Raw genomic sequence first — 60,948 nt, 5'->3', positions numbered from 1 at the left:
CGGGGCTCTGCAAGACCTGGGCTCTCTCCGTTGTAGGATTCTTGGCCAGGAGCATTGGCAAAGGCAGGCTGAGGGAGGGGTGCCACAGGCCCCTGGGCGCCAGAAGCTTTCCCGATCGCCAGACTTGGAGGGCTCCTGGTCCCCAGACTTGAGAGGAAGAGGTGGGGGATGCGGTCTCAGCCGCTGGTCTGCCAGGAGAGCTGCTCTACACAGACGAGGTGGGGTGGATGGAACCTTACAGGTGAGCGGCGTTGGAGGGGGGGGTGGGGCTGAATCCCCAGCATGGGAGCCCCGCCCCTGGATAGCCTCCCCTCCCCCCCTCCCCCCGCCGCATCCCTGGAGGATCTCCGGACCTGTTGGGAAGACCCTGCCCCCCATTCCGGAGCCGCCACCCTGCCCTATCCTGGAGGACCCCGCCCGAGCCAGGCGCACCAAGGAGGCGCGCCGCTACTTGCAGGTGTGCACGTCGTAGACGCGTGCGCACTCCTGGCAGCTCACGTAGCAGCACCAGTGGAAGACGCAAAGGCACTTCTCCAGGCGCCGCTCCGCGCGCGCGTTGTGCCCGCGGCCGCAGCACAGCAGGTCGCAGCCGTCGATGCCCGGCGAGCTCACGTTGCAGGTGCGGTCGCGCGTGCCAAAGGAGCCGGTCTCTGGGTTGGGCTCGCAGAAGTTGGGCGAGGCCTCGTAGTAGACCAGGTCGCGCTCCGTGGGCACCTTGAAGTAGGTGTAGCGCGGCCGCAGCGTCTCCACCCAGCCGCGCGACTCGCGGTGTTTCTCCACCACCATCTCCGAGGCGCTGTCATACTTGTCCTTGAGGAAGTCGCCGATAGCGCGGAAGTCGGGCTGCGACCACCAGCAGGTCTTCACCTCGCAGCTCCCCGACAGCCCGTGGCACTTACACTTGAGGTGCATGTGACTGGCGATGGCCTGCGGGAGCGCGGGCGGGGGGCGTCAGGGCCCTGCACGCCCTGGTGCGTGCGCGGGGGATGGTCTCCCAGGACCGGGCTCCTGGCCTGCCGCCCCGGGCAAACCCAGCCCATCTGCCTGCTCCATAAAGCACCTGGGGCTCCCAGGCAGAGCAGGTGCCCTATCCATGGGCCTGCAGTGCCAGTCCCCTCCGTGAACCTCCCCAGGCCGACCCGAGGCCCCGGGAGGCGGGGCGGGGCCTGGGAGCCTCCCTGCTCTCTAGGAGGCCGAGTCTAATTCTTCAGCATCTAGGACAGAGTGAAGGCAGCCGGGCTGTAAAGTTACGATGTCAGTGCAGGCAGGAGAGAGGAAGGCGTTACTCCCGACCTGGCGAATCCAGAACTGCGGCCCACAGGTCTATGTGGGCTGGTGGCAAGGCTGGGGGCTACCTGTGTGGGTAATGGGGTGGCTTGCCTTGGGCACCTTCAGAGCCCAGGACGCTGGGTTCTGAGACTGTAGGGGAGTGGGAAGAGGAGGAGTGAGGCAGTGCAGGGGACAAAGCTGAGGGGACCTTGGGGGCCTGAGCGTGGACAGGGGGCAGGGCCTGGCTGTGGAGTGTGTGTGTTTCCTTCTCCCTGGGGGAAGCAGGAACCCCAGGTCCTCTTCCCTACTCTCTTAGGGGGAAGGGGCGGGGGTGGGTGACTTAATCAGACCAAAGCTTGCCCTGTCCACTGAGGTGGGCCCCACCGCCCTGAGCCCCTGCGGTGTGGCCGGTCCCAACGGAGAAGTGCTGGGAGTGCAGGCCCCCCGGGGGGACACGGGGTCGCTGGCAGTCCCCGGACTTCACGCATGAAGATGGCACAGAATATCTCATATATGATATGTGATTTCAACATTGATTGCATTACTGAAATGACATGTTGGGTATAGTAGGTTAAATAAAATTTCGTATTAAAATGAATGTCAGCTGTTTTAAAATGTGGCTGATAGAAAGGAGATTACACATATGGGCTTCCATTGCACTCCTCTCGGCTGGTGCTGGCCAAAGGCTTCAGGTGGGCTCTGCATCCAGACCCTGCCCCCGCCCCCCGTCCCCCCGCCCCTGTCGTTTCAACTCTTCCCTCTCACACCAGCCCTTTCCCGCTGTGCACCTGTTAGTTGCCCCACACACTAGTCCATTTCTAATCGCTATTCTCCTCTTTTGCGGCCCAAAACTTCCAAACAGGAGCAGCTACTACCCACCTCTGCCTCCTCAGTCTCTTGTTTTACTTTGACTTTATCAAAGATGTATGTATCTACTTTAAAGAGCCTGATATTTCCTAACATGTGTTAAGAACAACAGGAGTTCTGAGCCCACTCTCACACAGCACCTTCCTGACACCCGCCCCCTGCCCCCTCAACTGGCAGTGCCTTGTGCCCCTCAAAAACCTGGAGTTCAGCATTGTCTCTGGACCTCACACCACCCCACCATACTGATGCCTGTGCCTAAACCTCTCCCTGCCCTAAGAGCCAGACCCTACTTCCAGTTACATCGATATTTTGTGCTGATGGGATTGGAACTGTTATATGTCATACTCAGTGGAGCTGTGTGATATGTTACAATTACTTTTTCTTTCCTACGAGATGTTTTGTTGTTGGTTTTTAAGTATACATATCAGGGATTCGGTCTCAAGCTCTCCCTTATTGTCTAAATATCTTCTTTAAGACAAACAGCAGTTGTCTTATAGATTTCATTTTGGAGACATCTTTTTGAGAGGTCTTCTGGTAAATTTTATGAAATGTGCATGTCTGGGAACAAATACTTACTACTTGAAAAGTTGAAAAAAATTGGTTTAGCTGGGCATAAAATTCTTGGCTAAAACACTTTTCCCCACGGAATCCTGAAACTGCTCTGTTTTATTCCGGCATTCATATTGTTCTTGGAAACTCTGACGCCATTTTGACTCCTGATACTTTGCATGAGCCCGGTCTTCTCCCCGGGCAGCTTCGAGGCTGCGTCTGTGCTGTCGGCTGGTGTGGGGCTCCCCGTTTTGTGCCAGACGCTTCCTGGGCCCATGTGGCCTGAAACCTGTGATCTCCAGTCCTGAACCGTCCTGCCTTATTTCTGTGCCAACTTCCTCTTTTCGTGTTCATCACTGTCTCTCTTGGACGGAGCCTCCGTATTTTCTATTCTTTCCTATTTTCCATCTCTTTCTCTTTTTCCTCTGCTTTGTAGAAAAGTGTTCCAACTATCTTCCAGCCTTTCTGCTGAGAGTTCTGTTTCTGCTGTCCTATTTTTAATTTCTAAGAGCTCTTTTTTACCCCATCCAAACTTTCTCTTAAATTATCATCCTGTTCCAATTTCATGGGTACAGTGCGTGTCTTATCCATCTGGAGATAGTGATAATTTCTGAAATTTTCATCTCTTTATATCTCTTTCCTGTAAGTTTGGATCTTGTTTCTTTGTTTTGGTCTTTACCTTTGTGCTTGTAGGCGGCCTCCTCGGGTGTCTGGTGATCCCTGGTTGTCTGCTTATATTTAAAAGCGGGGCACTAAAAACCTTGCTGGAAGCTCCTGTGCCGAGGAGGGATTTGCCGACTTGGCCCTTGCTCCAGAGTGACCTGGCTGCATTGTTCCGTTGGAGAAGTTAAGTCTCTTCCCCTGAATTCATCTGATATCCAAAGCAGAATCTTCTGTTCTCCTGCCTGGAGGGTGATCAGGCTTCCCTGCAGCACCAGATTAGGAGAAAGGCGTACATAAACGAACAATTTTCACTTGGGTGGCCTCACTCTTAGTTGCGCTTGGGGCTCCAACAGTCCAGACCCCTCCTGCTTTACCCGTTTTAGACATTAAGACCGCAGGCTTCTGGTAAAGGAGAGGTGTTGCCTGGGTGCAAGGACCTGGGCCAAACAGCTGGTGGGTTGGTTAAGAGAGACTTTCAACCAGCCTGCTTGTTTTCAGCTCCATATTTATCTCTGCTTCTCAACACCTGATGCTAGTGATTCCTGGGTGGTTTCTCAGATTTCTCTTCTGGCTTCTTGGGTCTACTGGATTTTTAGCTTTCAAAATTTTGTTGTTTCCATGTTCTCCAGTCTGTTTATTTATGCTTAAATTCATTCACTGTCATTTTAGTGGGTGTCTAAGAGGGTGCAGAGGGAAACGCTTGTGAACTGGAAGTCTCCATTCATTCTTCAGTTCTACAATTTCTATGTGATTTTTTTCTCAAATCTATTATATTACTTTTTATAGTTTCCAATTCCCTGGTGAAAAGTTCAGCCTTGCATTTCAACTTTACAAATATAAGCAAGCATATTTTTTTTCTGATAATCTATGTCTAATCATTCTAGTATTTGGAGTCCTGCTTCTGTTGTTTTTTTCTGATTACCACTCATTCACTGTATCATCAGCTCGTGTGACAGGTTATCTTTGCTTGTATGTTGGACATTGTATTGGAAAAACTATCTATAGAAGTACTTTTCAGTCTAACTCAAGTTATCATCCTCCAAAGAGGATCTGTGTACTTTTTCCAGGTGCACGAGGGTACCAGCATTTGGGATCACCTGAATTCATTCTAACGTCCTGGGATTTTTTAAGCCTGAACATGAGTACAAGAGCTAGTTTACTTCTGGTTTCCTCCCTACGCTCCTAAATGGAGCAGTGATTTCCCAGAGACACCACGCTTGGTGGGCCCCTCACCTCTGGGAGGCCACGGAAGTGCAGCTCAGCGTATGTACTTCCTTTCACATCTGCAAACGACACCCGGACAAAAGCTACCGTAGGTACTAGGCCGAAAGTCTTGCCTTTTGTATTTGGGATTACTAATCCCTCACTCTACAGTTAGTTATTTGACACTTAAAATTCATTTTATGGAAGTGTAATATACAAAAATGTAGCCTGGGCTGGTGGGGCTCAGTGGACGGAGTGCCGGCTGCGAACCAAAGTGTCGCCGGTTCGATTCTCAGTGCAGGGCACACGCCTGGGTTGCGGGCCAGGCCCCCAATGGGAAGCACGTGAGAGGCAACCTCACATTGACATTTCTCTCCTTCTCTTTCTCCCTTCCTCCCTCCTCTCTAAAAATAAATAAATAAAATCTTTTTAAAAATGTATATATGTTATAAGCCAAAATATGACACAATTTCACCCGTCAACCAGCGCCTCAGAAACCCCGGTCATGCCCCTCCCCATGGCCGTCCTCCCCGCTCTCAGGGCGCTGGCTCTCGCAGCGTTTTCTTGATGACTAATGATATTCAGCACCTTTCCATATATTTATTGGCCATTTCTATATTTCGTGAAGTAGCTTTCCATTTTTTTTAGCCAACTTTTCTATTGGGTTATCTGCCTTTTTAAAAGTTAATTTGCAGAGTTCTTTTTATATTATAGCTTTCATATTTTTTAAAGATTGAGCATCTCCTCCTGTGTGGGTTGTGTTTTCGGTTTCATGGTGGCATCTTTTATGAATAGACATTCTGAAGTCCACATTATTATATTTTTCTTTGGCCTATTTAATAAGTCTTTGTCTACCCCAAAGACGCCTCCTACGTTTTCTTCTAAGCATTTGTTTGTTTTCCTATTCCCATTTGGGTTTATAATTGATTTTATATACGGTGTGAGGTAACGGTCAAGGTAATTTTTTCCCATATTGTGGTTCAATTGATTGAGCACCATTTATTGAAAAGCCCATTTTCTTCTCTGCACTGCACTGTCTTCCCTGTGATCAATCAGGTGACTGTGTACAGGTGAGCATTCTTTACTTTTAACAGGGCGTTTTTCATACTCCAGACTGCATTTGTACTTTTCTTCAGTAGGAAGATGAGTCCGACTCACCTAGTTCCTGTGGTTGGAAGTTGAATGTCCCTGTTCACTCTTTAGCCTCTGCAATCCCTTGGTTCCACTGGGCAACTCCATGCCATCTTTCTGCTGCTAAATCAACTGGACACCTCTAGGTCCCTACGTGGCAGCTTTTTACCAGCAGTCAGTCCTCTAGCAGCTTCCCACTGGCCTTCTGACCCAGAGGTCACAAAGCCCTCACTGCTGGGTCCCACCAGCCTCTCCATCCCCCGAATCCTCTTTCTCCTTCTGTTCTCCATATTCTACCCAGACCACCTGATGCGCAGACTCACCTCTGGGCCGCTCAGAGGCCCTCCTGGCCGCCCCCCCCCCCTGGATAACTGCCGCTGCCCTGCATTTCCCCACTCACCGCCCGCGGCGGCACAAGTCTGTTTTGAGACCGCAGCCCGGGCCTGGACCCTCCGCTGTGCCCGGTCCCCTTGTATGTGTGCCTCTCCTCACTGCAGGCCTTCCCGCATCGTGCTGTAGCTGCCTGGCTGTCTCTCTGGCTGTGTAAGAGCTCCTGCCAGGCAGGCCTTTACCCCACCCCCACTTCCTTGTGACCCTAACTCTGGAGCTGGACCTGCCATGCTACGGAAATTCCCTGGACACTTGTGGAGCAGCTGGACAGTGCTGTGTTTCAGACAGCCCTGGGTGGGAGGTGAGTGGGACCCCAAGCCTGGCCACTGTAGGCCACCCTTCCACAGCCTCAAGGGACCAGGGCACACACCCTGCTTAGGAAACTTCTATTTCCTGGAGACCCACAGGGGTGTGCTCAGAGGGCCTCTGGCACACCCCCAGGGCACAGAGGGCAGTGGTCAGAGGCCCCCAACACCTCAGGATGCACAGGGAATTGGTCAGAGCCCCCCCAACACCTTGGGATGCACATGGAATTGATCAGAGGCCCCCAACACCCCGGGATGCACAGGGAATTGGTCAGAGGTCCCCAACACCCCGGGATGCACAGGGAATTGGTCAGAGCCCCCCCAACACCTCGGGATGCACATGGAATTGATCAGAGGCCTCCAACACCTCAGGATGCACAGGGAATTGATCAGAGGCCCCCACACCCCAGGTACCCAGAGTGGTGGTCAGAGAGCCCCCAGGTGGCCCTAGGACAGACAGAGTGGCGGCCTTACTTGGCGTCCGGCCTCATTGTTGTGACGGTTCATGGCAGAGCGGGCGTCGGGCCTGTTCTCCCGTGCATCTGCGAACTCCCGGGACACCATCCCGCCGAACTCGATATCCTCGCTGCAGCCGCCCCACTTCCAGCCGTGGCCGGGTGAGCCCAGGTGGCGGCTGCTGCATCCGCAGATGGCCGCGGAGCCCTCAGCGCACGAGCGCGTCACAGCGAAGGCCACGCCAGCCGCAGCAATGGCGTGCACGAAGGCGGACTCACGGGTGGCTGCAGAGAGAGGTGTGCGGTGGGCAGGGCGCAGCAGCGGAGCAGGGCTTAGGGGAGAGGGTGTGTGTCCCCAGGAGAGCCAAGGAGGAGGGAGAGCTTCCCCAAAGAAAGTCCACCGAGGACCAAGGAACCCAAGCAGAGATGCTGCAGAGCACTCGTGTGGGGAAAAGCCCAGGGACAGTGTTGCCAGAATCAAGGATCGCTGGGAATGCTGGCGAGAACCCTGCGCACTGCCGGCGGGAGGCAATGGGGGCGCCCCTTGGAAAGAGGTTTGCCGTTTCTAAAACACATCGCCATACCTGACTGCCTGAGCAGCCACCACCTCCCAGGTGTCCACCCTGAAGGAAGCCCACGGTGATACAAAGGCCAGGAAACAATTGTCAGGCCACCTTATTTGTAACAGCCCCAAACTGGCAGCTCCCAAGTGTCACCAGCAGGTGAACGGATGAAAACCATGACATAAGGTCAGTCAGTCCTCGGATGTGATGCACCGGGTGGCGACTGTACTCGACACTGCGGTGTCGTGCCCCGGAAAGCTGCTGGGAGGGATCCTAAGCGTTATTATCTCACACAAAAACTAGCAGCTACGTGAAGTAATAGATGCTCCTGTACTTACTGTGGTGATCGTTTCACAATATATGCCCATATCATAGCATTATATTGTGCACCGGAAACTAATGTGTGTCCGTATGTCAATTACGTCTTCATTAAAATGTGTGGCAACTTCCATAAAATAGAATTCTGTTTAGAAGTAATTGGAAAAAGAGCACGATGCGTCTCCGAATAACGGCTGAAGGCCACGCCGAAGGCCCCGGGGTGCAGCCCCTGCCCAGACTTCCTGCTCGCAGCTTCTAGCAGCCTGATGACCGGCCCAGAGCGTGGCTCTGGCCCACGTGCTTCCCCCGGTGCTGCCATTCGGCCTGCACATCTTCCCCTCAGGCACCCCAGACTCCAGGCCCTGAGAGGACCGCAGGCTCCCCGCACACACCTCGCCCCGTGCTGGCTCCACACGCTCGGGGCCCGGGCATGCCCAAAGCTGCCTGGTGCCTGCCCCAGGATGGCCGGTATTGGGGCTGCCTGGCCCCCCACAAGCAGACTCCTGCTTCCACACATGGGGAAACTGAGTCAGAGGAAGTGACACTGGTTTTGCGGAAGGGCAGTGAGGGAGGGCTGGGGCTTGGGAAGAAGCCGCTGGTGAGGCAGTGGGACCAAACAGGTGTGTGTGTGAGTCCAGGGAGACCAGCCTGGGCCCTGCTGGGCGGGCAAGGCCTAGCCTGACCCTGGAGGACAGGCGCCTTGAGCGGCCGGCCCTGAAGGACGGGGGGAAGCCAGGGTGCAGGGGTATTCTGCTGGGCTGGCAGGGCTGGAGGGAAGCCCAGCACACGTGTCGGGCAGCCCGGCCTCCCTCAGCAGGGCGCCTCCTGACGGATGAATGGGTTTCCTCCTGGGTATGCGCACACGTTTAGGTGGCTCTGGGTTGGGGGGGGCGGGGCTGCCCTGGGTCCCCAGGTGGGCTGCGTGCGCTTTCTCCTCAGCTCTCCACTGCACTTGCTTGCATGGGGAACACCTGCTGCTCGCCAAGCCCCGCTGGAGAGGCCAGCCGCAGGGAGGCCAGTGGCCTCCAGAGTGTACCTGCAGCCAGCACGAATTTAAAAACCTAGCAAAAACCTCTCAGGGCTCTCGAGCCCAGCAGGCCCAGACTGAACCCTGGCTTGGCTCTGATGGCTGATGTGCCTTAGGTGTCTCTGCTGCCCTTATGTGGGGTCCGGCACCCCACCTTTCTTAGCCTGGCTCCTGTCTCCCCTCAGGCCCTGGGTTGGCTGAAGGGAAAAGGGAGCAGCAGAGATGATGTGAGACAGGACTGACCAGGGCACCGGGGAGGGTCCTGTAGTGTCCCCCAAGCTCCTCCCGGGCAGAGGACCCAAGGCAGGCCCGGGCCTGCTGGGCCCCCTGGCCGTGGGGGGCTCGGGGGGGAGGGTGCCACTGTCTCTGCACCCCACCCCAGTGCCCAGGAGACTTCGGCTCTGGGACGGGAATGGGTAGGTGGGCTCTGCCCTGGGGAATGAGCAGAGGTTCCAGGCTTCCAGGTTTGCAGCCACGCTCGTGGGCCCCAGGCCCATGCGTACACTCGGACTTACCCACCAGCTTCATTCACATCCACACACGCCTGCTACCAAAAAATGCGGGTTTCCTCGGCTACAGAGAACACACGTGCAGAATGTGTTGGAGGAGGTGCCCTCCCCGCCGGCCTCCCGCTAGCCCCACATGCGCACCTGCTTTTGGCGACTTCCTGTGGAGCTGCCAACGCTCCCAGACAGCCCTGCGATGGCCCTGGCACACCTGTCCTCCCTGGGCGCTGACCAGAGTTGGCCTGGACTCTCCCTGTTTTCAGGAAGCTCTGGCCACGTGCGCAGCCCTAAGTCCCAGGAGGCCTCCCACTCCAGCTCGGGACGCCCCAGACTGCAAGCTGCCTCGAGTCCAGGACCCAATCTGTCCCCCCGGCCCTTCCCCAGGAGTCCAGCCCTCAGCATCTCCCTCCATGGCCAGAGGCGGCTCCTGGTGGGGACCTGCACCCCAGCCTCCAGCTTCCTCCCCGATCCATATGTGTTCGCTGCACACACAGACACAGACACACACAAACAAAACACAGACTCGTACACCCACAGACACTCTCCCGCACCCAGGCACACAGAGACAGACGCAGTGACACACATAAATACACAAAGACACAGATGCAGGGGCACACACACGCATGCACATCACCCACACACACTCTCACACGGCCACACAGCCACACAAATGCATGCAAATGCATATATAGATACTGTCACACATAGACACATGCATATACCAGCACGCAAGAATGCACACACACACGTACACATAGGCAGACACACGGGCACACAAACATGACTCACTCTCACACACTCACACACACACACAGGCACAGTTCGCTGGCGCAGCGCTTCGTCCAGTGCCCACCGGCCCCACCTGGTCTCTTCTCGAGTTCTCGACACTGTGTCTGTGCTTGGCCGACCACAGGCCGACCCTGGCCTGCGCCCTGCCCTCCCAGTCCTATCGGCCGCCACCGGGCTTCCAGCCACGCTCAGCTACTGCCCCTCCCTCAGGGTTTTCCAGCTGTTCCAATGCTCCTGCAGCACCTGCTGTGTCCCCTCCCCACTCTGTGGGGCACCGGACAGGATCCTGCATCTACGAGGTCTGGGCAGGACCTATTCCTGGTCCCTCAGGCCCTCAGGCACCATGGGAACTGCCTCCTTCACCGGCTTGATCTGGAAGCCCCCCGAGGCAGGGACCGAGTCCTCTTCACCTTTTGTTCCCACCCAAGCGCACCAGGAGGTCACACAGATGGTGGCTGAGGAGTGAGGGCGTGGTCTGAGAAGAGGGCCGGTGCCCTGCGCTGGGGCAGGGGCTTCAGCAGGGTCCGAGCCCATCGGGCAGGCCCTCCACGCGGCCTGGCTCTCTGACCCTCCCCCTCAGCTTGTCTTCAAAGAGCCCGAGGACAGCTCCCCTCAGTGTCCCCTTTCTCAAACACCACCCAGGCCCCCGTGCCCGAGACTCAAGAGGCCCCCACCTCCTGCTGGCCCAGGGCGTTGTCCGAGTGAGTGAGTGCCGTGAACACAGACCCCGTCCCCTCCTGTCCCCAGCCTCGGTAGAGCTCCTGCCCCGGGGCTGTGTTCTCAAGGATGCGGGCTGCCCCCTCCCCACTGCTCAGGCCTCTGACTCTCAACACCCCCTGCTTCTCCTCTCCAGCAGCGGCCTGGGGCCTCCTCTCCCGCAGGGGCAGCCGGGTCAGGGCCGCTGTCGGGGTGGCCTGCAGACTCCTCGGGGGCCAGCTCTCCCGGCCACCTCCCAGGCAGCTCAGGACACAGAGCCGAGCGGTGCGTCCCAGGCCTTCCGCCTGGGTACCCTCTCGTGCTCAGCTGGTGGAGGGCCCGGGTCGCCCTTCTCCAGGGTCTCCAAGGCCTGAACGCCCTCCCCCAGCCCCAGCAGAGCCTGTCTTCCGGCCCAGGGGGCGCAGGGCAGGCTCCTCCGGGGGACCCTCGCTCTGCTTCTGCCTCTTCCCTGTACGCCAGCCCCTCCCCTCCACTCTTGCCTCTGGAGATAAGGGCAGTGCAAGCAGGGGCCTTGCCCCACAGCCCTCAACAAGGGCTTGGAGATCCCTGCTTATCGACCTCAGGCAAACAGCCCAGGGCCGCCAGACACACTTGAGGGAAAGGGTGTGTGGGATGGGGGTAGGGGTTTGTGGGGGCTTCCCTTGAACTTGGAGGAAAAAGAGCTCATCCTTGCCCAGCGCTATCACCAGCTGGCTGTGCAATCCTGCATGTCTCCCCCAGTCCCGTGGGACCCATTTCCCCTTCTGCCAGGTGAGGAGGGGCTGCTCCTCAGATAGAGCCCTGATGGCTGTGGGTGGCATGGGGTTGAGTTCTCTCGTGGAGGAAAGAAACCCCTCTTCCTGTTTCAGAAAAATGTGATACGGTTTGTTCTGGCAAAGAAACAACGGTGACCGCACTGGAGAAGCCAGGCAGGCCCGCCTCCCAGAGGGACCGAGGTGGCCTCCGCCAGCCATGGGACCGGGGCAGTGCCCCGTGCACGGTCCTGAGGGTGCTCTCAGGACACCCCCTTGCCTTCCAGGCGTTCTCACCACAGATGCATAATCTTTATCTAATCATCAGGAAGCCCAGAAACCTCCGCGGGTTCCTTCCAGTCTCGAGGGCACGAGGACGAGGGCCGGCACCAGGCCCTGCCCAGAAGAGGAGTGCTGGTGGGAAGACGGTGGCACCCGGGCACGGCCGGAGTTTACCGAACGCTGCTGGGACTCACTTCTGGCGGCCGCCGCTGGGAGGAGCCTGGGAGGAGCCTGGGAGGAGCCGGGAGTGGGCCTGGGAGGAGCCGGGAGTGGGCCTGGACCCACGCCTGCAACGTTTCTGTGTGTCGAGAACTATTTCCAGAGAAAGAGTTACAGTGTGCCCTGAGGCCCTGTGGCAGGAAGACCCCGGAATGCCCGGGTGGCTCTAGGCCGGGGGCGACATGCCGCCTCCCGGGGGCTCCTAACCCTCTGGAAACCGTGAGCAGGAATGACAGCGCATGTCTGAAAACGCACAGGGTTTCTGGGAAGAGGACCCATTGCCTTGGTGAGATGTCCCCAGGGGTTTGAAGAGTAAGGTCACGACCCTCGAGCTGGAGTGGCCTCAGTTCACAGAGGAGGGGAAAGGGCTCCCCTGAGTGCGTGCGCTGGGGGGGTCTGGAGCCCAGTGGCTGCCCCGTCACAGGGCAGTTCTTACCCACAAGCACAGCTTCTGCAGAGGGTCCTGCTTCTCTCTACTCAACAATGGGGGGCTATCCTGCCCTGGGAATGCACCCTCTTCACTAGCAAAATGCCTTCTTCCCAATAGGCTGTGCAAGGTCAAGAGAGGAGGAGACAGAGGCTCCTGGGAGAAGGAGGGCGGTTAAGGACCAGGGCTGCCAGTCTGCCAGGCCTCTGGGGCAGAGCCTGGATGAGCTGCTTGAGCTACGTCCAGCCTTCTCCCTTCAGGCCCGGCTTCTATTCCCACACGGCGGCCAGGCTGGGAACACGAAGAGAGGGAATCAGCTGACCAAGTGGTTCTGCAGGCGAGCGTCTTCCACCGGGAAAGCCTCTTCCCAACTTAACGTTGTCTCATTAACAATGACCTACAGAGTCCATGCAAACGACCAGTGATCCCTCCTCCTGTCTCTCTGCCATCCATCCATCTCCCATCCACTCACGGTCCGTCCAACCCCCCGCCATCTCTCCGCCTTCGGCCTGTCCTTCAATCGTCTCATCCATCCAAGAGCTGAGAGTCTGTAATGGGCCATAAACTAAACTCAGAACTAGGAACCTGAGATGAGTTCGAGGCAAGGTGCCCGTTCTCAACAGCCAAAGGAAGAAATCTGGAGGGAAGATGATTGCCGCCCCAGGCGATGACGTTTCTAACCACCCAGGCTTTCAAGAGTCGAAGCGCCGCCTGTCCCAGGGGTGACGAGGCAGAAGCTGGAGGGCCGGCCCACTCCCAGGCGCGGGGAATCTTGGCACTGGGCTGGAGGAGGGTGAACCAGAGAATCCTTTCGTCCCCTTAATAGTCAGCTCTGATGCTGCAAGCCGGGTTCTGTGCTCTGGGCCGTGCAGGGTCATCGCCTTTGAGAGCTTACAGTTCATGAGGGAGAGGGTGGGGGGAATGAGGACACACAACAGGCTCAGCAATGTGAGCTTTGGGGGAGGCCTGGAATGGACAGACGGTGGACAGGTGACAGATGGACGCTGGACGGTGAGGCAGAGGGGAGAGCCCGGGGCAGACGAGGGAGCCCTGTGTGGCGAGAGCTGGGCGGCTCTGGGGGGCGGGGGGCAGGAAGAGCAGCCTCGTGGCGCCCATGACAGCCACAGCCAGTGCAAGCTTAGGCGCGGGAGCCCAGTGCCGCCCCGGCTGGGCTGTGGTGGTCCGCGTGCCTCCTGGAACTCAGGACTAACGGGACCCTCGTAAGTCCCTTCTTCCTGGGCTTGTCAAGCACCAGGGACCACTTGGGGACTGAAAGGAGACGGCGAGGCATTGTCGCTTTTCTATGAGAGGGCAAAACACATAAAAATGACTATCAGAATTTCAGAAAAGAAATTTTAACATCCATAAATCTCTATTTCTGAAGTGCTGAATGTGGAAGAAAGTTCCCAAAAATCATTCCAAGGATCTTGTCTTTCACATTTCACCACAAGGCTTGTCAGTCAGCCACGACTTATTGAGCACCAGCTGTGTTCTAAGAGGACAAGAAGGCTGCCACTTCTGTCCCCAAGCTGGCCTTCCCTCGGGGGGCCATCCAGGAGGCTGGTTCAGTCTCACTGACAAGAAAGTGCGCCTGGAGGCCACCTGCACCCACCACGAAGCCTTTTCCACTGATGAGAGAGCCGGCGCAGACAAGGAAGGGGCACTCTGCTCAGCCCAAGCAACCTGTGGGGCTCAGAGAAGTTCAGCCACTGGCCCCAGGCCACACAGAGGGAGGACAGAGCCCAGACAGAAGGTCCTGGGAGAGGCTTCTGCACCCCAGCAAGGGGTCCTGAGACTCCACCAGGCTGTTTCCATGGCCGCAGCCTTGCGGAGGCGGGAGCCCACCTACCCCGCAGGGCCCGCACCCGACTGCCACGGTGGGTAAGGGACCCGGCCTGCCCGCTGCTGGGAGAGGAAGGCGATAGGATGCTAATGCTGGACGAGGAGGACAGGTTCCTGGGACGAGCCCGTGGGCCCAAGGAGGCACTGGAGTGGCCCTCGTAAGAGACCAGCGGGACCCCAGGCAGCGGAGGTTCCTGGAAGGGAAACGTGGCTCCGACATGATCTCTGAGCAGTAAGCTGCAGCTCCTGGGTCATCCTGCCTGTGGGGCCCACCAGGTGGCCTTCTTAGGAAGCTCTGCGGGGACAGCGTTGCCAAGCCCCATGTCACTGCATGCCCCCTCCACCCCCGTGGGCCTGAGGCCACAGTTCTTGGGGACACCTGTATCTGTAAAAGGCGATTCCCATGCATCCCCAGCTGTAGGGCACTAATGCTGGGGTCGGGGGGGGGGCTCTTGGGATGAGCCCCCAGGCCCCGTCACGGCATCAGGTTGGTAAGCCCCCACATTTGGACTGTGGCAAGGCCTCAGCAGGTGTGTGGGGGAGAGGAGCTTGCAGGGGGGCTGTGACACAGTCCCCCTGCCCGGCTTGCCATGGTGGGCTGTGTGTCTCTGGCCTGGTCCGTATGTAAAGCCAGGCCCTTGGTCACTGACCGCAGGCTATTGTCACCTGGTGGCCAGGGAGGGACTCAGTCAAAGTCAGGGTGGGGTGTGACCTCCCTAGGAGCTGCAGGACCTGCTCATCAGAGTCCCTTATCGGCTGACCTCCTCCTTCACTGGGCGCAGCACCCCTCCCCGAGAGGGCTCCCGGCTCCCTCTCCCCTCTGGGCAGCACTGACCTTCGAGCCTCCGTGGGGGCCCCTGTGGGCCACTTTGCCCCCGCCTGCCTGTAGAGCATCATGGGTGGATCCCAGAGAGAACTGGAGTGCCTCCAGCCAGGCTGCACCCTGGGCCTCCCTCTCGGGACCCCCCACCCTCCCCAGGGCGCCCGGGGCCTTATAGGACCCTCCCCGCCTGGCAGGTGAGGGGCCCAGGGCACTCCCAGAGCTCTCAGGGGGTTGGCACCTCTCCGCCCATCAGTGCACCAAGACTGCGGCCCTCACGGACGGGGGCGGGCCCGCGCCTCTCCCCCACCATGTCTACCTTCCCCGGTCCCAGGGCGAGGTGGACCGCGGTCGGGGGGGGCGGGATTCGCGATGGCATCTGGTAATCCTGCATCCAGGAGCCACCTGAGAGCGGAATGCGGCCGGCGCCCCACTGCGGCCAAGGCCCCTGACACCGCCCTGCCGGCGGCACGGCCAGTGTCCTCGGATCACCTGCTGAGGCTAATGAATTTGGCTTTGTGAGCCACTGTCACGCTGCCTTAGGCCCACAATGGCCAGCGATATTTTATATGAATTTCCCCCTCGTCGGCGATTAGGCCGTAGCAAGCTGGTCATAGCAACCGGGAGGTATGTGCGGGGAGCGCTGTTCACACGCCGAACATGGCCCTCGGGCGTGTGAATCCAGCAGCATTTTCACTTCTCTCTGTGCTTAATCTTGTCGTGCTGGCGGGCACATTGTGCTCTGAGCCGGGCCCTGCGGGGTGTCATAGGGTTTCTCTGGCGCCGTCACCCCCTCCCACTGGGGAGAGTTAATGATATACGAAGGAGCCCCCACCATGGAGCACCAAAACACTTTCCGATGAGGGTCAGAGGTCGCAACCTGGATCGGGGACACTGAGCCCCTCAAGGGCATCCTCTTGGGGCCCCTCCTGCGCCCTTAGCCCAACTCGTGCCTGCACCCAGGCCTCCCAGGCAGGTGGCCGACCACCTCTTGGAGCCTGGCCCGGCAAAGGGCCCTGCCAGGGAGGGGACAGGCCACGCCGTCCCCATCCTGCCCCCCCCCGGCCCAGCCCCCAAGGAGAACAGGGAGGACTGGGGGACTGGGCACACACCTGCTGAGAACTCGGTTGACTCCTCGCAGACGCTGACTGAGCGGCTCAGGGGCCCTGGGGAACCGATCGGTGCTCTAAAGTGACAGGCTCCTGGCCCTGCTCACGCCAAGGACACAGAGAGTATGAGGGGACACAGCCCCGCGCCGGGGGTCATGGAAGGATGCAGCTGGGGCCACCCCCACCGTGGACGACTCGGCCCCCCATGGCCCCTTCCGCTGCTCTCAGGCAAAACGCCCCTTGCGCTGGGAGCCCAGCTGCCCGCAGAAAGCCACATGCCGCAGGACAGGCCCCTCTCACTTGCCCCCTAGGCCGGCCACGTGCCACTGTGCTCCCCAGGGGCATGACCTGGCTGGCCCTCCTTCCGAGTGCCTGCTGAGGCCCTGAGCTCAGGGGCCTGCCCTCCCTGCCCTGCAGCCTCCCCACTCCTTCGCCCTGTTGTCAAGGCGGGCGTTGGCCTGCTCTGGGGCAGCAGGCCCTCAGTGCCCAGAGCCCTGCCCGGGGCGGGGGACAGATAAGCAGCAATCCTGCGCCAGCCTCCACATACTCAAAAATTCTCCAAATGCTTTCTGCCCCACGATGCAAGTTAAACAGTCCAGCTGCCTGCGAAGCAGGAGGGGCACCTGTCCCAAGCCAGGGCTCGCTCCGGTCACCTAACCCCACCCTCCTGCGGGTCCAGCCCCAGGTCAGACAGGTGGCAGGGAGCGCGTGTGTGCTGCAAGCAGAAGCTGTGACCATACGCTCTTCCCCTCGTGTCCTCACACGCCCCGCGCACGCACCCACACATGCTCACACAACGCTGGGCCCCTCCTCAGCTGGCCCGGGGGCGTTAGCTCTGTTCAACAAGGCCGCCTCTGTGGGGGGCCAGGCACCCGTGGACCCTGCCACAAAGCCTGGGCGACCTCCGACACGATTAAGGTTGCCCTGACCCGAATCCAATCAGATTGACTGTAGCCAGGGGCCTCTGTAAGGGCCTTCAGGAGCTGGCTTCTCTCTGCGACACCTGGATGACTCCTTCCCCATCTCTCAGCCCCATGGCGGGTGCGGGAGAGCTGGGCTTCCTCTGTCCCGTTCAGACCAAGAGGTGAGGGGCTGGTGGCGGAGGCACTTGTCTGTCACCCAGCAGAAAAGGGAGGAGGTGGGTACGTGAGAAGGAGGAGGGGAGACTGGATACAGGGAGGCTGAGGAAGGGACAGAGACAGGAGCTCGGATGTGGGGGAGGGGCATGGAGTAGTGGGTGCGGTGGCAGTGGGTGCGGGGAGTGGATGCGGGGAGTCAACGTGGGAGAGTGGGTATGGGGGTCAGGCGCGGGGGAAAAGCTTCGAGGGCATGGAAGTGGGGAGGGTGGATGTGGGGAGAGTGGACGTGGGGGTACCAGGAGCCAGGTCACTGAGGCTGCAGGAGTGTCCCTGTGACCTGCTGGTGTCTAGACTTCCCAGCAGGGGCTTTTGAGGAAGTTAGGGGTGCAGAAGAGGAGGGCGGCTCCCCAGACCCTGGGCACCTGCAGGCCCTGCTCTCCCCTGGGGAGCCCCTGCTAACTCCACACAGGCTGGGGCGCCCTCAGAAATCCAGGCGGGCCCCTCATCTGGCCTTAGTTTCCTCACTTGTAACCCTAGCTCTGGTTCATGATAGGCGTTAGGATTCAGTTTGCTGCCTGGTGTAAAACACTGAGCACTCGGCAGAAGGTACTGCATACAGGTTGTAGAGGAAGAGAGATCCAGCTCGGGCGCCGCCTCCCCTGAGAAGTCTGCCCTCACAGGGATGCCTGTGCCCACACCTTGCCTTTCAGTCACCTGCCCACAACCTCCTTACTAAGCACCTACTACATGCCAGCGCACACACGGAAACAACCCCTTGCATCTGCTGTGCACCTGCTGGGCATGGGGCGGGGCACATGAGACTCTGGCAGACAGAGAGGGATGGTGTCTGTGGGACCTGAGGGCTGAGAGCTGAGGAACAAGGAGGAGCCAGGCAGGAAGAGGACTTGGATGGCGAGGGCACAAAGACTGCCTCCGTTTGAGACTGTGGGGCGCAGTGAGGTAGGGTGCAAGGATGAGCAGCTCTGGGGGGCAGGTAAAGTCTGTCACAGTGTCATCTGAAGCAGGCAGGGAGCAGGACGTGTCCCGGGAGAAGGCACGACGCTGCGAAGCCCGGGCGGGAAACAGAAGGGGCTGGCTGGGGCGTGGGGCCGGTGGACCTCGGTCGGGGCCTCGGCGCCTCGCTGGCTGAGGGGCTCGCGGGTCTGAGTGCAGCTGAGGATGATGGGAGCCGACGTACTGCTGTGTGGAGGAAGGACAGAGCCCGCGCCCAGTGAGAGTGATGCGGTGCCCCTGTGAGTCACGGCCCTCCCCAGAGGCCTGCAGGTGGGCACGCACACCCCCAGGTGCATGGAAACGAGCCAGGGCCCTTGGGCGGCATGGCTGGCGTGCGGCACCCTCCCTCAGGCTCCTGCCTCCCCTTCCAGGGCCACCCTCTCCCACTCCGCCAAGGAGGAGGCTCTGGTCTTCCTGGCATGTGCCCAGCCTGGCACTGTCTACGGCAACTGGGCGACAAAGCCCTGTGCCAATCAGGTGCTTCCAATCCCTTACTCTCCACAGGATGAAAGAGAACCCAACCGAGTCACGAGCTGACAGATTTTTAAAACTTTTCGATGACAGATTGATAGGAGATTTTTGTCATACATAACTCAAAAAATGCAAAGAATTAAAAGATATACACACACACACATATCTACCCACTCTCCCACATGACATATTCATGTGAACTGGTATCCTCATGCTTGTATCTGTAAAACCAGCATTATACCTGGTGGTGTTTTAAGACTAAAAGCTATTTCTCACAGAGTAGGATGAAATCAGGGCGCCTGCCCTGTCTGCTGCTGTTCAGCATTGTCCTGGAGGCTCCAGGCAGGGTCAATAGAGCAAGAAAAAGAAATAAAGAACATCCAGATTGGAAAGAAGAAGGAAAACAGTCTCTATCAGCAAATAACATGAAAATCCTAAGGAATGCACAAAAACTGTCAGAACTGATAAACCTTTAGCAAGGTTACAGAGTGTAAGACCGATATTAAAAATCAACTGTGTTTCTTTACCCAAGGAATGAAAAATCTAAACATGAGACTAAGAAAACAATTCCACCTGCCATAACATCAAGAAGAATTAATTTAGAAATAAATTTAACAAAAGAAGTGCAAGACTCGTACGCTGAAAACAAAACATCATTGAAAGAAATTAAAGGAGACCTAAGTAAATGGAAAGACATCTACGTTTGTGGACAAGAAGACAACACTCCCAAAATTGATCTGTAGATTCATCGCAATCCTTAAAAACCCAAGCTTTTTGCAGAGACTGATGAGCTGATCCTAAAGTTCACATAGGAGAGAGTAAGGGGCCCCAAATAGCCAAAACAAGCCTGGAAGAGCAGAACGACATTGGGGAGAAACTTACCGCAGGTAATCGGGACGGCATGCGTGGCCATCATGGGATGGACACGCGGGCCAGCGGGATAGAGCAGAACCCAGAAGTAAACCCACGCTTCCCTCCCCGGCTTCCAGGTGGGGGCCAGCCCATCTGAGACGGTCTTCCTCCACCACCAGACGGCAGCTTCTTCAGGCAGCAGAGGCTTTGGCCTTCTTCCCCAAATCCTGCTCTTTCCTTTTGGGGCAGTGGGAACCCTGGGGATCCCCACCTGGGTTTTGGCACCAGGAACCCAGACGGCTTCAGGACTGCGTCTGGGGCCCCCTGGCCATGGCGCAAGTGCCGAACATGCCTCCCAGCCCCACACTGCCACTGACCAAAGCACAGCATGGGATCTACGCAGACAGCAACTGCACTGCAGACATGCTTGCTCACATGTGCACACACAGGCTCATGTACATGCACGTGGACACAGCACACATTCGCACACCTGCACATGTGTGCACACTTATACACACACCATAATGTGGACACACCGTACATGTATATGCACACACTGAATACATGCATGCACACACCACATGCTATGTGTATATTGTTGAACATGGACGCACATGTACTCAGTCATACACACCCACGCACACAAATGCATGCATGCACATACCATGCTCTCACATATACAGACGCACGTGCATACACATGCACACTCATACACACGTGTCCCCACGTGCCCGATGTGCCATGTTGCTCTGCGGACCTAACTCCTGCCATGCACAGTGGCGGCCACCCCCACAGGGAGCTGCTATGTAATTACCCTTACTATGGCTCTGTGAAGTCAGCTGGGTAGCAATTATTTTCCCATTTTTTGACAGGGTTGCTGACGCTCCAGGAAGTGAGCAGACTTGCTGGACAAGGTCACCTGGTATGACCCCCTCCCCCACAAGCTCCAGAGAACATGGACTCACTTGGGGGATGGTCATGACCACCTGCCAGGGGGGAGTCTGGGCCCTCGGACAAACACTGGCAGGCCCCGCCAGCCCTCCACGCAGCACTCGGCTGCACTCTCAGGCTGCGCCCGCTGAGGCTACGCACACAACAGTGGTCGCAGGACCTGGTGCATCTTCCTCCCAGATGTCTCATTTTTTCCTTTCTCTGCACTCTGAGGGTGCCACACCAGCACACATCCCATCCTTCACGCTCGTCTCTCAAGGTGACTTTGACAAGCCCTCAAGGGGCGGGGTTTATGTCGCCTACCCCAGACCCTGGGTGGGCCTTTGAAACTGCCTCAGCCAATAAATGCGACAATGTGCGGCCCTTGAAACCAGGTCTCAGCAGGTGATATGAGGTGATGCCGGTGAAATGGCAGAGAAGGAAGTGCCAAGGGCCTGTCCCTCCACAGAAACGTGGAAAAAATAAGGCAACGCTGTCATAATCGACATTGTCAGAACCCTGGAAAGGAGCCCAAGGCTTTCAGCAACCAAGCAAATTCTGCATCGAGGTGACTCTGTTAAGGTCGGAGAGCTTTATGGTGCTTCTACGTGGCCATGGCCCACCAGGCTCCATGGCACAGTGAAGTCTTGAGACGGCAATCTTTATTGTTTCCATGTGGGTGGATGGTTCCGAACGGCGTACAGTGGACGTTCTCCCTGAGGACTCTGTTTTGACACATCGGGGGTTCCCTAAAGGACCGAACTCTCTCAGTGGAGGGTATTCCATGAAAACATCAAAACCAAATGAACAAGCCACTGTCACCATTTGGGGGCAGGGGGGAGAAGAGGGTTGGCTGCCTGGGAGGGAAACTGGGGAAAGAGCTGCTTTGGCGAATAAAGGCTTTGAAAAGCTTCTGTGCATCCTGAGAGAGCCAAAGCCACATGCGTACCAAAGGCAGGGTGCCTGCTCAGGAAGCACCTTAAGCTTTCATGTCTAGCTGATCTCCAGGGTCTGTGGCAGGAAGAAACACTAAGGCGAGCTGTGAGCAGACGAGCCGACAGGGAAAGAGCGCACAGCACACAGCCAACCTGCAAACACAGGAAGAGTGTTTTTTCCTTTTTTTGTTCCTGGATATTAAGGAAGTTTCTGCCAAACCACTAGCTGCCACCAACTAAAGAAACAGATACTTCAGAAACCACACATGACAAAGAATACAGTGGTTTAAAATAGTTTTTAAAAGTCGCTAAATGAAAAAGCAAATACAATTCACAGCAAGCACAAGAAATGCTGAGGAGATGAACGAATCTGGTTTCCACTTACCATATTATAATATTCAAAAGGTACAGATTTCACTGAAAATCATGAGGCATGCAAAGAAAGAAAATCTAGATAAAATGAAGAAATTCCCAGAAAAACACAAACTACTAAAACTAACTCAAGAAGAAATGGAAAATCTGAATAGATCTATAAAAAGTCAAGAGATTGAATCAGTAATTTAATACTTCTCAGTGAAGAAGAGCTTGGAGAATTATATCTAACATTTAAAAAAGAACACAGGTCATTCTTAAACTCTTCTAAAAAAATAAAATAAAACAAGAGAAGGAAAGAATTCCAAATACATTCTGTGATGTGATACCAAAACCAAACTACAGACCAAAATCCCTTACAAATATTGATGCAGAAATCCTCAAGAAAATCCTTACAAACCAAATCATCCAGCAGATTAAAAGGATTGTACAATATGGTCAAAGAGGATTTATCCTAAGAATGCAACAAGGGTGGTTCAATGTGGAAACATCAACCAGTACTAATACGCCATGTTAACAGAATGAAGGCAACACATAAACATCTTAATTGATGAAGAAAAAGATTTTGATGTAATCCAACACCTTTTCATGATAAAAATACTCGACAGACTAGGAATAGGTGGGAATTTCCTCAACCTGATAAAGAGAATACATGACAAACCCACAGCTCACCTCATATTCAATAATGAAAGATTGAAAGTTTTCCTCCTACAATAAAGGGCATAAATAACAAACCCACAGCTAACAACATATTCAAAGTTGAATGACTGAAAGTTTCTCCCTAAGATCAGGAAGAAGACAAGAATGATTAAGAGTATTCAAAAGAGTACTGGGAGTGCTAGCCAGAGCAATTAGACAAGAAAAGAAATAAAAGGTATATAAATTGGAAACACATAAAGAATTAAACATATTTCTATTCACAGATGACATGATCTCATGTATAGCAAATCCTAAATACTCCACAAAAATTACCAGAGCTAATGAAAAAATTAAGCAAAATTGTAGGATACATGATCAAAACACAAAAATCAGCTTTATTTCTATATATCAGCAATGAACAATTTGAAATAGAAATTTAAAAAAAATCATTTAAAATAGCATCAAATAACATAATATACTTGGGAATGCATTAACCAAGGATGTACAAGACTTGTCCACTGACAACTATAAAATATTGATGAAAGAAGTTACGTAAGAACTAAATAAATGGAAGGTGCCCCATATTCATAGATTGGAAGACTTAATATTGTTAAGATGGCATACTCCACAAAATGATCTACAGGTTCAGTGAAATCTCCATCAAAATCTCAATAGCCATTTTTGCAGAAATGGAAAAGCTAATCCTAAAATTCATATGGAATCAGAAGGAACTCCAAATAACCAAAACAATCTTGTAAAAGAAAAACAAAGTTGGAGAACTTACACTTTCCAACTCTCAAACATACTACAAAGCTACAGCAATCAAAATCATGTGGTATTGGCAGAATGATAGACACAGAGATTGAATGAATGGAATTGGGATTTCAGATATAAATCTATACACCTACTGCCAATTGATTTTTGACAAGAGTGCCAAGACTATTCAGTGAAGAGAAAAAGTCTGTTCAACAGATGATGCTGGAATAACTAGATTTCCACATACAAAAGAATGAAGTTGAACCCCAATCTCACACCATATGCAAAAATTAACACCATAGATCAAAGATTAAATGTAAGAGATAAAGCTATGAAACTCTTAGATGACAATATAGGTGTAAATCTTTGTAACCTTGGGTTAAGCAGTGCTTAACTTGATATGACATTTAAATAGATAAATTAGAATTTACCAAAATTTAAACATTTTGTGCATCGAAGGGCACTGTCACGAAAGTGAAAAGACAACCTACAAAATGGGAAAAATATTTGCAAATTGTATATCTGATACATGTTTAGTGTCTAGAATTTATGAAAAACTCTAACAACTCAAAAACAAAAACACAAACAACCAAATTAAAAACTGGGCAAAGAACTTGAACAGACATTTCTCCAAAGAAGATATACAGATATCTAATAATTTCGCAAAAAGATGTTCAGCATCATTAGCCTTCAGGGAATTGCAAATAAAAATCACAGTGAGATGCCATTTTGTATGCATTGAGATGGCTAAAGAAAAAAGAGAATGACAAGTGCTGACAAGGATGTGGAAAAAAGAAGCCCTTATGCCTTGCTGGTGGGAATGTAAAATGGTGCAGTTGCTGTGGAAAACAGTTTGGTGGTTCCTCAAAAACTTTAACATAGAATTATCCTGAGACCAAACGATTCTACTCATCCACTCCAAAGGCTTTGCAAAGCAAGTGCTTAAAGATAGTTGTACAGAAATGTTCATTGCAGCATATTCACATCAGCCAAAGGTGGAAATAACTCCAATGCCCATCTACAATGAATGGATAGTAAAATGCGCTATATCCATACATTGGAATATTATTCAGACATAAAAGGAATGAAGTGCTGCAACATGCTACAGTGTGGATGAATCTTAAAGATGTCCTGCTAAGTGAAGGAGTGTTTTTCTCTCTCTCCACCTCCCTCCCTTCCCACTTGCCCACGGGGCCCACCTAGGCCCCATGCAGAGGCCACTTGTGGTGACTCCTACTGAAAGCAGCGCTGGCCGTCAGATGTCTGAGAGGGCAAGGACTGGCTAAGGGGTACAGACCATCCCTGTCCATGGAGGCTACATTCTGATCTGTTGGGACGTATGACACATCATCATTGTTTAAACCATGATGTCTTGAGAAAATTTGCTGTTCACCAAAAGTTAACCAACATGCAGCCCTCTTCATCTTCCTCTCCTTCTCAAAAGAACTGTTGACTCCAGGACACTGGATAGCTTCCCCCATGTGCCTCTTGGCCCACAATCCTCTCCCTTCCTTCCCCCCCATCCCAGACCTGCCTGAAGCATCCCCCTGGAGCCTGCAATTTCCTTGGGAAGGGAAATCAGAGAAACCGGTGCGATCCCGCGTCCTTCTCATGCTCCAGGAGCCCCTCGGGGCCAGGGACCACGGGCAGGACCCACCCCGGACGCGGACATCATGAGGACCGCCCACCTGCCGGAGGAGCTGCTCCCATGCCCAGCGCCCGGTGAGACACCAGGGCAGGGGGGGCAGGTGGCTTGGGCCCGCCACACCTGCAGGCTGCCGCTTGCACCAGAAGGCATACCTTTGTCCAGCACGGGGCCGAAGATGGCCAGGCTGTTGTTGACGGTGGTGCAGTTCCACCGCCGGCCGCGGAACTGGTGCTGGCACTCCTCGATGCTGATCCTGACGCCCTCCGCCACGCTGGGCATGATCTCTACGTAGTTCCGGCAGAAGCGCAGCTGTTTGGGTACTAGGCCCGGGATGCTGGCGCAGAGGATGGGCTGTGTGCCCAAGGACGAGTACTGGGGCCCGACAGCCAGGGACCTGGGGAGAAGGGCAAGGAGGGCTGGTGAGCGGGAGCGCCGCCCTGCAGGGAGCACAGGACCCTTTCCTTTGTGCGCTGCTCAGGGAGGCGTGCCTGCATCCTGCAGGTGGCCTGTCCCTGCACTGTGCCCGAGATTTAGCACTTCAAGATGCGCCTGCGGAGTGGTGGGAAATAAATCCAGGAAGGACGGAGGCCTCTCGCTGCCGGGAGGAGGCGCTGCTGGTCCCGGGCAGGAGTGGTGGTAAGGCAGGCACAGCAGCGGCTGCAGCACACACCCGCTGTGCCAGCCCAGCGGAAATAAAAACATGTGTCCCACAGAGGACGTGCCCAAGAGTACTCACGGGGCTATGCTCACGAGCGCAAACCTGGAAGCCACTGCGTGTGCCGCCGGGGCATGTGGGCGAGAAACAGAGCTTCCGCACAGCCGGGTGCTGCCGGCAGACAGAGGGGCCTGGCGCGGGTGCCTGAGCTCCACCCTCTGCGACGGAAGCCGCCCCACGGCGGATGGGGTTACGCACACGATCCGATGGGCCTGACTCGGGCAGAGAGAACGGCTCTCAGGCTGCAGAACGGCCTCCACTACCCCCAGGCGCCTGAACTTAAACTAAGTAAAGTGACGTCAAAAGAGGGAGGACTTGGTTTCTCAGTTGCGCCAGCCACAAGTGGCGCAAGGCTACCGGGGCGGAGAGTTAGACGTGGGCCGTTGCAGTCCCTGCGGAGAGTCGTACTGGACCACCGTGGACTACGGCAGCAGAGTGCTCCGTGTTTGATGGGGGAGTTGATTACACATGTGTCTGTGTGTCAGCACTGATTGAGCCATGTCCATTTTACTGCACGTAATTACACCTCGATTTTAAAACACCACAGGTCTTCTTGGCGGGAGGGAGCAAAAGCTTCCCCAGTCCGGCCTGTGACGCACAGCCCTGCAGCCTGTGGCCGCGTCCCTCTCCGCGGCAGCTGGTGGCACTTGCAGGCAGAGCTCCGCATCTCATCGCCTCCTCCATCCCGGGGTGGATGGTGCTCGGCTGTGTAAACTTCTTTTCCATCAGTTTCTGCTGTCACAGAGGGTCTGCAGGGCCTCTGGGAGGGGGCTGCCCAGACCTTCAGGTGCCCGGGGGGAGGCCCCAGATCCAGGAGGACCACTGGGTGGGCGGTTCCAGGGGACCAGCACTCAAGGCTTCTGAACGCACTGTTGGCAGGGGTCTGCTGACTCTTAGCTCCCTGAGGCCATGGGCGGCGCACACTGTCCTCTTCGTCCTGAGGGAGCCCACCCACTCTCTCCTCTGGCCTTCGGGGTGTGGGGCGTCCCAGACCAGACCCAGAGCAGCAGCCCCTGGGCCCTTGCTGATCTGGGAGCTTGCTGGCTGGGCTGTGGGCGGGAGGCCAGCTTCTCCTTCCTTGTGCCATGGAGAGACAAAGGATATGAGGGCTTTATTGATAGCTCAGCCAGAACTCCTAGAGGTTCTTACGCAGCACCTCCTCTCCCCTGGGGGTGTTGAGCACCCTGAGAAGATGGGGCGAAGGCTTCTGTGTGTCTCCGCAACCACATATCCACAGGATGATACTGACATTTGGTAAGTCCTACTCTAAGTCCAACTCAGTTCCATCCAGCTCCCATGAGAGCCATTGGGAAAACCAACCTGCTCCCTGGAAGCACAAGGCAGATCCTGCCGTCTCTCCTGCTCTGGTCTTCAGAGCCTTCACAGGCCAGCTGGCTGCGAGGCGCGAGGCCCGTGCCCGCCAGCCCCCGAGCACCAGCGCCTTCGACGGCGCATCACTCAGTCCTGCCGGGATCTGGACCTCCCCGCTCGCCCCTCTCACAGCCTGAGGCCCTGCACTGCGGCCACCACAGCCTCCCCACGCGCCTCCTGCATCCCCAGCGCGGGCTTTGTCCCGCGCATGGCAGGTGCCGCATGGAGAGCCCACTCGGCCCGCAGAGCCCTGTCCCTGGCCCTCGGCAGGCAGCGCACGCGCAGGTCCGCCTGATCGGTTAGCCAGCTGGGGAGTGGGCTGCTTCTGCCTGGAGGCCCTGAGAGCGGGGTCTCCTGTGTGTGATGTCCTGCCACCCCGCACCCTCCTGTCCACACCCAACAGCCTGCGTGTTTCCACCATTCCTGGGCACCCTCCCACCCTCCCTGCCACGTGTGTCTCTCGTGGTCAAACCTGTCTCTTTCAGGAGAGTCTACCCGCCTTATGGCCAGATGTCCTACTGAGGCCAGGCCTCCTTCCCATGGGTGCCTCCCCTCCGGAGGGAGACCTGGCGCTTCCGGAGCAGATTCCTAGCCTCTCGGGTCTATCGCACGTCCCCACCCTGATACCCCGGAGTGCTCCCTCTCCTGTCTATTACTTGCTTGATGTCTTGATGAGCCACAAATCAGTCATGACCTCGTGCCAGGCACCGCAGGCCTTGCCTACCCCCATCTCAGTCTGTGTCCCTGCTGTGGCGTGCATGGTGGGTGGGGCTTGCTTGTTCATTCACTCCTTGTGGAGCCTGGCCGGTTCCAGGCCAGGCCTTGCTCTCCCAGGCTTCTCTCGGGGCTGCCTCATGGTCCCAGGAACCCAGAGTTTTCAGAAAGGCCAGCCGTCTCCTTTCGCGCAGCTGTTTGGCCTTTCCCCTCTGGGGAGCTTCCCATAAGCTGCGCCTGGCTCTCCTGCACCTCTCCCTGCGAGCATGGCTCTGAGTGGGGCCCACATGGGCTGCCTCCACCATCTCTGGGGGACCCCGTGCCAGCCTGGCGCTTGGCTTCTGGACGGACAAGCCGGGGCCAAGTGGACAGATGGCAGGATAAGCAGAGAAGCTGGGCCTGGCCTGGGGCTCCAGCACGGGAGCAGATAGGAGGACCGGGAGGCAGCGGGGCAGCGGGCAGAGGCAGTCCGCAGCAGCCTGCATGGCCCTGTCGCTGTCAGCTGCTCGGGCGTGGAGAGGCCTAAGGGGAGAAGCCGGGACCCTGTTCTCCCCACCACTTCCACTTCCTGTCCAGCCATGGCAGCCAGTTTTTGCACCACCAGATGGCTTTGTCCCGGCTCCAGGAACGGCGCAGCCAGCGTGGGCACTGTGTGTGGATGGCTCTGCCTGCCTCAGGCTGAGGCCAGCATCCGTTTCCAAGCGTTCATGTCCCCCCTCTGACAAGACGCAGGTGCTAGGGGCTCCGCCCGAACATCTAGAGACTGAAGTCCTCATGGTGGCGCATCAACTAGGCCGCACGCCCACCCCACTGGGCACTGGCGGGCGCGACCTGGAACCGCAGCAGAGGGGCGGGCGCCCCCTGGCCAGTGAGCGGGGAGGGGCAGCGCGGAGGCCCCCACACCCTTCGCTGGCTGGCTGCCCAGCGGGTGCGCGGGGGGGAGCCCTGCGGCCCGGGCTCCACCAGCAGCTCCGGCGGTGACCCCCGCAGGGGCCCATCTCTCACGAGGAGGGAAGTTCACGCAGCTTTGAACACGCTTTTTGACTTGGAGACTCAGACAGACAGAAAAGAGGACTCCGTCTCTCTGTCTTTGCCAGTCTCAAGGCGCTGGCCCCATGCCAGAGGGGAGGCAGGAGGCACTACAGGTGGGGGTACAGGAGGGGCGAGGTGCCCATCCCAGAGGCTCACCGCCCCACAGAGAGCCCAGAGCCTGCACCACCCCAGCCCTCCCCACCACCCTTCTTGCCTGCGAGGCAGGGCCAGGGCAGGAAGAGTGGGCCCACCCTGCTTCCTTCACACCCCACGCCCCTGCTCGGGGAGATGCAGAGAGGGTCTCCCAGGTTCACAGCCTCTCCCCGGCTCATTCCCGGAGATGCTGAGTCAGCTCCCACCTGCCTCCTCCCAGCCCTCCTCTGGGCAGGCCCGGGCCCGCCACCTCCCCAGGCGAGGCCAGGGTGCCAGCGGCCGCCAGCCCAGATGCTGCTCCAGCTGCTCCAGCCTCCACCGACCCCAGCTGGATCCCTCTCCCACCCCTTTGGTTTCTTGAATTGCTTCCAGAAAGGTTTCTCTGTCCAAGAGCCAGGTGGCATCGGGGGGGGCTGAGCAATGAAGACCCATCCCGAGGAAGGATGAAAGCGAGGGTGGGGGAGTGGCCCTTTCTCCAGGGGCAGGGCCAGTGTTGAGCAGGAGGAGGGGCAGGGAGGAGCCAAGGGGGCCAACTGGCCCCCCAAATGTTGGCTGGGCCTTGAAGGACAAATTGGGTCATTAAAAAAATCATATAAAAATTCCAAACATGTTCACTAACCTTAGGTGGTGATCATTTCACAACTGTACATGTATCAAATCATCGCGTAGTACACCTGAACCTCACGCAATGTCACATGTCACCTGCATCTCAATAAAGCGGGGAAAGTATCTACACTGCACACACCCAGGGCCCAGATTTCTAACCGAGAAGAAGGTAGACATCCCCGTCCAATCAGTGCTTGGAAACCGTGGTCTGTGTCTCCCTCCTGCCACGCCCTTCCAGGAAGAAGTGGGGGGCTCTGGGCTGGGGCTGGATGGGAGGGTGGGGAACAGCCTCCAGCTGCAGCAGTGGCTGTAAGGCACTCAGTCTCCTGGGACTACCATGTACTGGCCTCTCCGAGGGTCTCCCATGGACCGGAGACCATGCCAGATGGGACAGGAGCAGAGAAAGGGTGCCCAAAGAGAGGCTGGTGAAGTCGGCTGTGGGTGGCTGGTGGCACCGCGCAGGAGGGCTCGCCCACCTGAACAACTGTGCTCGTTGTGCGAGACGTGAGTGGGAAGGGAAGTGGGTGCAGCGTGGGAATGGGCAGGTGGAACTCATTCGGAGCCGTGAGGAGAAGACAGTGAGGAGGAAGCAGCAGACTGACGCGCAGTCGGGGCCGCAGCACAAGGCCGCGATTCAGGGACGAGCCCGTTTCTGCTGGGCCGACGCCAGGGCGCAGAGCACCAGGGCGCTTTGCAATCTCTGCCCCCACTGTCATCTGAGATGAAAGTATCTGCTTTCTCCTGGCGAGACCGGCTCAGGAACCACCAGCACCGCTGCAGTTTGCCGCAGCGTTGGTGACCGAAGGCGAGCCCAGCGGCAGCCAGCAGCGGGCGCAGCTGCAGACGTCATCCCGGCCCCTCTGCCCCAGGGGCTGGCTTGAGGCTGCTCGAGCGCAGTCGGTGCTGTGGGGGAGCCGCGCGTGGCTCCCCCGCCTCACCACCCACCCAGCCCAGACCCTGGCATGCTGCTGAGCCGCCGCCCTACTGCTCAGACTGTGACAGACAGCAGATCACACTTGCACTATCGGCCGAACCTCTACGGCGCAGGGCACGTGTCAGTCAGGGCCCCACCCCACAAGCTGGGGTGACGTCAGAGCCCCCAGGAGCTGCTGTGGCTCTGAGATGGGGGGGGCCACCTCCCGGGACCAGAAAGTGCCCGCTAAGAGCTAAGAACGACCAGGCCAACAGCGGCAGGTATGTGCGGCCGGGTCTCCTCACTACAGGGTCCTGAGTTGGACAGCTGGGTGAGGTGGGGAGCACTTTGATTTTGGCCTCATGAGATCCTGCGCAAGAAACCCAAACAAGCCCCAGCCTCCGCCTGCAGAGCGTGAAGTAGTGACCAGGTGAGCTGCCGGGGGCGTGCACCTGGGCACTGGCCACGCAGCGCAGGCTGTTGTGTTCCTGTGTCCTCCTCTGCTCACAGGGCGCCCCTCTCTCAGGCCCGGAGGGCAGACCGCTGTGGGCTGCTGGGCCTTCCGGGGCGGCCTGCGGGCACGGGCCCGTGCTGCCCCCCCCAGCCGGTTGCCGAGCTCTTTAGCTCACTCTTCCAGCCCCCCCCGTCAGCCTGCATCCCCAGGGCCGCCTCTCCCCGCAGGGCCGTCTCTGAGGCTGGTCATTTCTTCTTTCCAAAGCCCCCGTGTTGCTGAGGCCTCTGCCTGCACTTAGCCACTGCCACACCCTTTACCTGGCCCACCTGCCCCATCGCCATCATCCGAGTGGCCTTGAGCTTGGCCCAGCCCGCGCTGTGACTTCCTTCAACCCACACAAGCTGCAGAGGTGGTGCCCAGGACCCTCTGGACTGGGAGGTGGCGGCTCAGAGGAAGACACCGACCAACAGACAGCTGCCTTCTCAGTGTGTCCTCACGTGGCAGAGAAACGAGCGCCAGCCTCTCCCTGCTCTCGTAAGGGCACCGGCCCGGCCGTGGGGGCTCCACCGGCCAACACGTGGCGCTGCAGGTTGGAGCTTCGGCGCGGGAATTTGGAGGACATGGGCACGCGGTCCGCGACGACCAGCGAGATGCCCACTGAATCAGTGAACAAAGCCCACCACCCACCGCTAAACACGCATGTCATGGAACTGCCGTCATGGAACTGCCGTCGGGGGCGTGGGGACAGCTGTGGCAGCCCCTGCCTGTGCCCGGGCTGGTCGGCTCTGCCTGCAGCCAGGGCGCCCTCTGTGCTTCGGCTCCTCCAGCCAACACGCCAGGTGCCTGGGCGAGAGCGAGGCCCTCCCGGGGTGGCCCCTGACCTGGCAGCGTGCACGATGCAGGACCTGCCAGAAGCGGGGGTGCCCTGAGCCCCCTGGGTCGGAAACAGGGCCTGGGAGATGGGCGACAGTCCAGGGCCAGTGAGGGTGCATCCAGCTCTGAGTCCTGAGACTGCAAAGCCACCCTGTGGGCGAGGAGACCCCGAGGCCTCTTTGAGCCCACGCCCTCGGCCGCGGCAGCCAGGGTCCCCTCTGACTTCTGCCTCCCGGCACCGAGGCTGCTGGGGACGTCAGGTGCCACCTGGAGAATGCCGGCTTGGTCCGACCCAGGAGGGCATGCCTGACCCAGGTCAGGAGTGGGGCCGGACACGAATCCCGGTGGCCCCACCCACTTCCCCAGAGCAGCCACGTGCCTCCCTCCAGCCCAGCGTCCTGGGACTGGAGAGGAACAGGCCATCAGGGCTGGGCCCACATGTCCCCTCAGAGACACTGACAGCAGGAGGAGGCGTCAGCGGTGAATGTTCCAGAAGCCACGTGGCAGGAAGGCGATGCCTAGCCACGAGGGACAGCCTGCTCTCCAGCTTGAGGGGACAACCTGAAGTCTCCATCTGGTGCTAAGGAGAGGGGTTCTCGGGGGGGCCTCCGTGTGGACCCAGCCTCATCGACCTCCGGAGCCCGGGCTGAGCTCTCACCCCTGGGGGTCCAGATGGGATGGGAGGGGCCTGACTCAGGGGCTGCTCACAGGAGAAGTGGCCGCATCCAGGATGAGCACAGTGGTGGCATCCGAAATCCCTTACCCTCTTTAACCCAGGTCACAACAAGGGCCTGACCCTGCCCCAGGGACAGCACGCCTCCCCCTCTCCTCATGGCTACTGCCACTGAAGGGCATTCCAGCCACAGCCACCCGGGGGGGTGCCGGCCCTGGGAGCCTGGGAACCACAGGGGCATGAGGGCCCTGCCCAGCCAGGGAGAGGCCAAGAGACTGCCTGCCCTCGCTTCACGCGCTTCCTCCAGCCGCCCTGCCACGGATTCACCCATGAGGAGGCCCCCACTTCCCTCCCTCTGCCAACCCCAAGGTGCAGGACGGCACAGCGGGAGCGTCCATACCACCCAGAAAGGCTAGAACTTTTAACTGCCCAGCTGGACACCACACCCTGATGCCCCACAGGCCTCTCAAAATTTGAGTGTCCCACAAGGAATGCACCCCCCAGACATGTGGTTCTTTCCCTCCCTGGGCTCTGAGCCTTCCCCCTGGATCCCAGCTCAGGAGAGACCCTCCCTGCAGAGGGGCCGGGGTCAGACAGAGCCCACGTCGCTGCTGGCACCATCGCTGAGAAAGTCCCCGAGACTCAGAAAACGTGTAATGGACGAGGTAAGCTTTACAATGCAGAACAGCTCTGCACAGTGTTTATAGCCACGAATAAAATGAAAAGAATCCACAGTATTAAGTGGGTGAGATGACAGACTTTTCTCCAAGGTGAGGTGTCACCTTCAGCCCAGAATACACCACGTGCAAAGTGGCCCCTTGGTCGGGCTCCCGCTGCGGCGGGGCCACGTGGACCATGCCCGCCGCCAGCCTGGTGGTTTCCTCCCTCCTCCCTCGCGCCCTGCTGCTGAGGACGACACTGCCGAGAGGCTGGGCGCCTTGCCAGGCCGTCTTGCTCCGAGCAGAGGCGGCGCTGGCTGTGCCAGGCACGGGAGCAGGCCGCCGGAGCCCAGTCTGGCTGGTGGCCTTCTCCGTGCGGATTTTGCCTGGCGTTGTGGTGGGGCCAGAGGGCTGAAGGGGCTCTGGGCAGGGCACGGGCTCCCAGGCAGAGGGGCTGGCCGAGCGCCGTGTGCTGTCCGGTGGGCCCGGGGGCAGGTCTCACAGGCACCAGCTCTGCTGTTATTCTCTGGCTTAATTGTTTCTGCCTTTCTTCTTTTGGGCCTCAGTTTCCCCATCTGTCTCAGGAGGCAGTGGGCCGGCCACATTTTATCTGAGGGCCCCAGATGGAGGTGGGTCCTTCGCACCCTGGGAACCCCGGGCACGCCCACCCCGCACCCGCAGGCCGCCTCTCCCAGGAAGCTCCCTGCGCCCAGTGCTACCGCCTGCCTTTTCATCCAACACAGCTCGCCACCTCTTCCCACACGCCCTGCTGCATCTGGGCCATGAGGGGCCTTTCCCAGAGGGCAGAGCCTTGTCATCCCTTGTCCTTCGAGGGCACAGAGTTCTGCCAGACCCTGGGGCAGCGAGGAGGACCTGGGGCCTCTGCTGCCCACCCTGCAGGGGCCCTGGCTTGGTGGGCCCTGGACGGTGCGGGGGTGTCCCCGTGATGATGCCCGAGGCCTCCAGAGCATTCCTGTCGGAATCTCTGCCTGCGAAGATCGGAGCCTCTCCACCGACGGAATGAGGTTCCCGTCCTAAGGACAGAAGCCCCCAGCGTGGGCTGGCACCCCTGGGGGCTCATGGTTCCCCAGCTTGATGGGTGGGCGGAGCTGTCCAAGAGCCACGAAGAACCAAGGCTCCCCCACGGGTGCAGACCTGCCCCGAGAACCCCCCTGTTCTGCCCACTGAGGGGACCCCAGGAGAGGCAGCGTGCCTCCCCTCTCTCTTCCCCTTGGACGACCCCTCCCTGGGAGCTTGAACACCTGCATGGGGAGGGCCGGGGGAGAGGGGTCCCAGGAGCCACCCTTCCCTGCCCAGCGCCTGACCCTGCTGCGGCCCTCCCCGCAGCCCCGGCCCAGCGGGCCAGCAGGCATTACTGACACATACTTTGAGCAAGTCTCAGCAGGTGGGCAGAAGCTCGCGTGCCCGCGGCCAAGCATTTGCCCGCTTCCCTGGGCGGCAGCGGCACGTTTTGTCTGGGAAGGAATGTGGAAGCGCCAAAGCGTGAAACACCTCCAGGGTGTCACCTGTGGAGGCTTGGAGGGAGACCGAGGCAGCGCTCCCTGATGAGTCACGGGCACCCAGCCCAAGAGCAGGGAACGCAGAGAGGGGCTGTAAGAACGTTCGGCCGTGTCCTCGCGTCCCGCAGCTCAGGCCACCCGGGTGGCTCCTGCTTTTCGTAGGAGAGATTCCATTGGTTCATTCATTCACTCGTTCATTCATTTGTTCGTTCTTACCAGAGTTTTCAGAGGGTGAAGGGCCAAGAAGGGAGGAAGAATGACTCCCCTCATGGGGTTTCACAGGTGGTGATGCAGGGACAGTCCTGTGCCAGTTCTACAAACGGAGGGACTGACTGGGCTGGGAGCAGGCGGCTGGGCCGAGTCTGTTTTCCCGCACCCTGTGACCGGTCAGTCCCATGTGCAGCCCAGCACGGGTGCGCCAGGCAGGGCTGTCCCGTTCGTGCCAAGGCGCCTGTGAGGCCCGCCCACGGTAGTGCATGTCTGACACCAGCCACTGAACAAATGCGCTACCCGAACGGCAGGCCGCGCCCGGAGGAGTCTAGGGAGATTGCCCTGAGGGCTGTCAGCCGCAGCGGCCGGCCCCTTCCCACGCCTGCAGGGGCGGGCGGCCCACCACCTCCCACGCGCCAGCACTGGTGCTCTGCCCAGGGCCAGGGAGCTTTCCCGGCCTGGGCCGAAGCCCACTTCTTGGCCATCCGCCGCCTCAGCCCCCACCTCTCCGATCCCGCGCCGCGGCGTGGGTGTCTGACACTTCTCAGTCCTCCAACTGCACTTCAAACGGGCAAATACAAGGCCTCGCTTTTGGTTCAAAAATCCAAATGCTGTGCTGGGTGGCGACGCGAAAGAGCAGAGGCGCACCGGGCTGCCTGCCGCAGGGGGCGGTGGGCTCAAGGCACACACAGGCAGGTGCTTTCCACGTTTGCTAGAGAACAGCCTGCACTTTGAGTCTTTAAGAGTCTCCCCGCCCATTATAAAACACCCAAACGTGAGGCAGTACGGGTACTGCCGAGATGTCCCCACACATGTACTTTCCATTTCTGTTCTCGTTTATTCACAGACAACCTGCAGACCACACTCTACAGGTGACTGACACCGGCTCGGACAGGCAGCACGCCCAGCCTCGCTTTCCTGTCCTGGGCCACACCTGCGGGACAGGGCCAGGCGCCTCGCGCCCAGCAGGCTGGAGACTTGCTGGGGCCCACCCTGACGCGTGCGATTCATTTGCGGCCCCCCCCCCACCCCCGAGACCACTCCTCCCGTGTGCGTCCCGTCTCCTGCCGCAAGGCACCCTAGCAGGGTTATGCAAATAAAACAAGAAATCACCCCATAAAAAGTGATGACAAGCCCAGCAAAATGGACAGCGGCCACCTTGGCAAAAGCTGCTACACCCAGGACCCAGACACAGGCCTGGGGGTTTGGGTGGCGAAGGCAGAGGGACGGATGTGAGGGTAAGTGAACTACCCTGGGCTGTGAGGGATCGCGATGAGGAAGCTCTGACTTGGCAGCTGTGTGAGCCAGTGTTCTGGCCACATAGATTTTACTTGTAGCCATTTCTGACATTGCTCCTCCTCAGTGAAAGGATGTCCGTTGGTACTTCTGTGGGGGGTGCTGTCCCCAGTATCCCGAGATCCCACAACACCTGGGGGTCAGCTGGCGTCTGGATTTCTCTAGTTTTATAGGCTAACTACCACCAGCAGCGGCCTCAGGGGTGTGTAGAGAGAGAGACAGAGAGAGGGGAAGGAAGCGAAAGAGAACGACAGAGAGAGCCAGAGAGAAAGAGGCGGACAGAGAGACAAGGACAGAGATGTACTAGCTACTGCCATCATCAGCCTCACGGTGGCAGAGAGACAAAGACAGACGGAGACACTGGGCGGAGGGAAAGGAAGGATTGGAGAGGCAGGGGCAGGTCGTCCTGGGAGGGCGCCCGGGTGCAGCTCGCAGAGGCAGGGGGCTCAGGACGTCTTGCCTGCCTGTCTGAGAAGGCTCAGAGCCTAGTTCAGACCTCCTCCTCCTCCTTGCTCATGCTGAGGTTGAGGGTCCTGGGCAGCACCCCCAGAACCCTCCTCCGGCTGCGCCTGAACTCAGCACGCATCTTCACCCTGCAAACAGTGGGGCCCCTGAGGGAAGCTTGTGGCCCACCCCCAGACCGAGGAGGCCCTGTGTGCCAGGAGCCTGTGGGCCAGCGGGAGGGAGGGCCGTCGCAGAGGAGGCTCCGGGGGCAGGGGCCGGTGACGGCCTTCTTCCGGGGCCAGAGGAAAGGGAGGCCGGACCTGCGCTCTAGCGGGCGCCTGTGGCCCCACAGTGTGAGTGGGCCAGGGGTCTGGTGGGGGGCGCGGAGAGGCAGGGAGCACAGCCTAGGCTGCTGAGCTGGCCGGGCGGTGGGAGAAGGCGGACGGTCGCTCTCTGCACGGTCAGCCAGCCGGGGCGACGCCTGGCCCAGGGCAGGCCCCTGTGCTGGGGAGCTTGCGTCCCACAGGGACTGGTGAAGAGTGAGGAAGCAGGAAGGGGGTCTCTACAGGGAAGGCGGGCAGGCTCTCCGTGTAGGCGACGCCAGGGCAGTCACCCTGGGCAGTGGGCGTGGGGTGGTCCCGGAGGGCGGAAGGGCAAGGGGGGAGGCAGAAGAGGCTCTCTGGGGCCCTGGCTATGCTGCTGGGGGTGGGGGAGTGGGGAGCAGGGGGTTTACAAGACGCCGTCGCCCAGACAGGGGAGTGGCAGGAAGGCGCCCGAAGCACAACAGGGGACCCCAGGCCACGGGGGCTGCTCTCCCCGGGGGTCCGCGTCCCGGGCTCCGAGCGGCCCGTGCCCCGGGGGCCTCCACCTCCCCGGTCCCTCAGGCAAGCAGCTGGTGCGGGCTCTGGCCGCGGCGACCGGTGCCAAGGCCCCGACCCCTCTCAGGGCCCCCGGCTTCACCACTCGCACGGGAACGCGTGCTCCTAGAGGTCTCCGCAGCGCTCAGCGTCCCGGTCTGAGCCCTGTTCTGCTTTACGACACTTTGAGAGGGTCCCGAGGGGCCTGTGGCCCTTCAGATTCCCACAGGGCGTGGCTGCCTCCAGCAGCGCCAACTCCTCCTCTCCCTCCACCCTCCCACCAAGAGCCACACCAACTTCAAAAGCCTAATTACTCCTGATTTGGGCTGTTTCCTGGCAGTTTCTCAGGTGAGAAAGTCCCCATCACTTTCACTTTTATATGTGAGCTGCAGAGGTGGGGTGAGAAGGGATGGGGTAGTGGCTTCCTTTTGGGGAGGGAGGCTGAAACTGAACAGCCAATTAGGGAGGCTGGGCATGAAGGTGAGAAATTATAAAGGGAGGGTCCCGGGGCCTCCGTGGCAGGGGAGGGTGGGCAGGAGAAGGGAGGAGCCACCTGTGGGAGCGCCTGCAGGTGGGGCGTGAAGAGAGAGGCTTCCCCCGCTGTGAATCCCAGCCTTCGGGGAGCCCTTCTTTCTGTTCTGCCTCTGTGCCCCATGGACAGTGTCCCTCCTGCGTCCAGCTGGCCTGGGGCAGAGAGGAGGCAGGGGGAGAATCGGTGGGCCCTGGGCACCCCGAGGTTGAGTTCACCAGACACGCTTCTTTTCAGGAAACGGAGAAGCACAGAGTGTGCAAGCAAAGCGGGGTTCCTCGGCACCCCACCCTCTGGGGCCACAGGCTGCCCTAGACTCTTGCTTGGGCGGGTGCCAGGTGGTAGCTCCTAGTGAGAGGGCCCCCCTTCATCTGGAGAAGGAGGGTCAGGGTCCGTTCTGACGGAGCACATATGGCCCAGGTGAAAAGGGCAACACGCGTGTGTTGTTGGGGGCAAGGCCGGGGACCCTGTGGCCAACAGGACAGAGCTCTCACTGCCTGGGGTAGCCGGGAGGCTGGTGACAGGGCCCTTTATGAGAGGAGCGCGGGGGCGAAGGCGCTTCCTCCCGCGCCGAGGAATGCGGCGGCGGTTCTAATTAGAAGCCAGCGCGGGAGCCGGCGGCCGCGGGGCCCCCTGGACGCGCTCCGCGGCTCCCCCCGCGGCTGCCGGAGCAAGCATCGGTGTCCCCGAGTCATAGGCATGCCCGCCGCAGCCAGCGCTGGGGGAGCGACTGAGAACGCAGGTGGTGCCGCGCGGGTGCGGGGCGCGCGGAGGACCCCGAAGCGCATCCCCGCCGCGCCGCGGCCTCTCGCAGGCCCCCAGGCCCGCCCCAGCCATCCTCCGACCCCGCCCCGCCCCGCCCCGCCTGGCTGCGCCTGGACCCTAGTCCCCACCCTGGGCGCCCCCGCTCTTGAACCATTTCGAAGAGAAAAATTATTATCGGATTAGATGTACTTGGGCTCGCTGGGTCTCCCCCTTCCCCTCGGCGTAATTATTATAATTCCACCAAGCCGTCGGAGAGGGTTCCTGGGAGTGTGCGTGCAGCGCGCGCAAGTGTGTGGGGAGGCTTCTCTCCAGTTCTGGGTCTTCTTCAGCGGCGCGCCCGGCCCCCTGGCGCCCACCTCCCCGCGAGGGGGGCCTGGGGCGACCCTGGCCTGTGCAGGAGCTGCCTAATCAGATGCCGCGAGGGAGAGGAACCCTGACCCTCCTCCCCCAGGATGTGTAGTCGACCCTCGGGATCCCTCCCTCGGTTTGTCTGCGCGGCCACTGCCAGGTTTAGGAGGGTCTTACAGGAATGAGTCTCGTCTGGGGCGGAGGACAGAGCGCGCCAGGCTTCTCAGCGGGGTGGCGGGGTCGCTCCCTCCGGAGACCGCAGACCCGATGCGGCCTCCCTCCGTTCCTCTCGGCAGCCCTCCCTGCCCTCGAGGTCCCGGCGGAGGGCTCCGCAGAGAGGGCCCCTCGGGGCCGCTCTCGCCGGGACAGCGGCGGAGGCGCGGAGGCGCGGAGGGCCTGGCGCTGGCCCCGCTGCGCCCGCCGCTCCCGGCCGGTCCCCACGGCTGTCTTTACGTAACTGCGCTGCCCCGAGCTGTTCGGTCTTGTCTCAACGACTTTGTTTTAAGGCGTGTGAGTGTGTGTGTGTCTGTGTGTGTGTGTGTGTGTCTGTGTGTGTGTCTGTGTGTGTGTGTCTGTGTGTGTGTGTGTGTCTGTGTGTGTGTGTGTGGCACGGTCCTGAAGGAAAATCTCTGGCGAATCTCTCTCTCCCTGCTCGCCCTCCCTTGGACTCACGCTGCCCAGACGTTGGTGACATCGGCGCGGACCCTCTTCCCGCCTCTCCCCAGCCCACTGCTCGCCCCGTCTGGCGCCGAGGCCCCTCCGGGCCCGGGGATCAGCGTCCCCGGAAGCTCTGCCACCCGCATCCCAGCCCCGGCCCGAACAGGTCGAAAGTGGCGGCCACGGGAAACAACCCGCCCGCGGCCCGCGGCCTCGCAGGGTAGGGCGTGGGCTCTGGGCCACCGCGGTCCCTGCCCGAGGGGACGGCGACTGAAGGCGCACGGAGGCGAACGCGGGGAAGGCTCACTCACCACCAGATCGGATAGCTGCCCAGCGCCTGCTTCAGGCCGTAGAGGAATAAGAAGCACACGAGCGGGGCCATCGCCAGGCGGGAGAGCGCGGGCGCCGGGCGGGCCGGAGCCCCGGGAGCTGGCGGGCGGCGGCGCTGGGCCCTCCTGCGGCCTCGGGGTGCGCGGGGTGCGCGGGTGCTCCCGGGTGTGCGGGCTCCGAGGGCGGCGCTGCGCCAGGTGGGCCGGCGGCCGGGCGGCGGGCCCGGGCCCGAGGCGGCGCGGGACGGCGGGGGCGGGGCAGCGCCGCGGGGGGCGCCAGCCGGGGCTCTGGCCGGGGCGGGGCAGGGAGGGCCGGGCAGGGGGCGGGCGGGGCCCTGGGAGCTGGCGTGACGGAGGCGCCGGCCCCTCCCGAGGCCGCGGGATGCGCCGGGTGCGCCGGTGCGCGGAGCGCTCGGCGCTGGCTGTCGGTTGGAGGGACCACCGGAGGCCGACCGGGAACCTGGACGGCCGGTCGGCAGTAATCCTCTCCGAATTCCCGGGCCGCGCCTTGCGTTTGGAGCCCCGCGCCCCCTATGAACACAGTGGGACGCGCTTTCCTCCTTTCGCTCCTGCTCCTGCTGTGCCGCGCGCTCTGTCCTTTGCCCTCGTGGTGGCCAGGCTGCCGCGTCTTTCCGTCTGTCTCCGTGCCAGGAGCTGGGGTAGTCGGTCAGTTTGCCCGAGCCAGCTCCTCGAGCCGCGCCTTGCTGGTCCGTTGGGATTCGAGCCGCCGGAGCAGCTCGGCAGACGGAAGTCAGAGGGGTTGGGGACCCTCTGCCTGTCCTAGGGTCAGCTGCTGGGTGAGCGTCCAGGGTGCAGCCACGTATCTGAAGTTTAGGACTGGGAAACAGGTAGAGATACCTTCACTCTCTCCCCACACCCCACCAAGGAGGAGCCCCCTGAACTCCCTGGTGTTTCCAGGCGGCCTGCACATCGCAGCAGCTGCACCCTTAGCTCTGGGGCCTCTGACAAGACCACCGGGTCGGCCGAGGCTGCCAGTGTTTGGTTTTGTTTTTTAAACCCAGAAGGGGTTTCTGACAACTGTGGTAAGCCTTATGGTTCAGCTGAAGGGGAAAGGAAGACCCGAAAGGGAAAGTGACACCCAAGGCCTCCAGGAGGGGCCCTCAGCTCTCCCGCTCCCAGTCCACCGCGGGGCTGTCTGCACATTCACGGGCAGCCCAGGGGGACGCAGAGGCTTTTACTTGGGGAGGGGAGACACCCACAGTGGCCCCCGGCACGCGTGGAAATTACAGGTGAGAGGCCTGTGCCCACGCGAGACCGGTCAGCCTCGATGACGCTGTGCGGAGAACAGAGCAGGAGATCCGTCTGTGTCCGGGCCGGGCGCGCAGCGGCCGTGCGGCTGGAAACCCCGGGTCGAGGTTCTCTCACGACATCCCTCGTCGTGCAGCCGCTGCTCCCACCGCCTCTGAGCCGCGCGGTGCTGCACAGCGTGGGCGGCGCCGTGCAGGGCCCCACGGCGCGGCCCCAGTGCAGGCGTTGCTGGTGTCCCTCTGGACTCAGCCCTGGCTGGGGACTCAGAAGCAGCGCTCGACGGCATGCCGCCCCGTCGGCAAAGGGAGCCTGTGGGCGCTGGGACACCTGGTGACTTGCACTGGGAGCCCTGCCTCCTGTGGAGCAAAGCCATTGTGTTTCAAGGAAGGCTCTCTCCCCTTCGCTGGCCTTGGGATCCAGTTCTGTCTACGCATGCCCAGCCCTCCACCCCTCCTCTGAGTCACTGTGCGCCCCCCCTCACCCCCAGAGGGAAGGAGGGACGGGTTCTGGGATGAGGCGGGTGGGCAGGAGGGAGCCGGATTGTCCTCCTCTGGACTTCCCCTCTCTCTCTCAGAGAAAACTCCACCCAATTATCGAATTACTGGGGATCTGGGCTGTGGGACGCTTGGCCTGCCTGGATCAGAGCTGCGACGGGGAGCCCCCAAGGCTGGGTGCGCACGCACTGGGGTGGCCCTCCTGCTGGGATGGGTGCAGGCGGGCAGGTCTGTCTCTTCAGCCTCTCCCCAGCCCCTCACCTGCCAGGCCCCTCTCGGCTGGCTCCCCCTGCTGCTCCCTTCTCCTGCCTGGTCCTCGTCCTCAGCCGGGCGGGGGGCGGGGGGGGGGAGAGTGAGAGGTGAGCCCTGCCACGCCCAGGTGAAGGCTCCCTGTTCTGGAGAGTTCCCTGAAGACATGCATCCACAGGGCTGCAGCGAGGGCAGCCTCTTCCTGTGCCCCATTTTCTAGGAGTCATCAAAGCCCTTGAATCTGTTTCTTGCAAGCCCAGGAGCCTGGGGCAACGCCACCTGGGGTTGGTGAGGAGAGGGACATAGGTAGGTGCAGGAAAGGGAGGTTTCCACCGCAGTTGGGTGGTGGGTTCTCTCCCACTCCCCTACTTTCAGCTGGAAATTCGGCACCCTACGTAGGGGAGCCCCCCTCCCAGACACACACACAGTCTGCTTGTGCCCTTGCTTGCCTGGCCGCGCCCGCCGGTCGCTCCCTCCCTCCCGGACAAAGCTGCTGAGGCTGAGGGCCTTCCTGGCAGCGCCCTCTGCTGTCATCCAGACGCAGTTTCCTGGACTCAGCCAGGGCTGCTTCCCTCATCCCACAGCATTCCCCCTTTGAGGACGGCGGCTGAGGGTCTTGTTTTTGCACCACGGGGGCCACTTGCCTTCCAGAATAGGTTCTGGGGGGAAAGAAGGTTCGGTCCCAGGGACTCTGGGAGGCCCCTGCTGGGGCCAGGAGGGGAGGCGAGGACCTGGTGCAGGAGCCAGGCCCAGTGGGAGGGCAGTTTGCATTCTGAGGGGGTGAGCTCTCTGTCTGCAGCGCCACTTAAATCCTTCACGACAGGTCCCGAGAGGAATTTTGTGGTGGTACTTTCTCTGTTGGGGAGGTGGGAGCCAGGCTCTCAGACACCAGCTGCCTGATCATTAACTCCCTTCTTTTACAAAAAGAAGTTGGGGAGGCAGGAAAGGGTATGGGCAACTAGAGGCGGGAAGGGAGAAGCCCATGGCCGTGCCCTCCGAGCGGCCAAGTGCAGACGGGGCGGGGGCCTCAGGCTAGACGTGAGGGTGTTCTTTCTGCTCCTTCGGGAAGCCTGCCTTGCCTGACGCGTGGGTGCGTGCCTGCCTCGCTCTGGGGTGCCTGTGCCTCCGGGGCGGGCCCTTGCACCGAGGCAGCGGGCCCAGACTCTGTCCATGCCCGGTCGTCCTTTCGGGCACCCCAGGCCAGAAGACATGCCTGACGGTATTGTTTAGCAAGTGATTAGGTACAAAAACATAACACCTGGCAGTTCTTTAAAAAAGATCGCAAGAGTGAAAAGAAAAAAATCACTATTTTTATTTCATTTGCACATAACTGCACCTACTTGCTGACAGGAAGCTGTGCCCGCAGTCAGCAAGGACACCTCGCTTTCTGTCCCCATGAATTTTCACCGGTACTTGTTTTTATCACTGCATCAGCCGGAACGCCAGCCTCACAGAGATAGGATAACTTCCAGAGGAATGTGGCCCATCCCAGCTGAAATGCGGCTGCCTGGAGCCCGGAGGCATCTTCCCTGCCGATGACGACATTGCTGTGTCTCCCTTGAGTGGCAGTGCCGTGGGGGTTTGCATGGTCTCTCAGCACCCAGCTGGGGAACCATGGCTGTAACGTGAGTAGCCAGGGGTGGCCCCCAGTGCACGTCCACCTCGGCTTCTCGGCCTCCCGCCCCTCCTGACCTCAGACACACCTCTGGGTGTGCCCTGCTGCACAACTAATCTGTCTGTGTGTCGCTGGATCTTCCCAGTGGCCCATATCCATTTTTCTTAGTTTGTGAGCATGTTGTGTTTTAAGAGCCTTTCCTCTCCGGCCCAGAGCCCTAGCCAAATTTCTGGCTCTCCAGGTTCTCCTTGCAAAGGCAGGCTGTCGGTCAGATGACTTCTCCAAGCCCCTTGGGGTCGTGACAACGACACATGCTCTGGGTTCCAGGCTCTGCCTGGCACTGTGGTCCCTGATCTCACTCAGAGCGCAGAAGCATCTGCTTCCGTGTTTCAGGTGGGCAGAGGTTCCCCATCCCCAGAGGGAGGTGGGGCAGGCTGGGGTCTCATTCTCTGTGGATTACGTGTTTCCCAAGAGAGTCAGTCCCTGCGAGATAGGAATCCTGGAGGTGGAGGTGGGAGCTCTGAGGCCATGTGGGGGAAGACCCTTTGCGTGGAGAAAAGCCAGGGCCAGGGGCAGGGTGGGGCGGGGCATGTGCACACGTCTTCCTGAGCTGTCCCGTGGATGGACAGCCAGGCCCCTCCATCGCTGAGAGCGCGTCCACCTGTCTCAAGGTATCCCACAGCAGATGCCCCTTCCATGGTCGCGACTTCTAGCTGCCCCTGAGAACTCCATTTTGATTTTGACAGGAAACCCTGCCTAGGCCTCATGGAAGCTGGCAGCATCCCTCCTTGAATGAGAACGCAGGCTCCGGGCAAGCGGCAGAGGGGGCGGGGCGAATGGGTGTGACTTCTGTTTCTGGACCCCATGCCCAGAGACCCTCCACGCCTCTCAGAACATCCACCCTGAGTCACCACGCACCTAGCCTGTGTCTCTGGACAGCGCGTGTGGGAGACACACGCTGTCCAGGGCCAGTGGAACAAACACCCGCAGGACGAGGCTTCCGGGTGCATCCCAGGCGCACAGCCCCAGCTCACGCAGCTCCTGTTGGCATGACCTCCCATCGCCCGCCCCAGGGCGTGCAGCCGCCAGGCCTCCACGTCTCTGATTCCCAGAGCAGCGAGTGGGCCTTGGAAGCGTAAGAAAACAGAATTTGGGGTTAAAAATCAGCATCGTGGAGTCCTGGAATCCCAGACTCTCATCACCATGGTTAGGACTATAGCTTATTTTCTCGAGTCTCAGCTTCCTGGGCACCTGGAACCTTGGCTCTGTGGACTTGCTTGCCTGTAAAATGTGGTGTTAGCCGAATTTCTCTCTAATGTGCCATTCTGCTGTGATGGCCAGATGGGGCCATCGGTGTTTGAGTCGCCACCTATGGAAGTTCTCCTTCTGGTCCTACGTCGCCACCGCATGGACCGAGGCAGCGGAGTGGACAGACGCCTGGGGCCCCATCACGGCCCCGCTGCCGGCAGTGCCCCCGGCCCCGCTGTGGGTGGACCAAGCCTCCGCTCTTCCTCAGCTCGGACTCTTCTGTGGCCCCTCCTCTTGGTAACAGGGTGACCGGTCCTGGAGGGTCTACGAAAACAGAGTAACTAGCAGTTCTTTAAAAAAGATCACACGAGTGAAAAGAAAAAAACTGCTATTTTTATTTCATTTGCACATAACTGCATCTACTTGCTGATGGGAAGCCTGGGGCCCCATCGAGGTCCGTCACCTGCAGGTAGTGCCCCCGGGCCCTGGTGATGGGAAACGCACTTGACCCTCGGAACACTCGATACACAGCGCTGCACCCTCGGGGCATGAGTCAGAGCTGCGGCCCAGAGGGCTCCAGAGGGAGATCCCGCGGCCCGCGTTCCGGGGGTCGGGGCTGCAGTCTGGGCCGCATCCCTCTCACTGCCGCGACACCCAGGTTCCCAGCCTGACTCCTCTCTCCTGCGGCGCCCCACATCCGCAGTGTCACTCCTGGAGCCTCCCTCGGCGACGGCGGGGGACTCACACGTCAGCCAGTTGCCACCTCCGCGGCCCCCCCATCTCCATGTGGGCCCCTGGGCCGGGGTGGCTGAAGCCGGGCCCCGGGAGGGTGCGAGCAGGGTCGGGCCCAGGCCGGGCGCTGTCCGGGCCTCCACTGGCCGCTCCCTTCCTCTTCTGCTGCAATAACACTTGACTACGTGTTTCCCTTGAGGCCGCCAACCCCTGAGTGGGCCACATCCGTTTCCTACGACTTGCAGGGCCTCCCCACCCGGCATCCCCATCTCCCCACACCCCAAAGCCCAGCCTGGTGCCCTACCAGCAACATCTCTCACTTTCGTCTGTAATTCCAGTGCGTCTCCACCCTCTTCTCTCAGTAAACTCCTTCTTCATGTCATTGAGGGAAATCAAGACCATCTGCTTCCCCATTACAACCTGCAGTGCGACCTCCATCTCCTGCCTCAGAGGATGAGAACTCCACCAGGCCAGCTGGTCCAGAGGGTTTAGCAAAGCATTTGTTTTCTTCTCTCCAGGCTCAGCGACCATTCCTCTCTCTCCTAAATCTTCCATCTGCCCCCAGACCAGCTACTTCTTCCTAGTATGGAAGTTAGATGCTCTTTCAAATTCTTTCAATTTCCATTTCTATCATTTGCTGCTAGTACATAAAAATACCCTTGATTTTAGTAATTGATCTTGTAGCTTTCCCAAACTCATTTGTTAGTTTTACCAGTTTTTTGACCCCTGCCATAGATTATGAAGGATTTACTACATGGACAACTGTGACACTTGTACATCTTTCATTCAATTCTAGATACACTTCACTTCTTTTTCTTCCTTTATTGCATTGGCTAAAAACTCCAGGACAATGTTGAATGAAAGTGGTAAGACCGGATAGCCTTGCATTGTCATTGATACTGGGGACATGTCAGTGGTGGATTTTCCATGGATGCCTTTTATCAGGTTGAGGAAATGCCCCTGTATTTCTATTTTGCTCAGAGTTTTTATCCAAATGTCAGAATTTGTTAAGTGATTTGTCTGCATTTATTGAGGCAATTATATGTTTTTATTTTGCTAGTCACTTAATGTACTGAATTCTATTAACTGATGATCAAATAGCAAACCAATCTTGCATTCTGGGATTAATTCCACTTGGTTATGATGTATTGTCCTCTTTATATATTTTTGGACTGGATATGACAAAAATTAGCTAACACTATTTGCATCCATGTTCGCGAGGAATATGGGTCTGGTGTTTTCTTACAATATCTTTGTCCGATTTTAGCATCAGTGTAGTTCTGGCCTCGTGGACTACTTGTGTTCCCAACTCTTTAATTTTTTAGAGGAGTTTGTAAAGAGTTTCTTTCCTGAATATTTGGCATAATTCACCAATGTAGCGATCTGGGCCTAAAGTTTTCTTAGGAAGAAAAGTTTCCATAGGAAAGTTTGTAATTATACATTCAATTGACTTAATAGATGTAGAGCTATTTTGGTGATTTATTTCTTGTTGAGTGAGCTTTGGTATTTATGTCTTTTTTTTAAAGTATATTTTATTGATTATGTTATTACAGTTGTCACATTTTTTTCACCCCTTTATCCCCCTCTGCTCTACATTGCCCCTCCCTCTAGCATCCCCTCCCCCATGGGTTGTTCATGACCAAGGGTTGGTTGTACATATAAGTTCTTTGGCTTCTCCATTTCTTATACTATTCTTAACCTTCTGCTGTCTATTTTGTATCTATTACTTATGCTTCTTATTCCCTGTACCTTTCCCCCCATTTTCCCCCCTCCCCCTGCCCACTGATCTCCATTTCTGTGATTCTGTTCCTGTTTTAGTTGTTTTCTTAGTTTGTTTTTCTTTTTGTTTGTTTAGGTTCAGTTGTTAAGAGTTGTGAGTCTGTTGTCACTTTACTGTTCATAGGTTTTGATCTTCTTATTTTTCTTAATAAGTCCCTTTAACATTTTATATAGTAAGGGCTTGGTGATGATGAATTCCTTTAACTTGACTTTATCTGGGGAGCACTTTATTTGCCATTACATTCTAAATGAGAGCTTTGCTGGAGAGAATAATCTTGGATGTAGGTCCTTGTCTTTCATTACTTTGAATACTTCTTTCCAACCTCTTCTTGCCTGCAAGTTTTCTTTTGAGAGATAAACTGATAGTCTTATGGGAACTCCTTTGTAAGTAACTGTCTCCTTTTCTCTTGCTGCTTTTAAGATTCTCTCTTTATCTTTAGTCTTTGGTAACTTAATGATGATGTGCCTTGGTGTGTACTTCCTTGGGCCCAACTTCTTTGGGACTCTCTGAGTATCCTGAACTTGCATGTCTAGCTCTTTTGCTAGATTGGGGAAGTTTTCCTTCATTATTTTTTAAAATAAGTTTTCAGTTTCTTGCTCTTCCTGTTCTCCTTCTGGCACCCCTACGATTCAAATGTTCGAACGTATAAAGTTGTCCCAGAGGTTCCTCAGCCTCTCCTCATTGTTTTGAATTCTTGTTTCTTCATTCTGTTCTGGTTGAATGTTTATTTCTTCCTTCTGCTCCAAATTATTGATTTGAGTCCTGGCTTCCTTCCCTTCACTGTTGGTTCCCTGTATATTTTTCTTTATTTCACTTTGTATAGCCTTCATTTCTTCCTTTATTTTGTGACCATACTCAGCCATTTCTGTGAGCATCCTGATTACCAGTGTTTTGAACTGTTCATCCGATAGGTTGTCTATCTCCTTGTTGCTTAGTTTTTTTCCTGGAGTTTTGGTCTGTCATTTGGGTTTTATTTCTTTGTCCCGCATACCTGCTATGTTGTAAGAGGCGGAGCTTTAGGCATTCGCCAGGGTGGGGCACACCACTAGACTGGGTTGTGGCGCTGTATGTGGGGGAAGGGTCAGAGAGGGAACAGTGCCACTTGCTTGGCTCTTGACTGGCTTTCAGTCACTTGCCTTGCTTCTCACAAGTGGATTGTGCCCCTTCAGGTGCTGATTCCCAGGTGGGTGGGCTTGTGTATGTCTAGAGTCCCATGAGTCCCTCCAACGGACTCTCCTGTGAGGCTGGGCGTTTCTCCCACAGCTGCAACCCCAACAGGTTATTACAGGCAGAGGTTTTGAGGCTTTATTTCCCCACACCGGAACCCCGGATTGTGCCATTAGTCTTGCTCCCCAGTTGTTCTTCCCAGCTTCTCTGCATGAGAATGTGGGACCTCCTGGTCCGCCTGCTGCTGCCTCGCCCGCCCAAGTCCACTGCCAGCTGCAAGCCCCCTCTTCGCTTTAGGTCCTCTCTACCATGGCTGCCCAGCTCCACCCCTCCTACCAGTCTGGATGAGTGTTTCTTCTTTAACTCCTTGGTTGTTAGACTTCCATGCAGTTTGATTTTCTAGCAGTTCTGGTTGTTTTTTGTTTTTACTTTGGTTGTTATCCTTCTTTTGGTTGTGCGAGGAAGTGAAGTGTATCTATCTAAGTCTCCATTTTGGCCATAACCTGGTATTTATGTCTTTCAAGGAATTTGTTCATTTTGTACAAGGTGTTGAATTTATTGGCACATAGATTAGAATAAATTCCCTTTTATTTTTGACGTCTCTAAACTATGTAGAGACATAATCTTCCTAATTCTTGATATTATTAATGTATTCTCTCTTTTTTGATTAGTCTGGCTAGAGTGATTTTTGCAAAGAGCCCATGTTTGAGCCTGCCCATGATCTCTTCCTGAATTTCTATGGATTTTGGACTCACTTAGTCTTCATAAACTTATAAAGCAACTCCTTATAATAAATACATGTCCTATCTTCAGGGACTCTAATTACAAGTATATTATGCTGCTTGAAGTTTGCCCCCAGTTCACTGATTCTTTGTTTATATTTTCAGTCTTTTTTTCTATGCTGTGTCTTCAAGTTCACTAATCCTCTCTTCTGCCCTGTCTAATCTGCCATTGATTCCAACCAGTGTGTGTATCATCTCAAATATTGTAGCTTTCATGTTTAGAAGCCTGCTTACCTTAATATAGTCCTAGTTCTTACACATTTTCTCAGTCTTTCTTCTACTTTCTTGAATGCATGGAATCCCTACGATCACTGTGTTGGTGTGCTTGCCTACTGATTTTCTCATCTGTGCCACCTGTGCCTATTTCTCTGTGTGATTTTCCTCCTCTTTATGGATTGTATTTGCCTACTTACATGCCTGGTGTTTTTCAATTGAATGCCAGTTATTATAATTTTTCCTTATTTGGCTGCATACATTTGTATTCTTATAAACATTCTTCAGCTTTATTTTAGATTACAGTTAAGTTACTTCAAAACAGATTGGTTCTTCTGAGGTTTCCAGTTTCATTTGGCAGAACCTAAGCATCATTTCACTGAGGGCTACCAAGAGGGCTTTCCTCACTGAGAAGTGAGGCAAGGCACTTCTGACATCCTCTGAGCACGAGGCTTTTACACTCTGGCTGTTTGTGAACTGGAACTGTTGCCAACCTGTGTGAATTCTGGGGCTTATTTCTCTAATTCTTTTGAGTGGTTCTTTCCTTGGCTGTGAGTAGTTTTATCACATGCACATGCTGATCAGCACTCATAGGTGATTTGGGGGAGCCCTAGGTAAATCTCAGGAGCTCTCTCCACGCAGTTCTCTCCTCCATGGTGCTCTGTCTTGTGAACTGGAGCCAATCTGGCCTCCTCTGACTCCTGACTGTGTCTCCTTAGCTCAGGGTGACCCAGGCTCCCACGGGCCCCTTTCTGCCTCGATATGGACTCTCCCCAGACAGTTGGTGGGCCATTCTTGCTTACACCCTTCTGAAGGATCACCTGTCCTACACTGTGGAATGCTCGCTATATGTTGTTTCATATATTTTGCCCATTTATTTTCTATTATTTGTTGTTGTTTTAGATAGGAAGGTAAACCCATTCTCTATTACTCCATCTTATATGGAAGCAGAAGTCCTGATGTCAGTCATTTTAATTTTGGTTCTGCTAGTGGGTGCCAAGTGGCAGCTCACTGTGGTTTTCATTTGCATTTCCTAATGACATTTGTGTATCTTATTATTTTGGAGTATCTGTTTGAGTGTTTTATACATTGTTTTATTGATATGTTTCCCTTTTTATTTTTTACTTGTAGGAGCTCCTTATACAACCTGGATGCAGGTCCTTTGTCAGGTATGTATATGATAGACATTTTTCCCTCAGCCTGATGCCTTGAATTTTTTCCTTAAAAATGTCTTTTGTTGAATAAAAATTTTGAATTTTGATGAAGTGTGTGTATATGTGTGTGTTTACGTTTAGAGCTTTTGTGTCCTCTCTGAGAAATTATTGCCTGCTCCAATGTCACAAAAGTATTCCCCAAGGAGATATTTTTAGGAGAACTCTAGAGGAATTTCCTGTTTTAGCCTTTGCGTTTAGGTCTGTGGTCCATCTTAAATTGATTTGTGTGCTTTGAGAGTGAGGCAGGCTCACTTTCCATCAGTCCAGTTGTTGTAGCACCCTTGTTGAAAGATGTTTTCTTCCAGTTGCTTTGCCTCGATTCCTGGGTTGCACATGACAGAGTCTGTCTCCAGACTGTTATGTACATATACAGCCTGCTATTACGCATGTGTCGATCCATATCTCTGCACTTGTTCCCTGCTTGTGCAGCCTATAGTAAGTCTGCCAGCCTTGTCTTACTCATACTGTATGGGCTATTTTAGACCCTTTACTTTTTCATATAAATTTAACATCAATTTGTCCATGTTTCCATAAAAAGCCTGTTGAAAATTCATTTTTGAGTTTTTAAATTAAAACAAAGTAAAATTAACTTTTAAAATGCGTGGTTCCATGGATTTTAACACACGGGTTTAACACAGGGTGGAATCGTGCCCACAGTCAAGGTCCATAGTAGCCGCACCACCCAAAACGCTCTTTCCTGCTGTGCCCTTGTGACCGCCAGCGCCAACCCGCTCCCCCCGCCCACCACACCCACACCGCCCAGCCGCCACTGCCCTGTTTTCCTGCCATGTCTCTAATACTGTCATTCTGAGAAAGTCATATGAATGGACTCAAGAGCGGCTTTTTTCATCAGCATAATACTCTCTTACTTCCTCCATGTCACTAAATTCATCAATAGTTCAATCACTCTTCTTCACAGAGGAGCACTCCCCCAGATGGGGACGCCGTGGCTGGTCTGCCCGGTCCCTCGCTGAAGGACACTTGGGTCCTCCTGGCGTCTGACTACCGTGGATAGAGCTCCTATAAACATGAATGTGCACGTTTCTGCATGAACAACATCTCCCTTTCCCCTAGGGTTGGGATTGCAGGGTCCCGTGGAGCTGAATAACTGACTCCGTAAGGAACTGCCGACCGTCTTCAGAGTGGCCACACCCGTCTGTGTTCCCCCGCAGTGAGGAGGTCCGGTTGCTCCACAGTTCTGTGAGTGTTTTGCATTACATTTTCAGAGTTTTTGTTTTAGCTGTTTTAGCAGGCATCCGGTGATAGCTCACTGCATTTTTCAAACACATCTCTCAGTGGCTCACGCCAGTGAATACCTTCTCCTGGACCAAGCTGCCATCTGTGTGTGCTCTTTGGTGATATGGCTGTTCAGCAATCTTACCCATTCAAGAAACCTTTTTATTTAATAATAACCATGGATCCACAAAAACATTGTCAGCATTGGTACAGGTGTGTGTACGTGGTGTTCCTCACTCCACCTGCACCTCACCTGTGGAGACCCCTGGAACCACGAGCCCAGGTGAGGCGCACAGCACTCAGCCGCGCACAGCTCTGCTCACGAGCCGGCCGGTAGTCCCTGCCTCACCCTGGGGCTGCCAATCGGCCTCTCTCTCATTTCTGTCTTTTCAGGAAGATTCTACACATGAAATCATGCTCATGGACCTATTGAGACTGGCTTTTTTACTCAGGATAATGCCCTTGAGGTCCATTTAATTGCTGTGCCTCTCAGTAATTTTTTATTGGTGTTACATGGAATGGGTGTGCTAGAGTTGTCTGACCATTCACCTGCTGAGGGATATTTTGGTTGTTTGCAGTTTTTAGCTATGGCAAATAAGGTAGACCACTTACATTAAATGTAACGACTGGTGTGCTATGGCTTATGTCAGCCACTTTGTTCTCTGGTTTCTGTTTGTTCCCCCTGTTTATGTTTTCTTTCGCACACATTCCTGTGGATTACTTGAACATTATTTAGAATTCCATTTTGCTATATCTAGTGTGGGATTTTTTGTTTGTTTGTTTTATTTTGTTTTTGTAAACAGGTGAGGACATGCTTATTGATTTTAGAGAGAGGGGAAGGAAAGGAGAGAGAGAGAGAAACATGAATGTGAGAGAGAGACATTGATTAGTTGCCCATTGTATGCGCTCTGACTGGGGTCCAAACCCACAGCCCAAGCATGTGCCCTGACCTGGAATTGAACCCGCAAGCTTTCGGTTGACCAGATGATGCTCCAAACAAGGGAGCCACACCTGCTGGGGCTCTGATGTGTGTTTGAGTGTATCTCTTTGTCTCACTTCTGTACTGGTTGGTCTGGGTATATAACATCACAGTCAGCTGATGCAGACACTTTACCAGTTCAAATACAGTACCGAAACCTCACATCCCTCATTTATAGTAGAAGCATCTTAAACATTTTCTCTACATGTTTTGAGTACCACACCAAATAATGTTATGTTTTGCCTAAACCATCCAACACAATTTGGAAAACTCAAGAGGAGGAGAAAATACTATGTTATTGATCCATATTTTTACCTTTTCTTCTTTCTTAATGTTCCACAACTTTTCCTCTCTCTTCCATAAACACCCTTTAACCATCCTTTCAGGGTTGGTCTCCTGGGGACACATTCTCTCCTTTCCCTGAGAATACCTTGATTTCCTCTTTATTATTGGAGAATTCTGTTGCTGAATATAGAATTCTGGATTTACAGTTATTTTGTTATCAGTGCTGGAAAACTGTCATTTCAGTTCCTGTTGTCCTCCGTGGTTTCTGAACCCAAGTCCACTAAAATCTGAATTGTTTTTTCCTTATGAGGAGGTACCACTTTTCTCCTGCTGCTTTTAAGGCTTTGTCTTTGTCTTCAGTGCTCAGGAGTTTGACTACGGTGTGTCTTAGTGGTGCACTTTCTTTGGGCTGATCTTGTTTGGGGTTTGCTCAGTCTCTCAAATCTGTAAATTTATGTATTTTACTAACTTTGGGAAATTTTTAACCATTATTTTTTCCAGCACTTTCTCAGCCTGGCCTTCTTTCTCCTCTTCTTCCAGGATCTTAATGACGAACAGGTCTTTACTTACATAGTTCCCCAGGTCTCTTGGGCTTTGCTCACTTTTTTTTAGTTTATTTTGTTGTTCAGACTGAGTAATTTCTATCATTTTGCCTTCAACTTCACTGACTTTTTTCTTCGTCCTCTGCATTCTGTTATCAAGCCCATACATTATTTTTTTTTAAAGATTTTATTTATTTGTTTTTTGACAGAGGGGAAGGGAGGGAGAAAGAGAGGGAGAGAGACATCAATCGGTTGCCTCTTGTACATGTTCTGATGGGGGACCGAACCTGCAACCCAGGCACATGCCCTGACCGGGAATCGAACCTGCGAACTTTTGCTTTGAGGGGCAATGCTGAAACCCATTGAGCCGCACTGGTCTGGGCCCATCCATTAATGTTATAGTTATATTTTTCAGTTCTAGAATTTTCATTTGGTTCTTTTTTATATTTCTTATTTTTTTTTGGCTGAGAATTTCTTTTTTTTAATTGCAAGGGCATTTGTAACATCTTGTTGAAACCTTTAATGATGGTTTCTTCAAATCCTTGTTAGACAAGTTCAGCACCTGTGTTGCCGTGTGTTGGTGTCTGTCTCGGTCATGCAGGGGCGGTTTTCCTGAGGTGGAATCCCTCGGGGCCCCTTGGGTCCGCAGACCTGTCATTCCTGGGTTTCAGCTTCCCCAGGCCAGGCCAGGCTCTACGGACAGAGGAGCCCAGCACTCACTGTTGTGTCCTCCCTCCGACCTCACGGCCCTGGCGGCCTGCCTTCGCTCCGCCTCTCATGTCTTGTTTCGCTTGGTCCCTTGGGAACCAACTCCCTGTTCATGTTCCGTGTGAACATGCTGCTTCTGCTTCAGATGGCGGCGAGGGTCTGGTGAGTGCCCTTTATTCTGAGATGGTGGCCTTTGCTGCTCTTTGTCCTCCGGGGCTTCCAGTTCTGTCAAACAGAATGAGTTAGGAAGGGCTAGAGGCAGCCCTGGTCTGGGTAAACCTGTGAGTGCAGAGGGCCGGGGGTGTCCCACCTTCTGGCGTCTCTGGGCCATACTGGAAGATGAAGAGTTGTCTTAGGCCACACGTTAAATAGACAAACATCAACAAAAACTGATGAGCCAAAAAAAAAGTTTTAAGTAAATTTATGATTATGTGTTGGGCCACACTGATAGCCGCCCTGTGCTGCATGTGGCCTGTGGGCAGCGGGTTGACCACCCTAGGCCGAGCCGAAGCAAAGGACCCAGACCCCTCCGAGCTGCTGGGCCCCATTGGTGCTGGCTGAGCCCAACAGGCCCCTGGAACCCCGGGAAGTGCAGGGCCCAGGAAGCTCCCTCCACCGGCCTAGGGGCGTAACTGTGTTTATCCCGCATTCCGGGCTTTGCCCAGCCCTGAGGCTAGACCGCCTGTGGGCATGAGAACCAGGGGTCAGGAGCTTTGCCTGAGTTCTGTACCCAAGGGACAAATGTAGACAATGGGAGGAGGTAAGGCTGGAACACTTGAACTTCTCTGCCGTTGAACCCTGTCAGAGAAAGCCCGCCAGGGGTCCCTTCGTAGCGAAGCCTCACCAAGTGCTCTGCCTCATGCTACCCGCGGCCCAGGGGCCTCCTGCCGGGGGAGCTGTGGAGGGCCTCATGGCGTTGGGGGGGGGGGGGGGGGGGGCTTTGTAAATGGCCTGGGCTTGTGATGAGTGATTCGGAGAGGGCCTGGGAGACTGGGTCAGCTCTGGGCCGTGTGCAGTCAGCAATCAGGGCTCCCAACAGTCCTTTCCGGGGGCTGGGGTAAGCTGAGGGGTGGAGGGCAGGCGCGGGCACCAGGGTGCGTGGTGCATCCTGGGGAGGAGCGTGGCTTCCGTGGCCTTCACCTGCTGGAAACTGTACATTAAGATCGACATGGAAAGTTGCGTCTAGGGAGACCTCCTGGAGCTCAGCACCAGGTGTACTAGTTGTTGGTTGCCAGCGAACAAATCAGCAAAAGGTCACCACTGAACAAAACTGACGTATCGCGTCGTCAGCAGACAAAGCCAGCGAGGTGCGGCCGGGCCCTGCGGGCGGGGCCTCGCCAGGTCCAAACCAAGTGTGGGCAGCTGCACCTTCATCAGGAGGCTGGACTGGGGGTAGCGCTGCCCGAGCCACCTCAGGTTACTTGCAGAACGCTTGTCCTTGTGGTTTCGGGGCCGAGGTCCCAACTGCCCCAAGTGCTGGGAGGCCTGTGAGCTCTTCCTGCAGAGGTGACCAGAGCCCGCCCGCCACCACCAGCCCTCTGGTTGGAGCACACGCTTCTGCCTGCGGCCCTGCCGCCGCCCTGGCCCCCGAGCCCCAGGGGCCACCCCCTGGCCTGCAGGCCCGCATGCCCGCCCGCTCTGCACAAGGCCTGTGGGCTCTCTGCCCTGGAGCCCACCTGGCTCGCCCTCTCCCCTGACCCTAGTGCACTGGGGCCTCTCCGGTGCCCTCTAGCACTGACTGCCAGGGCGACCGCGGCGGGGAGCCGGCTGGTCTGGGGCGGGCCTCGCCGGGCCTGGTGAAGGAGGGCTCTGCACGCTGCAGAAGGCCCCGCCCCAAGAGGAGCAGTCAGCCGGGCCCTGCCAGGGCTGACTCAGGAAGCAGCTGTCTCCGCCCCTCCCCGATCCCGGGAAAACTGGGGCACTGGGCAGTGGCTGTCAATTGCACATGTCCTGCTGCAGGTCCTGTCCTCCGAGGCAATGGCTTGGGAGGCACAGAATGTCGGCTTGACACTCAGCCTTGCACTGCATGGCAAACTGAGGCACAGCCCGGCAACAGGCCTGGACTGGGCCCTGCGTCCCCCCGTCCCCCCCCCCACGTGGGCCCCAATCCTGTCCCCGCTCTCTTTCTCCTTGGACTAGGGACAAACTGATGGCCTCATGTCACCTTCATCACCTCTGTGAAGGCCCATCTCTACACATAGTCACACCCTGAGGTCCTGGGGGCTGGCCTCCAACATGTGAATCGGGGTGGGAGCACCATGTAACCCCTAATAGCCTCCCTGGATTCAGGCTGTCTCTGCCATCAGGGCCTCTCATGGGACCCCTTCCTGTGCCACACTCCCTTGGGGACCCTGGCTCACTGTGACCCTCTGGGGTCACTCTCCTGTGCTGCCTGCTGCCCAGCGTCCCAACACCATTCCATAAACTTCGCCTAGTTTCTCAGTTGTTTGGGGAGATCGGGGACACCTGGCCCCTGGCCCTTAATCCCCAGTGCAGAGAGCGAGGCTGCCCCTGCGCTCCTTTCTGCCCTCGTCCGCCGGCCGGCGTGCCTGCCCCCGGCTGTGCCGGGAGAACCCGCTCTCCTCTTGGCTGCAGCTTCTCCTCTGGGCCCCGCCAGTGACCTCCTGCCCGTCTGTTTTCCGACTTTCAAAAATCAGTCTAACCTCTCGTCAGTTTCTCCAGGTCACTTTGTCCCCTGGGCCTTGTATCTTTTTACTCATTTATTATCATTTTGGCGAGGTCTTGGAAGAAGAAATCAATGTGTGGGCTCAGCAGTCATCTTTAGCCAGGAATTTTCTCATGTCTTTAGACAGTTAAATTTTCCTGGAAACATTATTTGAGAACAGATTCCCTCCGGGGAACATTTATAATGCTTGCAATTTTGTGCTATTACAAATAACGCTTTGATCACTATCCCTGCGCACAATGTTTGTGCCTCCCTGTAGCTTTTTTAGCGCAAATGCCTAGAGATTGGGTCAATGTTTTGACGAGGTTAGTGAGCTCCATTGCCAGATGGCCTACAAAAAATGTGCATTGTACCCTGCCCCTACCAGTGTGTTCTTCCTATGCTGCTGAAGGGTTTTCTCACCCTAACAGCAACACAAAGTTCTCCTGCATTTTATTTTCATTATTTTAAAGTCCCTTTAATCCCGCTAAAAATTGTTTATGGCAAAGCCAAGGGTGTGTGACTTTTTCTTGTTCAAACAGTTCCTTTGTTCCCTTTAAACGGTTTTTAATCAGTATATCCCTGTTGCACATTTACGCCTCCTCCCTCCTCCCAGCAGCCACAGGGTTGGCCCAGCACTTGGGAGGGACACAGGCAGCATGGGACCAGCTTGTGGGCTGGCTCAGGAGGGCGGCTGTGGGCCCAGCTGGCCCTGCAGTGACCGGAGACCTGCGCCCAGCTGACGCCCCTCGGGAAGCTCTCCCTGGCGTAGGTCGGGCTTGAGCAGGATGCACGGTGCCTGGCGCCCAGGCTCGTGACGTGCACTTGACCGCGGGAGCTCTGGGGACGCTGTCCCATCTCCCCGAGCGTGCTCACCAGGAGTCTACACAGCCGAAGGGAAGGGGCTGAGTGAGGTGTCCTTGCAGGGGTGTTGCTGCTCTCTGCCCTGCAGGCGGCACACCCTTGACTGGCTGGGGGGTCCTGAAGGAGCTGGGGACCACGTGGCCTGGCACCGATTCCTCAGGGACCCAGGCCGCGGAGTCTGCGTGATGAAGCCATGGAAAAGGCAGGTCCAACCGGGCAGGTGGTGATGCACGTTTGGGCTCCCACAGGGGGAGGCTGCTCTGTACCCCTGCCCTGTCCCTCGGCTGCTGGCCTCTGGACCCCTCCTGAGCCAGCAGCCCCCTCCCTAGCCTCGGAGGAGCCTGCCACCTCGGGGCTGCTCCTGAGTCAGGGCCAATCCCAGGGAGGCTCAGCGTGGTGGCACAGCCACATCCCCTCTAGCAAGCCCGTAAGACCCGTGGAGCAGGGGTGCTGGACTAAACACGGTGGCCTTGGGGTCAGAGCTACACAGGCCAGAGCGGACCGTGAGGAGCCTGAATGCAGGATATGTGCCTCGAGGCCCACCTGGGACTCTGCAGCCACTGGACTCCAGCCACGGGGAGGGGCCTTCAGGGACATACGCCCACCCAGCCCTGAGGTGGGGACAGTGCCCCTTTCACGTGGGCTCCAGCTGGGCACGGTCTCTCGGTCTGAGCACGCGCCCCCGTCTCTGCTGGCCCTGTGGCGAGCTCAGATCAGCACCACTGACGGGGCTCGTGTCCTTGGGACACTGTCCCTACCAGTGGTGGATAAACCAAGGAAGAAGGGGCTGTTCAGAAATCCAGTTTGGAGTAGACTATTCGTATGAAATCCTTTTTCAAATCAGGTTTCAATGTCCAATTAGGGGATAGACTATTTCTGCTTTAAGTAAAAACTACACATTTGGAAACTGTACTTTTTAATTTCCTTTGAGAGTCTTTAACCCATGGCTTATTAGAAGCATGTTGTTTGGTTCCCAAGTGTTCAGACAACTTCCAGGTACCTTTCTGGCACTGAGTTCTAATTCGAGTCCACTGTGGTCAGAGAACACAGCCCAGTGGCTTCAATGCTTTCACGTTTGATCAGGTTTATTTCTCACCCTGAAGTTTGGTCTCTGTTCCACAGCCATTTGAAAAGAAGGCATGTTCTGCTGTTGTTGGCCAGGTGTCCATCAGATCTCTTAGGTTGTCAAATTCCTGGATGTCCTTGTTGATTTTCTGTCAGTGATCCTGCCCGCTGCCCACTGAGGGGCAGCGATGCCCCTGACAACAATTGCACCTTTGCTTACACATTCTTTCAGCTCCATCCGTTTTCACTTTGTGGATGTTGAGGCTCTGTTGTTTGGTTTGCATACATTTGGAAATCACAATGAAAATATAACACGTCAAATACATGGGATGCAGCTAATGCAGTGCGGAGAGGGGAGTTTATAGCCCTGAATGCTCGCATTAAACAAGGGACAGTTCTCAGGTCAATATTCTAAGTTCCTGTCTCAAGAAACCAGAAAAAGAGGAGCAAAATAAAACGAAGGCAAGAAGGAAGGAAGTAAACAGGAAAACAGTAGAGAAATCAGTGAAACAAAAAGCTAGCTCTTCAAAAAATAAAAATAAAAATCAATAATGCAGCCCTGGCTGGTGTGGCTCAGTGGATTGAGCGCAGGCCTGCGAACCAAAGAGTCGCTGGTTTGATTCCCAGTCAAGGCACGTGCCTGGGTCGCAGGCCCGGTCCCCAGCAGGGGGCGCACAAAATGCTACCACACTTTGATGTTTCCCTCTCTTTCTCCCTCCCTTTCCCTCCCTAAAAATAAATAAATAAAATCTTTTAAAAAATCAATAATGTTTATAAACCTCTAGTAGGACTGAAGAAGATAAAGAAAGAAGACACAAGTCACCAAATATCGGGATGAAACAGGGGGGCATCACTACAGACCCCCGGACACGACAGTGATAGTGAGGCCACGCTGGGAACAATGTTCTGCTCAGAAATTCAACAACTTAGAAGACATGGACCAACTTCTCACTAACCACCAAAACTCAACCAAGATGAAATAAACACCTGAAGAGTCCTACAATCATTTAAAAAATTGATGTAAATAAGAAACAGACTCATAGACACAGAGAACAAACTAACGGCTGCCCCATGGGAGGGCAGTCAGGGGCCGGGCGGAAAAGGCGAAGGGAGCAAGTGGCACAGCTGGCAGTCAGGATGCGGTCCCAGGGTGGGACGTGCGGCCTGGGGGCTCAGTCAGTAATATTGTGACAACTGTGCGTGGATTGCTGGGGTCGCTTCATCAGTTATATAAATGTCTGACCATATGCTGTACACCTAAACTAATATAATATTGAATGTCAACTGTAACTGAAAAAAGTAAAGAAGCTCCCATAAAAGAAATCTCCATGACCACATGGTTTCCCTGGAGACTTCCATTAGACATTGAAATAAGAAGTAACACCAATTTTATACAATTCCTTCTAGGCTGTGGAGAGGAGAACAGACCGCAACACGTCTTAGAAAGCTAGGATTGCCCTGCCTGACGCGCAGACCCGGCAGACAGTACAAAAAAGAGAAACCTACGGACTAATATCCTTTATGACCGTAGACGCAAAAATCTGCAACAGCACATTAGCAAATTGAATCTAGCAATGTATGAAAAGAATGATACACCATGACCAAGTGGAAGTCATTCCAGGCCTACAGGTCTGAGTCAAACTTTGGGAGTCCATCCATTTGATTCATCATATCAACAGCTAAAGAAAAAAACCCCATATGATTGTATTGATGCAGAAAAAAAGCATTTGGAAAGAAGCCAACACCCATTCATGGCAAAACTTTCAGCAAATACGAATAGAGGGGACACATGTCTACTAACTGCAGCTCGTTTCATACGCGGTGGAGAAAGATGCACACGTCCCC

The 60,948-nt window shown here is 56.3% G+C and overlaps 1 protein-coding gene across 1 annotated transcript; it reads right to left on the bottom strand.

Moving 5' to 3' along the window:
- Window positions 1-447: 447 nt before the first annotated feature.
- Window positions 448-40,049, bottom strand: WNT3A (Wnt family member 3A). The gene is made up of 4 exons (XM_054584065.1): window positions 39,979-40,049; window positions 25,031-25,272; window positions 6,852-7,117; window positions 448-927 (listed from the first exon to the last, which is right to left on the bottom strand). The coding sequence occupies exons 1-4, from the start codon at window positions 40,047-40,049 to the stop codon at window positions 448-450; spliced, it is 1,059 nt and encodes a 352-aa protein (XP_054440040.1).
- Window positions 40,050-60,948: the final 20,899 nt, after the last annotated feature.

This window comes from Pteronotus mesoamericanus, unplaced genomic scaffold (genome assembly GCF_021234165.1).
Source record: "Pteronotus mesoamericanus isolate MK-2021 breed Mesoamerican mustached bat unplaced genomic scaffold, CSHL_Meso_final contig_752, whole genome shotgun sequence".
Taxonomy (NCBI): domain Eukaryota; kingdom Metazoa; phylum Chordata; class Mammalia; order Chiroptera; family Mormoopidae; genus Pteronotus; species Pteronotus mesoamericanus.
This window is presented reverse-complemented; position numbering and strand designations above follow the sequence as displayed.

What these genes read in the sequence shown, in the direction of transcription:
- WNT3A (XM_054584065.1), bottom strand. Translation starts at nt 40,049, where the DNA reads ATGGCCCCGCTCGTGTGCTTCTTATTCCTCTACGGCCTGAAGCAGGCG. An exon ending in GGCAGCTATCCGATCTGGTG is followed by an intron (nt 25,273 to 39,978) that starts GTGAGTGAGCCT and finishes CCTTCTCCCCAG; the next exon opens with GTCCCTGGCTGTCGGGCCCC. An exon ending in CGGCCCCGTGCTGGACAAAG is followed by an intron (nt 7,118 to 25,030) that starts GTATGCCTTCTG and finishes CTCTCTCTGCAG; the next exon opens with CCACCCGTGAGTCCGCCTTC.